The 70,453-nt window shown below is 41.0% G+C and overlaps 4 protein-coding genes across 6 annotated transcripts; all 4 read right to left on the reverse strand.

Annotated features, from left to right (window-relative positions):
• Window positions 1-23,516: 23,516 nt before the first annotated feature.
• On the reverse strand, window positions 23,517-28,414 carry LOC128942881 (pancreatic alpha-amylase). Its single transcript, XM_054285534.1, has 10 exons — window positions 28,241-28,414; window positions 27,489-27,635; window positions 27,102-27,299; window positions 25,590-25,820; window positions 25,071-25,204; window positions 24,863-24,985; window positions 24,659-24,758; window positions 24,266-24,387; window positions 24,031-24,156; window positions 23,517-23,782 (listed from the first exon to the last, which is right to left on the reverse strand). The coding sequence occupies exons 1-10, from the start codon at window positions 28,409-28,411 to the stop codon at window positions 23,593-23,595; spliced, it is 1,542 nt and encodes a 513-aa protein (XP_054141509.1). The 5' UTR covers window positions 28,412-28,414; the 3' UTR covers window positions 23,517-23,592.
• Window positions 28,415-33,177: 4,763 nt separating this feature from the next.
• LOC128942882 (pancreatic alpha-amylase-like) lies at window positions 33,178-43,107 on the reverse strand. 3 transcript variants are annotated; one of them, XM_054285538.1, is made up of 11 exons: window positions 42,568-43,107; window positions 39,129-39,344; window positions 37,516-37,662; window positions 37,037-37,234; window positions 36,304-36,534; window positions 35,261-35,394; window positions 35,053-35,175; window positions 34,849-34,948; window positions 34,455-34,576; window positions 34,220-34,345; window positions 33,178-33,631 (listed from the first exon to the last, which is right to left on the reverse strand). In XM_054285538.1, exons 2-11 carry the CDS (start codon window positions 39,294-39,296, stop codon window positions 33,442-33,444), a joined length of 1,539 nt encoding a protein of 512 aa, XP_054141513.1. In that variant the 5' UTR covers window positions 39,297-39,344; window positions 42,568-43,107; the 3' UTR covers window positions 33,178-33,441. The 3 variants fall into 3 exon arrangements, with proteins under 3 accessions (XP_054141513.1, XP_054141511.1, XP_054141512.1); XM_054285536.1 differs by lacking the exon at window positions 42,568-43,107 and adding an exon at window positions 41,475-41,489; XM_054285537.1 differs by lacking the exon at window positions 42,568-43,107 and adding an exon at window positions 41,135-41,464.
• Window positions 43,108-43,404: 297 nt separating this feature from the next.
• RNPC3 (RNA binding region (RNP1, RRM) containing 3) lies at window positions 43,405-56,537 on the reverse strand. Its single transcript, XM_054285533.1, has 15 exons — window positions 56,316-56,537; window positions 55,284-55,331; window positions 54,066-54,184; window positions 53,377-53,457; window positions 52,569-52,680; window positions 52,049-52,117; window positions 51,311-51,456; window positions 50,274-50,399; window positions 49,397-49,533; window positions 48,456-48,617; window positions 48,194-48,288; window positions 48,056-48,114; window positions 47,391-47,523; window positions 46,498-46,570; window positions 43,405-43,900 (listed from the first exon to the last, which is right to left on the reverse strand). Exons 1-14 carry the CDS (start codon window positions 56,535-56,537, stop codon window positions 46,511-46,513), a joined length of 1,569 nt encoding a protein of 522 aa, XP_054141508.1. The 3' UTR covers window positions 43,405-43,900; window positions 46,498-46,510.
• A 6,066-nt stretch (window positions 56,538-62,603) lies between these two features.
• Window positions 62,604-67,969, reverse strand: LOC128943100 (pancreatic alpha-amylase-like). The gene is made up of 10 exons (XM_054285904.1): window positions 67,799-67,969; window positions 67,050-67,196; window positions 66,663-66,860; window positions 64,541-64,771; window positions 64,022-64,155; window positions 63,814-63,936; window positions 63,610-63,709; window positions 63,277-63,398; window positions 63,042-63,167; window positions 62,604-62,793 (listed from the first exon to the last, which is right to left on the reverse strand). Exons 1-10 carry the CDS (start codon window positions 67,967-67,969, stop codon window positions 62,604-62,606), a joined length of 1,542 nt encoding a protein of 513 aa, XP_054141879.1.
• Between the last annotated feature and the right edge of the window lie 2,484 nt (window positions 67,970-70,453).

Consider the following 70,453-nt stretch of genomic DNA (forward strand, 5'->3'; position numbering starts at 1 on the left):
GGTTTTTCCACAGGAAGACAGAAAACAGTGGATGGCCACATGGGAGTACACAGGTGATGGACTGCACGAAGCTAAATTTCTTCACTTGCTCACATGGCAGTAACATAATGGAAGTAAATAGATGAAGGACTAATAATTCTAGAATAAATTTAATACTATATATACAAAAAGCAGCCAGTAAATGTGCTGTCATATCACAGCAGGAAATGAGGTTTCTCTGCCTCGGCTTCCCCATCTATAAGTAGAATTGGTCCACAAAGTTTCTTGGCATCCAAAAAGTTTTAAACCCAGGCATAGATCAGGCAACCTTTTTTTACAGGAGACTACTCCTAATTAAAATGGTTTCTAGTCAGGACAGTTTCCTTTATTCTCTTCTGCTTTTGTAATGCCCCGTTATTTCCAGTTTCTGTGTTGCATTATTCTCTCAGCCCACTCTGAATCTCCTCTCCCAGCACAGTTACAGTCACTGTGGCACCCTTGGTCAGTGTTCACCTGCAGTACATGATTCCCATAGATGTTCCCATCAGTCAAATTGTTCTGTGCTTAAACATTAATATTGCTTCTTGGGTTTTTTTCCCCTAAGCTCGATGTCTCATCATCTATTATTGCCCTTCTTTTATAGCTTGTCAGCCAATTTAAAATCCATGGACAGTGCTCATTTCTAACCCAACTGAGTTTAATTTCTCAAGTACGATTTCTGAAGTATTGCATCTGCTGTCTCCCAATACTGGGTACAAGATCCAAAATTGCACAGGGTTACAAATTTGTGACCCCCCACTGTAGTCAGCCTGTGCTCCAACACGTATGTCTGGGATCATAATTTCACTCATTGCTGTTTATTGCTCATGTTTCTGCTGTCAGCTGCTTACTTTCCTTCAAAAGCCCCAAAACCTCACTTCTGTTATTTTCCTAGGGAATGTCATGTAGTTTAGCAGATGATCATTTCCACGATTACTCTTTATTCATCTTCTAAAGTTCAGTGCCATCCAGCCATCTGGTCTTTCATTAGTTCTGCATAAGCCCTAACCTACAAAGAAAAAAAATACTCACATGGCTAATTTTAAGTATGTGAATCCTAACGAGGCAAAGAAGACTGCTCATATTTTTGACAGAGGCATGTAGATAACTCTTGCAGAACCAGGCCATAAAATACTCTAAAAAGATTTCTGTGGTTAATCATATAAACTAAATAGCATGAACACTGCAATGTGCTTCACACAGAGGGGCTAATAGGCCTGTAGTAAGGTTTTCCATGCATTTCTTTACTAGCTCTTTATCAATCACCTGGGCATCAGACTTGTGACAATATGAAGAGCAGTGTAAGTATTCACCTGAAGCATGTTGGTGGATGTTTGCTTTCAGGACTTTTGGAATCAAATGCGGAGTGCTCATTATTTCTTAATTAGCCACTTTGCTTTCTCTCTTCCTCATTGGTGCTAGAGATCCACATATGAGTACATTCAGTTTAGAAACAGCATGATCTTTTTTTAGTCTTCTTCCTTAAATAGCAGATTTTCTCTCAAACTACTTGTCCTCATTAATATACGTGTAAAACCCCATCTTATTTGTTTTGTATTCTGCAATGAGGATTCATTACTTTCTGTCTAGAGAGGTGTTACTGCAAAGCAGCAGTTTTTTTCATGACTGTATCTCAGAAACACCTTTCAATTTGCATTGCTTAGTTAAAAAACATCTGCCCTGCACCAATTTTTAGAATGCCATTATTTAGGTGTGAACCATTTTGTGAAAGGCAGCTTGTTACTGCTTTATATCATAAATATCCTTTAAACACCTACTCTTTGAACTTCTGACTCATCAGTCTGGCATGTGAAATTCTCTTCTGTTAATTACAAAATACTGATCTTGCTCATTACCACTGTAACAATAACACCTAGTTAGGCATAGAATGCTGCTTCTCCTGGCAAACTGCAATGTTTCATGTTTCAGTGCTGTCACTTAGCTTATATTAAATCAGTTTGCACATAGCCAGCTTTGCACATGCCTCTGCAAAATCCTGAATGTTCTTCTGTAGGCTTCTGAATGCAGACCAGGTGATGTGGAATGCACAGGATGAATATCACTTGCTACCATTAACTTGTAGATCTTACCCCAGCCCAAAAATGCATTGTTGTGCATTTTGCTGAGCAACACAGGAGATCATGTATTTTGGTTTTTTGAGTATGGATCGATAAAACAAGGAGAAATCAAGTATGTTTTCCCAGAACCTGTAGTAACTCTGCAACTGAATTTCCAGAAAGTCAGTAAATGGCTTAACTGCAACACCACTACTTCTGAAAAGGAAAGGCCTCCCAGACACCTTAACTGCTAGAAAATATTAATCAGATAAGGTAAAGGCAAATTCACCTACCTACCTCCAACTGATTTGAGTCAGCTGGGACTATTGAGGGTTACCTTATCTGCTTTTATATCATTTATTTGTTATGTGCATTTTCATACAAGAACGGCCTAGGAGAAAGGAACATCCTGAAGATAACATGACCAGGGGAAACAGATAGACTGGCCAAACACTGGAGCTGGACTATGCACAGATGTAAATAATCAACAAATAGCTCTTCCCCTAAAACAAAACCACAAAATATCCCCAGCAGGATCTTTCACATTAAAAGGTTTTAATTCCCACTGTTTACTTATGTAATCACAGTCCAGATGAGAAATTATTAATGATAACAATAAGCAAGTGTTTGGTTGACTAAATTTTCAGGTAGAAAATTACATAGGTAGTCAGTAAGTTTGAAATAAACACTGCAGTGTGTTTCCTGACATTGACAAATCAGGAAAAAATGTCTTTTTAAACCTCTTGAAAGCAAGCCACTTTTTGAAAGCCTCTAGATTAAAAGCATTGTGAATTCATTTCAAGCTTAGCATAACAGTCCTGATGGACCAGGATGTTCTCTGGGATAAGCAAACATGGCATCTCCAGAAAGAAGAAATTTCAGCAGAGCAAACTCAGTTCAGGATCATTTAATGCAAAATCTCCATGCAATTTCCTTTTATTTAAAGCATTATTAAGAAATATCCTTCAGCTTATCACATGTGAAGCATAAGCTTCCTTTGGTATTAACTTTGACACTTGGGGGATTATATTAATATAGGTGATAGTACCTGTTAGTGAGCATTTGATTGCCCTCACTGCAGAAGGATTTACTCTTGTTATTGATTTGTTGGCTAATATATTGGTTGGAAATCCCCTGGTATTGCTGCTAGCTGCGTTTTCTAAATTTTATTGGATTTGTGGGCTATTTTCCTCTGTCTTTTAACTTATGATCACTTTATAAAAAGAAGAGCCCAAGAGTAAGCTGAAAAACAATCTGTGTTTTTATTTTGCTGAAAAGGAAAGCTGTCTTGTTTTGCTTTGTTCCTGGTTGTTGATTGCCTTTGTCTGGCTTTTGTCATGGTTACTCTTGAGACAGGCAACAAACTGAGAATACATTGCTGCAGGAGCCAGCAAGAGGAGCCATTGCCTCTAATGGGCCAGGGGGCACCTGGGCAAGCTCTGTTTCATGCAGAGGACAGAAATCAAACCCACATATTCTTCACTTGCCACGAGTGTACAGGCTGCTGTGGCCTCTTTTATAGTATGGCTTTCCTTCTAACAATTTCCCTCAGTCCTTTGGGCAGGGGTTGATTGAAGCCAGGGATAAGCCAGCCTGACCCTGGAGGGCAATGTCGTGGGCATGCAGGCAGCCCCTGCCCCCTGGCACAGCCCAAAGGGGCCAGGCATGGCACCCTGTGCAGGGCTCTGTCCCTCCCATCAGGTGTCACACAGCTCCTGCATCCCAGGGTGTGCAGGGCTCTGTCCCTCCCCTGCAGGTTAAACACAACCAGGGTCAGCTCCTGCATCCCAGGGTGTGCAGGGCTCTGTCCCTCCCCTGCAGGTTAAACACAACCAGGGTCAGCTCCTGCATCCCAGGGTGTGCAGGGCTCTGTCCCTCCCCTGCAGGTTAAACACAACCAGGGTCAGCTCCTGCATCCCAGGGTGTGCAGGGCTCTGTCCCTCCCCTGCAGGTTAAACACAACCAGGGTCAGCTCCTGCATCCCAGGGTGTGCAGGGCTCTGTCCCTCCCCTGCAGGTAAAACACAGCCAGGAAGGGCTCCTGGAAGCCTGTGGTGGTGACAGCAGTGTCTGGCTTGCCCATTCCCATGCTTAGCCTTGCTCTGTGCTCCAGTAATCAATATATTCTCAGTCTTTGTTATTTGGTCCCCAGGAGAGGTAAATTGATTTATCTTTATCTTTTCTTTGCTGAGATATAATTCCTCTGTCCAGAAACTAGAATTTCTGGTAGAATACCATAGAAGTGTCACAAATAATAAATGCAGAATTGGGCCTCCAGGACGCAAAATGTCTCCTCTTTAGTTTTCTTCAAGATTGATTCATAAAACTTGATCAGAATTAACAACAACGAAAAAGGGCGTTTAATTAAACCCATATTGGGAAATGTCTAAAGAAATAAAGTGTTTCATTATGGTCTCTTAATATATCCTACAATATTCATCCAATTAAGGTTGGCACTCAAGTTATTTTTAAGATGTGGCATGAATAAGATGATAACCTAAGATATTGTATGATTGCTCCAGCTGAGACATAATAGTTGGAAGTAATTTTTTTCAATAAAAATAACTGTGAACAGTGCTATTAATTCATTGTAATGATGCTACTGGGAGAAGTGCATGACTTCCACTGCTGAATAATCAACAAAAGTAAATTAGCTTAAAGCAACAAAACGTGCATGTATGTGTATGTCTCTGAGTGTAAATGACCTTGAGAAAGAAGAATTGAGAAAAACAGGTTAAATACAGTTTCAACCATCATAAGAATTTTTTTAATTATGTATTTTGCAATATAATCCATGTAAATTCAATACTCTGCAAGGCAAAATTCATTGTCAGTCTCTTCTTACATATTATAACCAAAATTCACAGACATGTACTTGTACCTGAAGCATTTTCAAAATTTGGCTTTATCCTGTGAAGAAATATGGTCCCTGGTGCATTTCATTTCTGCTTCTAATGAAGAAATTCAGGAGCAAAACATTAAATTTAATAAATCTGCAGCTTCTTACCCTTTGTCTCTCAGTCCTCACTATCTCTTTCAAGTGGGCTGTATTTAAAGAGAAAGCATTTCTCAATTGTAGATATTTTTGATCAGCCTTTTCAAGCTGATTTAAAACATTCAACTTCTTAACATAGGAAATTCATTTTTAGCTGTATTTATCTATTAATTTGAGTCCTTCCTTTCTTCCTTTTGAAGACTACATGTTTTTCACTTTGGAGTGCTTCACAGCTGGAAAATTAGAAATACTAGATTAAGTGTTGATTATTTAATTTAATACTATCCCCCACTGGCTCCTTCTTATTTGTTTGTTTTAAGATGGTTGTTTTCCTATGAAAATGTAGATAGAGATATATAAAGAAGAGTCAAACACTTAATGAAATATTGATTTTCATCTTGTCTCGAAACGAACCAATACTTCCACAGTTTCTCCGCTGCAAATATTCTGTGCACAAATATATATAAACAGAGCATTTTTGAACATAAACTCAGAATGGCCATTGTGAAATTATTATATTTGTTTGGTGTACAACTCTTACAACAACTATTTTCAAGCAGAATTTAGCAGAAATATGCACATCAAGGGACATTTGAATTCCATAGTATTTCTACTGCCTATAAGTGCAACTTGAATGAGGATAGATGTATGAGACATAATTAGAAGCAAATTAGAGATGGATTAGTATGGTCATTCTACCCACAATTGATTTTAAGTTACTTAAATCTAACAGTACTGATGTACTTCAGCCCACCAAAATTTCAGGCACATATTCATGTGCCCTTGTGTTGCTTTAGAGTGAAGAATCAAGTCTTAGTAATCAGTTATAAGATTCAAGCTTCTTTTAATGACAATTCACCTGAAATAAATATGCTGATATTCATACGTATCAGCTATATGGTATTATTGACTAAAAGATGTGAATGATTTTTAGTATGATACGCATGATGAATATATTTGTGACTGTGCTGAATACACAGGCTAAGTAGACAAATCATGCCTTTCATTGATTAGAATTGATTAGAATGTATACCTTAGATTCTTCTTGTCTGGAATTATCTAAAACTAGAAAACTGCAATTAAGTCTGTTCCAGTGCCTGACCAGCCTCTCAGGAAAGAATTGCTTCCTAGAGCCCAGACTAAACTTTGCTAGACTCACATCTCATCCATAGGCTTAGTCAGAGTCTCAAGACCTTTTCATTTGACCTGTTAAGGCTCTGAGAAGAGGAAGGAAACGTTCCCCCACCAGCATGTTGTAGCTGTTGGTGTGCACAGCTGCCTTTGCTGGACAGAAACACAAATTCTGGATTCCATGTCTGAGAGAGGCAGGAAGGACAATCATTATTCAATGGGGTTGGTGACTTCCAGAGTCTCTTGCTTCATGCAGCGTGTGTGGGCCTATGTGCACAGAGAGACTGCTGGGACTTTCCCATCTCCATGTGCACGTGATGTTTCTATTCAGATATTTGAAGCCTCATCACTGTTTAGAATTTTTTTTAAAGCACTCTCAAACTGAAAGGAAGTGGTAATGCACTTGGGCTGCATTATTGTGCTGCTCTGCTTTTTATGGCACCTTGTGAAATAAAATGCTTGATTAAATTTTATAAAGGCTCTAAGGTTCCTGAAATGTTGGCTGAAAAAAAATCCTTTATGAGATTTTATCCCAAGTCTGTTGGTGTTGGCAGTTGCATAGTAACAATGAGGACCTGCAGTGTGTTTTGGCTGTGTCCCAGAAAGACCCCTGGCTGGAAAAGTGACTCAGAGACTTTTCATGGACTACTGGTGTGATGAAAATATGTGTCCAAGTGTAAGTCAGACATCAGAGCCTTAAAGACCTACACAGTTGAAAATAAAATATTGTTGTCCCTAAATTCAAGCCACCATGAGCTTTTAATAATGGTTTGCAGCTTGCTAGATAAGAGATGCAAAAACATAGATTTGGAGGACAAGTTTTGGCACGCAAACTGATACTGGGTATTCTAGGTTTGCCTAAATCCATAGGAACTAAGATGCAAGAACAATTCTAAATAGGAAAGCAAAAGCTTCTTTTTAACATTGCCTCTTTAACCTATGAAATAGTACACAGGCTAAAAAACTCATTCACAGAATTATTTTTTTTACATGAAAAGCTGCAGAATCTTTAAAACAAGTGACCCTTCCATCCTCCTCTAATGTGGGTTTTTTTATCATAAACTGACTTTGGTGATTTGCACTTTAGTCTTGCCTATTAAAATAAAAGTATACTAAAGAGAAATCTGGAAGAAACTGTTAGAAATTATGGATACTTTCATTGTTATCGAGCAATTCAATTGCATTTTTGTTGGGAAAGGCCTTTTATGCAGCTGTGCTATGTAACTTGCTTCATCTGCTCATTTTGAGTTCTAACAGAAAGTTTTGAGGACCTGAGCAGAGAAAGTCTTCCTAAGCATATAAACCATAATAGTGATCTAACATATGCCTTCAACATCTGTGCTTTGCTGGCTTATAAAATTTCTATGAGAGTTTGTTTTGATGATGTAAGCAGCATTTCCTCATGCTTTCTATGCATGAGAAAACAAACAAATGCAGGGATATTGCACTGCCATTCCATCAACAAAATATTGTAAGTATCCAATTTTGTGTAGAAAACAGTGCTACAACGGCACTCCATATCCTCTCCACGACCTATAAACCAATAGGCCCAAGCCTTAGGGGAAAAAAAGAAATTAAATAGCCTTCTCTATAGTCCTATAAAGTGCCTTTTTCCACACGTGTTTTCTGTTAAACAAATATTATTAATGAACATTTTCTAAGATTGATTGTCATCTAGCAAAAGTTAGAAAAAACTTAGAGAGCTCATCTCTCACAGGACAAGAACAAATAAGTACAGTGATTAATGTAAATTTCTACAACTAAAACTTTTTCCTAGAAGGATAGAACATGTTTCTTTAAAAACAAAAAAAAAAAAAAGACTCTAATATTAAATCTCTTAGATGCTTTAAACATGCTAAGTATATTTAAAGCTATTTGTCTTGGAGTAAATATGAAGTGATGGAATTTTGATTCTATTAAACTCGGTAGTAAAACCATCCTAGCAGGTTCCTCTAGTTCCATCAAGTTTCCAGCTAAATCACTGAGATGGAGCTTAGAATTGTTCATGCTCTTGAGAACCTTTCTGTTAAATGTAAGCTTCTCTTCTTCCGATTTAGAAATTCGGCTGAATACTTATAAACACAAAAGTAGCCCCCAGAGAGCCCTGTCTGAATTGTTCTCTAGCCTATGCATTTTGAAAATGTGCATTAAAGTTCTGCAGTTGGCATATCTTTCAGGGCTGTTCAGTGTAAGCACTGGGTGTTCAAAGAGCTGGGAAATCTGCTCACTCATTTGGCTTTTACTCTTCTGGTCAGTATTGCAATAACGTGTTGAGAAGTTAAATCTACAGTGCCATATCTCCTTCTATAAAATTAGAATATTTGCTTACTGGATTACTTTTCATGCAAAAATGTTGAAATTATCATATAACTGCCTTTGGGCTTTTTAGTAGATATGACAAAAATATAACAATACCTGGTATTATCAAGTGTACTGATGTGTTTTAGCAGAAGCAGAACACCTGGTTTACTATTTTTAAGTCTCTGGGTTTTGAAAATTCATCACTCCTATTGCTGGTTTCCTAACTTTATGTGCTATCCAGAGGTTGCTGAAAAATTGATCATGTCTTCCTGCTCATTATCAATTACTCTTCCTCTTTCTAGCAGCTCTATATTAGTCTGATTCTTTGGAGGGAAAAACACAAAACACTACTGTTACAAGTTTTTAAATAACCTGGAGTAGAAGGAGATAAGCTGGGGAGATATTCCAAATATTTCAATGACAGCAAATTTAAACTGATAATGTTTTTAACAGGACACTGGAAGGAGATTGTTGAATTTGGAGCAGAATGGTGACTCCCTGCTCATGTTGAATGTAGCCAGAAAAGTACATTTGACTTGTACACAGTGTTGTCTTTCTTTTGCTCGTAAAAATTTCAAAAATTCTGTTACTTCCCAAAAACAAAAATTAGATTCAATTACCAGGGGAAAGAATATAAAGCCTTGCAGTCTCATAAAAAAAAAAAAAAGTTGTAAAAAACATGTACAAAGAGATATAGAGATGTAGATGAGATTCAGCCAGGTTTTGCTAAAAGGACTGGGGTATATCAGACCAGAAACATGGCCAGAGCCATCCTTGAGCAGCCAGTATTTCAGCTGTACACCACTCACTGTGAGCAGTTCAGGCTCTTGTTGCTGATGGTTGTCCCCACAAACTTTCAGTGTCACAACAGCGTTGGTTGTCACCTGTTAGAGCTGCTCCATGTAGGAAGTCACAGCAGGGTAAACATAAAGATGTGATAGCACAGGGGGCTTTCCTCCCTGGATTTCCTTCATACAGCGCCTGCAGGCAAAACACCCAAGGTAACCAATTCCCCTTCCAGTGCCAGCTCACAGGGAGCACCTGCTGCTTGCTAAATGCCTCCTTCCATACCTTAATCTGTGTCACCTTCTGTAACTCTAGATCTGTCTTGTGGCCGTATAGCATTATTCTGATTTTCTGCCAGTGTCTTCTGTTGGCAAATGCTTTCTGCCACCTCTCAAACACAAAAATAAAACCTGTTCTCCTTGCCTCTGTGTCAGCATTATTGCTCTTTAATGGCAAATAAAAATGGTAGCAAAATATTTGTTGCTGTAGTAAGGATTCTTTAACCTGAAAACATTGTGAAGGAATGATCTGGTTATTTTTAAGATAGAAAAAGAAGTGTAAAGGCTAGAAACCTTGGTGCTTTGTGCTTTATTTTATTTAATTGAGCAGTTCCTCACATCTAAAGAAGCTATCCCATAATTTCTTACATCCTTTACTTGCACTTTTTGTATATTTGCTGGTCATTTTCAAGGACAGAACATTGGACGGGATATGTGGGACTTGTGCTCTGGCACAGCAGATCCAGTGCTCAAATTCAAGGTGACTTACAGCACAGCTGTTGTCCTCTGGTCCTGGAGCCTGTTCCTTGTGTCATCCTGTGATAAGGTGTGGCAAAGTGACAAGTTACCTAGATGTATTTAATTTGAAATGAAATATGTTGCTCTTTTTTTGCTTCTGTTTATTAATTTTTTATTTTAATGGCATGTCATCTTAGAATATATACCTGAGAATACTTCTGAACTAGGGAATGTATTAGCCTACAGGTCACTTCATTATTTATTTACGCTTTCTTCCACACTATCATGCTACAAAATATGCAGCAAAGAGAGTCTGAGTTTTAGGAGAGGCAGGTGATGTCACAATGCAGAGTGAATAAAATAATTAGCACTACCAATTATGATTTTTTGTTTGTGTGTGTGTCTCATACAGCTTTGAAGATACACCCATGAATGCACAGTCTGGCCCACACTGTGTTTCCATGTTTGCACAGGGAAATGCTAAAAGTTCTGCTAAATCCTTTCCTGTTCTGACCTTCCAGATCTCCACTGCTTCAGTGAATCCTTTTGCATCCTGACCTGCAGCAGGTTTGGCTTGTCATGGTAAACCATGGCAGGTTGTTTTTAAGGACCAGCACCCCAAACACTTGGTACCAAAAGCTGTATGTTCTCAGCCTGCTGCACACATATCCTTCCCCCCTACTTCACTCCATACAAGGGGAGAATTTGAGTTGGAAGGTGGGTAAGAGAGCTCTTTGTCTAACACTGATAAAGGCAGAGCTCCCCCCATGGGAAACTCAAACAAGTAACAAAGTACGAACATCTAAATCCTTGGAGGTATAAGACAAAATTCAATTTTTAGTACTTGTGTGGAGAAATGTTACTTTTTCTCAGAAAAACTTGAATTATGACAGAGAGGTTACTCTGAGATCAATGTGAAGCTTCCTTAAAGAGTAGATATTGATGGCTATTGATGATAATTTTGCAGCAAAAATCTAGGTTAAAAATCACACACTCAGCTGTGTGTCCACAGTGCTTGGATGTTCAGGCAAGAAATGAATGGAAAAGTTGGGTCCATCTTGCACTTGATATCATCTCCTTGGAAAAAACTCTATTTTCAAGAGTGAGCCTATGCAGTTCAAGGTATGTAAGTAAGACCTACAAATAAAGCAGGGTGAGATACTTGCTGTTGCTTATTTTGAAACGAGTTTTGTGCAATGCAGTATCTCATTGTCTAATAAAGTTTTGGTTCTAAATAGTTTGGTTTAAAACATATTCATAAGAGTTGTTATTTTCTGGAAATTCTGTAAAACTTTTCCATGAGAGTTGAGCTCAGTTCCATATTCAGTAGAAAGGGGCATACTTAGGGCTAGGAACTGCACCCTTAAATTAATGTCAATAGCTGCTTTGTGTGAGCATCCAAGGACAGACTTTTTTTTCCTCAGGGTATGTTCTACTTTGATGTTCCTGGAGTCTATAGCCTTTTAAATTTAATGGAAGTTACATGCTACAGTATACATCAAGGAAAAAAAGATACACCCTGCAGTTAAGTATAATAACATTCCTCTTCATAGACCACTACTGGGCACTGTGCTCACATTGCTGAAAAACATGCCTTGAATTAGGCTCTGTACTAGTGATTTATGTAGTTATTTACATCTGCCACTGCAAACAGAAAGAGAAATGTTGGCCTGTCATGGCAATGGGCAGACTAACAAGTTCCTACTACACCATGACAAATCATTAGTGTGGCAAAGCAGCAGCTCTGCAGCTGCAAGTGCCAGCTCCCAGCAGTGCTGCCTGACACAGACTAAAGCAGCAAGGGCTGACCTGCTGAGAGTGATTTCCCTCATGATTCTGGAGGCATGCGTGTGTCTAGGCCTCCTCTGGCCACTAGTGGAGAGGCAAGACTGGATTTTCTGGGTTTATATCATTATGTGTGTCCCTGGAATAGAATTTCTTTGTAGCTCTCCAGCATTCTTTCAGCTCTGTGAAAGCTTGCATGTGTGTGTTTGTGCCCATGAGTTTCTGTGCCTGGCTGTGACACCACCCAGCTCTCATTCCCATGTTGGGAGCTCCCCACCTGTCTCTGAGCTGCTGCTGCTGTAGAAACACTGTGCTGTGATTGTTTTAAGAGACAACAGCAATAACTGTTTAATAACATAACCAGGTATTGTCTCACAAAAGGGAATATGATGTTTACCCTTGAATATACAGTGCCATTTTATCTGCCTACTCTGAATGACACTTTTGTATGCAGCACATTTTATATTGATAAAGCAATGCCATGGCAGCTTCCTGCATCTGCTGTCTCTGCTGCCTGAAAGTGGCTGTAATTATTAACATGATAGCTAATCAACAAGAATAGCTGCCAGACAGTATTTAATGGCCTCAAATTTCTCTTCTTCAGAAACTGAGGGCATGAAAGAGAAAACGAGTGCACAATATGTTCATTGATTGCAATATGCTCATTCTTATCCCTACATTTTCTGTTGAAATCCAGTTACATTGTTCCACTGGAGTCTGAGCCATAATAGGAAACAAGAACCTGTTCTACAGTACTTCTTAAAAGGAAAATTAAAACAAACCCTGCAGATATCACTAACTTGTGATTATCTTCCTTGAAAAATATCCGTCTCACACTATAGTTGCAAACAAGTGGTGTGTTTACTATCTGCTATGGATGTTCATAACACTATTGTTTCAGTTGAGTAAGCTTGATATTTTAAACAGTATTGCCATCTTGTGGTATCATAGGTTTTATCATCTTGTTTCTTTGCAACTTTTCATTTATTGACAAGAATTCCTGAAATGCTGTAGTACATGCAACAGGATATGTACTGTCCCAGTTATAAAAGATTCAAAAAAAGGACAAAAAGCCTATATCTGAATGTCATATATCTGAATGTTCATCAGTCCTTTAACAAAGCAATTTTATCTTCTTCCACTGAAAGGAAGGGAGTAAGGTCATTGTGAGACACCTGATTATAAAGGCTGCCTTATTAATTATTGCCCACTTTTGAAATTAGTTTGTTCCAGGCACATATCCTTCAGCAAGTATCTGAACTCTTCACATGTGCTGAGTAGCACCTGATATGCTCCCATTGAAGGAAAGAGGCTGTGACTTCTGCTGCAGATTAAGAGATGGGCAAGACATTTTTCTCCCTCTTAAGAAAAATGCCAAGCTTCTTATTTTCTGTTCAAATAGCAAGTCTTATATCAGAATTTCTTGTATTCTTGTTATCAATCTTCTGGTGACCCCGAGAAAGCATTACCCAACACACACCCAGAGCCAGGGCTTTCCATATATGAAGCAAGGCCCTGTAAGTGAGCCATGGTTTCCCTGTGTCTTTGCTCTTTCACATTCATCTTGGAATTGTTCTACCTGCTATGAAACCAGTAGTTTTCAATATTCTGGATTTAAGCTCCTGTAAAAATTTGCCAGTTACTAAACAGGTACCTTTGAAAATCTCACCAGTGGGAAACACTGTATAGTGCACATGAACTCATGAACTCCATCTTTTTCTTTCAGGACACTCAGCTTATGAAGAATTTTCTGATTTGGAGGTAAAGTCCAAGGACACCACATTTTTAGGGAGGGAATTTATTGGCAAATAACTTTTCTTGATAAACCAAGGATTCCTGACAAACTTTCTCCATATTCAAGCTTATCAAAGCTGTACATGTTGGTGAAGTATTCTGTTTTAACTTTCCTGACCACTAATCAAGATAGATGGGTTGTGGAAGTAATATCTTCAGCCTGGAAAGTCCCAAAGTGAGTAGCCTGCTAATGGAAATATGCTAAACACAAAAACAGGATCTGTATTTACATATGAGTTTCAGGACTGAGTTATAATACTTACTGGCATCCAGGTGCTTCCTTGAGTAGTGAGCATTGCTGGAAGATCTGTGCTACATTGTTCCTATTTTACTCCAAAGATAAATAGCCTATTCCAAAAATTCTATTCTGTCTGGTAAGAAACTTTCCCTCTGTAAGAAAAAGAAAGCAAACATATGAAAGTAAATTAGGATTTTAACAATCTTTAAGTTTTCTGATGGATAAAAGCAAAATAAATCATTTTTTCAATGTAGTGATACCAGAAAATGTAGTGCTGTGATGCTTCAAGTTTCAGAACACACTGTACATGATGTACTAAACATCCTTTACACCTAGAACCTGAGACAAAAGATGAGAATTAAATTTATTTATGCATGAATGTTCATCATTTGAACATCTGCCAAAATCTATCTAGTTATTTTAATTCTCCTGTTCAGCAAAGCTGACCATCTGCTCTGTCATCAGCAAAGATCTTGTTCTGAGAGCTAAATCAAAAGATCACCTGTCTTGTATAACTTGTTCTCACTTCACAGAAACAACATTTTAATGGTATCCATCTGTAGCAGTGATGGTGACCTGCAGCAGGCACATACTCATTGAGTCAAAATTAGCAGCTGGAGGAGTAGAAATCAGAATGTCAGTTTAAATTTTTAGGCTCTATCAATAACTAAAAGGCATCAAATTAGGTGTACTGCTTTAAAGAGTCATTCTGTATAATTGTAATATGGAATTTTCAGATACCTATAAAAGCCAATGACACAGAAATTAAAATATACACACATTTCTTGAGGTGATACTCAAGTTCAATGAACCATTGAACTTTTATCTTTATATTTTCAGGTATACCATAGTGCAGAAAGGTTCTATCACTGCATAAATATAAAGTGTAATACATACACAAATTGACAAAGTAGTTTTTAATATGAGAAACTGAGCTTTTAGTGTTCTGATTTTATTATAATTTCTCAAACTACAGAAGAGCATATTCCATTTTATGAGGGAGAGTAAGAGGCTGATGTTAGAACCTTTACTTCGGAGCTAAATAAGAGAAAAGTGTTAGAGAACAGGATATTATCAGATCATTTGACTTAGTTAATGGGTTTCTATATTGCTTGCACAGCCAACACTGGCCTTGCAGAATTTCATCATTTTAGATTTAACAATAAGAATGTATAAGCTTTTCAGGGCTCACAGAATTCACAGAATCATTAGGTTGGAAAAGACCTTAAAGATCATCAAATCCAACCCATGCCCCAGCACCTCAACTAAACCATGGCACCTAGTCCCTCATCCAGTCTTGTTTTAAACACGTCCAGGCATGGTGAGTCCGCCATTTCCCTGGGCAGACCATTCCAGTACTGCATCACTCAAAGGCTTGAAAAGGCTTCAACAAAGTGTTAACTTTGGCACAGAGGGAAATCTCCCAGAACCAGGGATCTCTGGGGGTGGCTCCCCTGGCTCAGGCTGCCTGAGGAGAGCCACTCCAGCCAGAAACCAGCCCGTGTCTGCTCCTGCAGCCCCAGCTGCTGACCTGGGCTCCAAACCCTGCCAACACTTACAGTGGTCTGCCACAGCTGCCAAAATTCGAACTTTTCTCTAACTGAGGCTGCATTGTTGATGCTAAGCACTTAGCAAAAGGCACCATTTACGCTTTGTGCATATTTGCAGCTCAGCAGAAATCTTTTGTCTAACATTGGAGTGAAGTTGTTTCTGTGTGCTGGGTATAGTACTGTCAGCAAAAATTACATGATTTCATCATTTCTTATCAATACCAATTAGTGGTTATTTTCCAGAACAGTCCAATTTAGATGAAGCTGAGCTATTAACTTTATTAGTATTTACATTACCCTGATGATCATGATTCAGCTTCTGTAATTAGGCACATCAGTATGTCTATGTAAGAGTGCACTTCTGTAGACAGTCTTTTTAATATGTTTTTTTTTGTTAGAGATTCATTACTGACACATCACTTTGTGTTCCCAGAAACATGTAGCAATTGGGCCTTATTTTTGAATTACACATGATCTTTCTGAAATACTTTTTAATTGAAAAATCACAGAGTGCTATTCAAGGAGTAGGAATGATTTGAAATTAAAAAGGAAAATCAAGTAATACTTCTCTTTACTACACAGCTTCACAGCAGCTGAAATTTCCCAGGCGCAGCCTTTCTCTGTCAGCCTCCTGTCACTACAGTTTTACTGCTGGGCTGGGCAAATTGGGGAAAAAGAGCCTCTGATATTTCATATAAACTTGATGCATTTTTTCCTCCATAGACAGTGGCCTGTTTCAATATGTAAGATGTTCAAATAGATGACATTAGCATACTATCTCTGAACAAAGCACTTTCCTCTGTGCTGAAGTTGTCTGGGTAATGGTAAAAAGTGATTCTGAAGGTTGATACTAAGTATAATTGAATGCATTCAGGGCACAACTGCAAATCTCTCGAAAATGTCATAAACTGTGCAAAGCTACTTCCTTGGTGACAGTTTGTTGAGCATAAAAATGGAATCTGTAGAGCCTAAGCTATTTATTTCAATTCAGTGAGATACTCAGCAAAGCTTACAACTCTGCTATATTCCATACAAATGCAGGGTCTCTTAAAAACATATATGTCATCTATATTATAAATATAGATCCAACACTGCCTTTTTGTATATCTCTCTGTATATGTAATATAAAAACACCAGTACTTAAAGAAGTAATATATTTACTTTGCGCAATTTAAATATTTTCAAAATTAGAGAGCAACAGAATTTTGGTTTTATACACTCTATCTGTGGCTTAGAGCATATTGTTTCTAAAGTAAACAGCAAAATAGTTTAAAATAGCAAAATTGTGCCTATGACTTCAATGGCAGCATGGACAGTTTCTCTGAAATCTTTAGATATTTGTTTCAGAAAATTTGTACATTCACACTTACTAACATTTTGTAAAGTCCTCAATTTTGCTGATGGAAGCATTTGTGGATTTGTGTAGTATGGGTCTAAGCTAAAAACAGGCAGATGACATAGAGAGTGTCGTGAATATCTTACGGAATATTGCATAGCTATGAAGAAAATATTTTTCTAAGGACATGACACAAGGAATTGGGTTTTCTTGATGGTTTGGTTTTTTGAGAGCAGAATGCCTTTTATTTTTAAACAATAATAGAAAAATGCATGGAGCCATAACATGCAGAGTTGTTGCCAAGGTGCTCTACAGCACTAGGCTCCTAAAAGTCCAAAGTAATTTTAATTAGTAGCAGCACAAATGTATTTTGAACAACTGAACAAGTAATTATTTCATTCTGTATGTGACTGCCTTGAAATGAGACACCAAACAGACCTGTCAACTCCTCTGCTTTTTTATGAGACTCTTCCCCATGAAAAGAGAGGGAAATCATCTGTTCTCTTCTCCTTCTTCCAAATCTGAACTCACCTCCCACCACAATAATATTTCAAGTGGCCTTGTAGAAACAGAATGTATTCCTGCAAAATAGTGAAGGGAGAAGGACAGACATCAGGTTTCCTTTAAAAAAACCCAAAAACATAAAAACAAGTTTGAAAAAGAGCTGCCATTTCTGAGAAATAGAAGGATTAGGAAGAGGTCAGAGTGAAGATGTTTTATTGTGTAAAGGGTGTTAGACTTCAGAAAAAAGTTCTCCACTATTCCCTCATTTGTTAGGATAAGGGTGAATTAAAATTCCTCCATCTCACTGAAATATAATGCAAGCATCTTGAAAGATCTTCTAATCTTAGTTAGAACTCAATAAAAAATAAGACTCAATATTTCAAAGACTTTAAGGGAAATATGCATAAACAAAACTAGATAACTGTATCTTGTCAGTCTCAGTGCTAATTTTTTTCCTATGGTGTTATCTATTTGATCTCAATGAAAATTCTCAATGCACAAGAAGTGATATTGCACCATTAATTTGACCAGAAATAGAAACCTATTTGCTAATTCAGGTTCCTAAAAATTTTTGTGCAGAAATTGAGCATAAAGTGATCCATAAATATTTCATTTATTTTCCAGCTAAGGGCCCAAGGGATATTCTGGAAGCATAGGGAAAGAAAAAAACACAAAAAAAAAAAGATGAAGATGTGTGAGATGTGTGTATGGGCACACACTATATATACATACATATATATAGCTTTATATACATATTTATGCACACAATTATATGCTACTTGATTTTCCACTAGTTAGACCACTTGTTTCCTAATATTTTCAAGGTGGACAGATGCATTGAAAGAAAGTTTTTTACACCTGCAATTAATATGGGTTAACTAACAAATTTGAGGCCAAAATTCTAGTGAGTTGTGTCGGACTAGAAAAATCTTGCTACTATTTTTGTTTGTTTGGGTTTTGTTGGTTTTTTTTGGTTGGTTGGTTTTTGTTTGTTTGTTTAGCTAGATAAAAAAGAGGAAGGAAAAAAATGAGAGTGCATTTCATTTTGTGGCAGTTGATTTCATTCTTATTATTCAACACTATACTGACATGCAGCATACACTTAGTTTCTTGCTATTGGTAGGAAATATTGTCAGGGGAAAGAAAAGGAGTTTTTTAAGGTGATTAAAGAGCTATAATGAACTATATTATGAAAATGTGTATTTCATCTTACTGATAAAAAGAAATCTGCCCATAAAGTCCATTAGACAGTAGAGTAGCACTTCAAAAGAAGTCACAGATGGATCAACAAAGTCATGTTCAAAGTAGGCCAGATGAAACATTTCAGAGCTGTGTTGAGAGGATCATCTTGTAATTATGGTGCAACTGAAATGACCCCAATAGTCTTATCCAACCTTCTGATCTCTCAGTGTGGGATAAACAGAACATGGCATTTGAGTGTGAAGATCAAATGAACAGAAAGCCACCTGTGTCTCTAGAAGATGGGTATTTCTCCAAAGTTAGCAGACATGTAAAAGGGCAATTGTATTTCATGCATAACAAATAGGAAGATAGTGAATCATGGCTGAATTATGGGATGTTTCCTTCTTTTGGAAAAAAACACACAGCCCTCCACAGTGAAGTTGCATCCCTTCTCCAGTTTCTCAGCTTTCTAAATATGATGTAGACTTGTTAAGACAAACTTTGTCCAGTCTCATATGAGGTGAAAAATTACTTGGCTGGTTGTACAATGAGGCTTTGATATCCACAGAGTGCACAAGGAGTATCAGCAGAGATAATGGGTCTTCCTCCTGAAGAGCTGTAGAAAGCATTTTCCCACAATGTAAAAAAAATCAGGAAAATGGGTTTTCATTGCATCTATTTTGGCTTCTGTTCTCACAGTTTTTACATGTTTTTTTTTTTTGCAGAGCTGCCACATTTGCTTCCCTTGACAAGCAATGAGGTATTTACGTAGAGACCACAACTGAATTTATGATATCGAGGCTGGCAATGAATGTGGTAGCTATTATATGTAAAAGATGGCTAACTTTAAACATTTGTAGGAGAGATACTGAAATGGATTCTAAAGAACAGTAGAAAACTAGATACAAATCCATTGCTCATATTTTTATTACACATTTCCTTCTCTCTTTGCATCAACTGAGCTCTCTTATCAAGAAATTTTAACATCCCATTCTTCTTATATAGCTTACAAGCCTGATACTAAAATATGGCAATCTATTTGTCAGCACAAGGTCTTTACTTTTATGAAAAAGTAAATAGTTTGCTACAGGTTACAGCACCACAAAGTTCTATCATTCACAGCTGCTCTAAGATATAATTTTTTTCCCCAGTTAAAGCATGCATGTCCTATGTACAAGACACAAACATGGTGCTTGCTGAACTGCTAGTTTTATTCCTGTTTTTCCCCTTTCAATCTGCAATTTCTACCCATTAATACAGTTTCTTCCTCTAAACAAGTAATCTAGGACTTGCCTATTCTCTGTGATCTGTCTTGTTCTAGCTGTCATTTTAGTCAATCTTGGTATTCCCTTTAGCTTGCCACCTATCTGATTGTCCTGCCCTGCTCTCTGTCCAACCCTGCTCTGACTGCTCTGTCCTGTCCTTGTCCCCACTGCACATATCAGCTGTCCTTTGCTAGCTTCACTGTCTAGAAAAAGGTAGATTCAAGGGGTATTTGAGCAAAGGCAGAAATGGGCACAGAACCCAGACTGAGAAACCTCACGTTATTAGCCTTTGTTGCCTTACTTACTGTTACACCCCATTATCTGTCTTCACAAGGTTCAGAGGAGTTTCTCTGAGATGCAGTGAGACCAGTCCATGGAAATTCACATCACTCCATGCCAAGTATCCCAGGGTTGATCTCAGCAGGAAGGCTCTGATATGCTGTTGATCCCAATGATCTTGCTGCATCTTTACAGCAAAATATTGTCCCGCCATTTTCTGCCAGACCACACAAATTACATATGTTTAAATATAATCAAAAGGGTGATTACAAATGCTAAAGAGCAGGAGAGTAAATTACAAGTGAAGAGAGATTTAGATGTCTATAGAGGTGTGCAGTTAATTAAGCTAGCTACTTCTCAGTCTTGTTGGTTGGATAATGCAATCTAATTATTAGTTTAGGACCAAGAAATACCAAACATTTGTATTTCTCTGACAAACATTTGGTATTTCCATTTTCAACTCAGAAGTGCCACAGCACAGCTCACTCTTTGCTGCTCTCCTACAGCATCTTTCTTAATCCTACACTAAATACTCTGGCTATTTATTCCCACCCTGAGTGCTTTAGTGTGCCAACTGGATGAAAATCCAAGCACTCACTCTCACTTTGTCTCTTGTGACTGGAGATAATTCACCTCTATCATCTCAAACAGTGTCACCAGTATTCATTCTTACAACTATTCTGATTTAATATTAAGGCAAAATTAAAATTGCCACAGCATGAAAACACTTGCAAAGGAAATATCTATGTACTGTTCAGAATTGTGCAATGAGACTAATACACTAAAACGATTAAAAACACAGATTGCAGATAAACACACGATCAGCAATTTAAAAGTTAGTGTTGTGTGTTGTTTTTCATTTGTTTCCCCTTAAAAGAAAATAAATAAATTTTTTACAGTCTCCATAAAAGAGACAATAGATTTTTAGTTTCCCTTTACAGAACTTCTTCTCTTAGAAAAGTAACAGTGATTCAGGGAAATAATAAGCTGACACAAAGTCATCCAGAGCTGAACAAAAGTTTCTATATTTGCTGTTGCACTTAGCTGAGAAAATAAGTTGCCATGAATAATTCAGTAAACAACTTTCAGGTCTCCTCATAGGACACTAGGAGTTCATGGTTTTTGTAATCTCATTGTTTATTTCCACTTACCTGAAAAATATACAATTTTAACTCTGTGGATTAAACGCACAAGAAGGATAAATAAACAAATCATATAACATTTCTGATTGGATGAATTTGAAGATGTTTATTTTCTGAATGTGTCTCTCTATCTATATATCTAACTTGATATGAGCAGTGAGCAGTTGTACATACAAGCAGCTGTTCATTTCGCTTTATTGTACTGCACTACCATTAAATTTTGATCACTACTATGCTGAAAGCCCAATTTAGAAACAGACCTGTGGTGGCAAAAAAAAAAAAAAAAAGAGGAAGAGAGAAAGAAAAATAAATAGAAAAAAAAGGTTAAAAAATTACATAATTGTAAATTTACAATGCATTTTTAGAATCAAAGATTAGTTACACAGCTAAATTCGGGATTTGGCCAATGAAAGTGAGCATCATTTCTAACAGAAAATGAAATATTGCATTGTGCCAAAAAAATTTAAAATTTTACAATTCAGCAGATCTGTTGTGCCATCCTGTTATGCCCAAGCAAATCTCTTACCTTAAATTTGATCATTTCATAACATAATTTCAATTTTTCATTGAACACTGGAATAAAAAAAATTAAGGCCTTAGTGTCATCACTTCACATACCTTAGTGTCATCAATTCTCATAGAAGAGTAGCAATAGAAATTATCAAAATTAAGATTAACATTTCCTAGAACTAACATTCTTTTGAAAACTTAGAGATCAGCAGTAAGGTTGACTGTAACTCTGGGTTTAGTGAATTATCTGAAAGATCTGGTGTTGCTCTGGATGATACTTGCCATCATCAACTTTGTGCTCAAATGATAAGGCAATGTGCCAAAATCCTGAAATAAAAGGAACAAAACCCAAGGTCTGAATGCAATTTAGGTCCTTTCAAAGCAGTGGCCCACATCTGGATCACAAAATTTTACTTACACCTAAAGAAGAACTCTTATGATTGCTTTTTCTCCATGTTCTCTTTCATGCCACCATGAAATGCAGAGCTACCTGAATCTGCATTAAGCAAAATACTCATTACACCCCAACATCCTTGGGAAGTGGATCCACATCTGTTCCCAGGCACAGACAACCCTCTCCATATTCAGCCTGTTGGTTTATGGACACCTCAGATCCCTGTGTGGCATTTCAGTCATTTGCCACAGAAGCTCTGAGGCTTGGGGGTGGAGTTACAATTTGACATGTGAACCAATTATTCCACTTGGGAATGGGCAATGTGTGAATAGCAGAGGATGGAATCGCAGTGTCTGAGGGGTGGAGCCGAGTGCAGGGCTGAAGGCAGCTCCTGTCAGTTCCAGAGGGGCCCGAGGGCTCCCTGACCTGCCCCTCTGGCCAATGACCGGTTTGCAAGGCCATGAACTCCCTGCCACATGGGGGCCCAGGGCTTTGGCACCTCTCCATTGGTGCAGGGGCTGAGTGCCCGGATCCAGGAGAGGCTGGCCACAGCCAAGGAGGGAGACAGATGGGAGGGGCAGTGCTGGGCCAGGGACACTTCCCACACCCTGACTGCCCTGACAGACACTCGGAGCCCTTGGGCACACTGAGAGCCAATATCCACCACCAACACCACAGAAAGGAAACTTAAAACTTGACCTCAAACTGGAACAACCTCCTTCCATTTTTCCCTCTGGAATGGGATGCAGTCACCACTTTTGGCCTAGCAGAGATTCTGCCTCACAGCAAGGCCTGCACACTTGCTTTTACCTCAGCATTTTCTCACAGCTGACAAGGGATTTGGGAAAGCTGCCCAACCTGTACTGTGTTTGCTTATTTCTTTGAGATATTAGAGACTAAGGGTGCCTAACACACCAGAGGCAGGAATTTGCCGTGCCTCAGCCAGTGGCACAAGGTGGAAGCAATGCCTGCATACATGGTGTGCTCTCAGACACCTTCGGCACCCGCACAGGGAGCGTTCGCTGGCCTCAAAGCACTGGGGCAAACCATGCAAGAGCTCAGGCTCTGCTTTGTCCAGGCACAAGCTGACTGTGAAGCAGGAAACCTGCTGCTTTCACTGATGCCACAGGCTGGAATAACTGATTGGCACAGCCCAGCTTCCCTCAGTGACCCAGACCCCAGGCTTGGTTGGTCATAAGGAAGGGATAAACCCTGTATGTAGGCACTGCTCATAGCTGACAGCCCACAAGGAGGCTGCTCTGGGACACAAGTGGGTGTGCATGGATCAGCCCTGGAAATCCTGCACTTCAGCTTAGCCATTTTACCTGGCTTGGATTCTTTTCTTTTCCTCTCCAATGTTTTTCTTACACAGCAACCGGAGTGCTGCATTGCCTTAAATCCTTTCACTGCATTGCCACTAGTTATGAGGGGATAAAGTTACATCTAATTCATTAAGGGAAAAACATTACTCTCCAATTTGAATGCCATTTATTGTTCAACAGAGAGTCACTCATGCTCAAAAAGCAGGGAATAACATATGGGGGAAACAGCAATACACAGATCAAACAGAGGAGGCTGTTTCTCCCAAATTATAACTTGGCATCAACATGGATTGCAATAAATGGATCTTCAGCATCAGTATTAATCTGGAAATTAGCCATTCCATCACCAGAAACAAACACCTGCTTTCCAGTACATTTGTTGTTCTCCTTTTGTCCAGAAATAACATCACAGTAGGTACCAGCAGGAAGTCCAGTTTGCACATTGACATTCATATTCCTATGAGAAAATAAACAGGATTTATGCATTGTTTTTAAAACGGGTATTTCAAAAGGTGTGTAAGATTTCTGGACATGATCTTACTCCTCTATTTGAAGGACATTGTAAAAAATAAGGTTTCTCATCCCACCCCTCCTACACACCCATTTTAGCTCTCTGGATCCAGCATGCACTCAAATAACTGCAGTTGGATTGCTGATGAGGGATGCTATTGTTCTCTCGGGACACTATTTGTGCCACTGACTTACCAGTCGTCATTGTTGAAGATGATGAAGCCTTTATTACCACGGCCAAAAGCCACTTGATTGCTGCCATTGTCCCACCAGTTGGAGAAAGGCTCACCATCCACCACGTTACGGAAGATGACCATGTTCCTGAAAACACAAGCCATGTCTGCCACTGCACCTGCAACTCCTCTAAAGCCACATGGAGCAGGAAGCAAAAGCAACTGCTTTTACTTCTTGTTTCTCACCAGTGCCCTACCTGATCTGACGCCAGCGATGCTCACAAACCCAGTCGTTGCCACAGGTCGTGTCTGGATTGATTGTAACGGTCTTTGTGGAGCCATCTGCGTTACTTGGGGGCCCATACCAGTCATTGACGTCCTGTCATTAAAAACAAACGCTTTTTTATTAAAAAAAAAGATTCATATCTTCTGACTCAAAATGCAGAGTGTCCCTGTTGTGAACAAAGCTAGAGGGAGCATCAAAGTTTCAACGTCTACATCCAGCCTGGGACAGGGAAATCTCTCGACAACCTGAAATGCACTGGACTACTTCTCTGGCCCTGCTCTCACACTTAATCCCCATGGATGAATCTTCAGCACTAATTTAATCAAATTAATTTAAATTAATTATTTAATTAATTAAAGCTCACCTTTCCATTTTGAAAATATCTTGGCCAGCGAAAACTTGACATGACACGTGTGACGCCATATGGATGGGCAAGCATGAAGCCAACTGCCATTTTATAGAGCCTGTTTGGTGGACAAACAAGGACTGAGACGTGGTACCTGCCAGAGAACACACTGACAAACAAGCAAAAGCAAGAAGCATCACCCACACAAGAGCAATCCCTCACCTGGCATCCCAGAAGGTCAGAATAGAAGCTCCACCAGCCCCGTGTCCTCTCTGGTTGTCGTGATTGTCCACAAAGACCAGGGCTCTGTCAGAAGGCACAAAGCCCCAGCCTTCTCCCCAGTTCCTAAACAAAAACACAGACTTGGAGCTACCCTGTCAACTGCTGTATCCAGTGAATCCTGGATAAGTTGAAGCACCTCCCTCCTTACTTTAAGTAGGCCATCTTTTCTCCGTTCCACTTGCGGATCACTGTCCCCAGTTTGGCACCGTACTTGAATTCTGTCACTCGGCCATTTCCAAAGTACTCACTGCCTTTGATGGGCTCTGTACCCAAGTCAATCACCTGGTACAAGAAAGAAAACCTGAATCCCTTCTTGTCTCACAAAGGCCAGCAATGCCACATACAGCACTTAACAGGAGCTCTTGCTTTAACATTGAGAAGAAAGTAATTATCTATTTGTGCTGTGTAGAGCAACACAAATTCAGAATAAGACATGAGGGACACATGTAAAAACATGACTGAGAAAGGAAAGGTAGAGTTGTTTGACAATCTGTTGTGGAGGCATTTTAAGAATCAAAACTGCCTATGTCTGCAGGGCTGCTCTAAGTAAATTGTGAGCTCCTTCTAGGGTAAGTTGGATGAAGTTGTATTGTTGCTTCTCTGAAGGAGGGGGCAAAAAAGATACAAAAGACAAAGGCAAACATAAAGGAGAAAATGTGGAGATTACCTCCTGATAAATGAAAGGTTTAGTTCCTTCAGAAAACCATTGAGTGTTTAAATTATGCAGTTTGTCCAGAAACGCTTTAATGTCCCCAGGCCACATGTGCTTGGCAGCATCAATTCGGAATCCTGCTACACCCATGTCAATGAGACGGTTCATGTACTCTGCAATCGTGGAGCGCACATAGTCCTTCTCCAGGGCCAGATCCAGAAGGCCAGTCACACGGCAGTCCCGGACCTGGGCAACAGAAAAGAATAAAATAAAGGAGGAGTTGGAGCTGGCGTGGTGGTTAATGCAGTTGTATTGGTTTGGGAAGAAGGGAGGGAGTGATATCTGCAGTAGAGGTTTTGTCTTCAGAAGTCACTGTTGCACATGATAAAAGACCTACTGTCCTGCAGACAGCTGGACACCTGCCTTCCAATGGGAAGTGGTGAATAAATTCTTGTTTTTCTTTGTTTATGTGTGTGGCTTTCTCTTCACCTATTAAACGGTCTTTATCTCAATCCATGAGTTTCCTCAGTTTTACTCTTCCAGTTCTCTGCCCCATCCCACTGAAAGTAGGAGGCTGAGTGGTTTTTAGCTGCCAGCTGAGTTAAACCACAAGTTCTCTTTGGTGTCTAACATGGGACTCAAAGGGTTCGAATTAACAACGGCTATGATTAATGTGCTAGATGGAATTTACAGCTGTGACTGCAGTTTGGCCAATAATTGACAGGCTGCTGTGCTTGCCATGGGGCTCATTGGCCTCACTGTGCATTAGAGTCGAGGGCTCATCAGTGGCTGCTCTGTGCTTGGGCTGCAGCTGCAGCCTGTGCTGCTGATCCCCTGACCCTGGGGCATTCTGATCCCAGCACTGGCCCTGGCCTGGGCTGGCACCTGAGGGACTGCAGGGTCTTGCTAAGTCTAGGCCAGAGCAGGGGTAAGGGGAGGAATTCATTGCAACGTTAAACATGATGCTCTAGTCCAAAGGAACTGGGAGTGGACATTGTACTGGAAATACCTTTAATTTATTGTAATCCAGGATTTGAGATATGTCTGCTAGGGATTACCACAGAAGAAGCCATCTGAACCCATGAAGGACAAGCCCTACATGAAGCACTGTAAGTGCAGAAACATTATAATGTATTGCTGCAAAGTAGCTGAAGGCAGAGCTTGAGAAAGAACTACATATTCTTACTACAAAAACCAGTAAGTTGTGTAACTACAGCACCACCTCGCACTGCTGGCAATTTTCTAGGGGGGCCCCTTATCATGATCAGCTGACTTTATAAACTATAAAAATGTGCTCACTCTAAGTGGAGTACACTGGGCTCACTTCTGGAGGAAACATCTGCACATAGGTTCTTGATTCCTCAGTTCTTAGAATATTTTGAGCCACACATACCTATGGTCACTTCATTCACTTGTCAAGTGACTAAGCACAGGTTTTGTGAGGCACTACACCATTTGATTTTACTGCAGAGTTAACAGAACACGTCCAAAAAAAAAATACCTGAAAACTGTCCCAGGGGAAGTTACCTGATAGATGTCATCATAATTTTCAACTTCTCCACTCCCAGTGTGACATTTGCCATCATTGAAATCCCAGCCAGAGTATGGCACAGCTGGAAAATCTCTGTTTCCAGCATTAAAATAGCTTCCACAGGTAGAATGTGTGCCCGAGCCACCTGCAGCTCCACACATATGGTTGACGACAGCATCCACATAGATACGAACCTGGAAAAGCAATGTGTGCATTTCAGTGTGCTTGTAGCAAACGTGAACTGATAGCCACTAATCACTATTCAGTGGAATATTTTCCCTTTCAGTTTCTTCTCAGTTTACACCTCTTTTGAGGAAAGCAGCACCTTCCCTCAGCTGACACAGCACTTCTTGCCATATCAGACAGATTTTCAAGGCACTTACTCCAACATTGTTGCATCTCTTCACCATGTCTTTGAATTGCTCTTCATTTCCTGATCGAGAGCAGATCTTGTAGCTAATGGGCTGGTATCTTTCCCACCAGGGTCTGTTCGGGCTAGTAACGACAATATTTTCATTTGGAGGTGAAACCTGCAGGTGAAATTATGTACTTTGATAAGAAATCAAATGGCTTTACTTCAGCATTTTAAGGGGAAAATCTGCGCTCAGGACCTCTGCCCTCAGAGGAAAGTTAGCACCCAACCCAGTCTCTCTCCCACAGCAGAAGTTCAGGTCAGTGAGATGTCTGTCTTGCACACTGGCAAGAAAGGCATTTTGGTTAGTTCCTGTGAGTTGCCCACATCCAGCATGGGCCTGCTTTCCAGGACAAGGGCATGGAAGGGCTGAAGCCACAGGAATTATTTTTACCTGTAACTGTGACTGCCTTAGGAATGCCAAACCTCACTGCTTCCATTCTTCCTTTAGAACAAGGTAAAGAGCTTTACCTTCTCCCTAGCTTTCAGGTGAAGCCTTTCAGCATGCCCCTTTGTAACTGATCTGCCAGACATACACCATCATTCACCCCTACACGGTCCTGCAGAGTTAGGGTTGCTTCTAAAGCACTTAGTACTTCCTACCTTCCCTCCACAGCAGTAAAGTTACTTAGATATGACTGTCTCAAACTCAGGCATTATTAATCAAATTATTAATCAAATATTACAGTGCCATTTTCCTGCTACTCACAGGAAACAACTCACCTGAACTCCTCCAAATCCATTAGGAGCTAAGTAGCGTTCACACTCCTCAGCAATGTCCTGCCAGCGCCATTCAAAGAGATGCACTATAGAGGTTCTCTTTGGGACAGTGTTGGGGTTGTACTGCCCCCAGCAAAGCCCTGCAGCTGCGAGGAGGAGGAGAAGGATCTTCATGGTGCCTTCAGTGTAAGGCTGTGGTCTCTTCACCAGCTATTTATGTGCCTGCAAGATGGCAAAGTTCCTGTAGCAGCTGTCAAAATTCACATGGATCAATGCTATCAGTTATTATTTAGATAGATAGCTCAATATCATTCCTTGGGTTTGTTTTTTCTCCTGAATAACCCAACAGCTGAAGATAAAATACCTTTTCACAGTGATTGTATGCCATTTCAAACTGAGTGATCCATGAGCCTTGCACCCAAATCCAGAACTGCACTCTTTCCAATCATATAAACAAAGATACTTTATCAAAAGTATTCCGAAATGTGGAAAATCAGACAGCTGCAGAAGCTGAACTGGGTAGTGTCACCATCCTCTTGGCCCTGAGTGAGATAAACTCCCAAGGATAAGAGGCAAGGACAAGAGTTAAAACATCCTGTCTGGACACTGTGACTGATCTGGCAAAAGAAAGTAACAAGGACATTGCTGGTGACAGAATGATAACCAAGAAGATTGTGTTACTAAGGAAACAGGGGCAAAGGAGTCTGAGTGGAAAATTTTGGACAGAACTTGGAGACCTATAAATACTGGTAAACTGATGCAACAGAGAGCTTTGCTTGCATAGCATGGTCCATGTCCCTCAATCCCCACGAATGGTGTCCCGTGTGAGGGACGACAATTCCCTATCTGGCTGTTCTAGGGATAGCCCACAGAACTGAAATGCCGCTGAAAGGAAGCAGGAGCCAGCCAGCATCCATCCCTTCAGGTTTTGATGGTGAGCTTTGGGACATGGGCAGTAATATGTCTTCAGGAGAAAAACATGTCTTTGAACTTATGTCTAAACTTTTAGAGAAGCCCAGAAAAACAGTTGCTTCTCATTCTCTTAAGCTGATTTTCACTGGGCAGAATCACATGTTAAAGATTAAAGGCCAGCATGTCTTAACAGTAGAACTGTGGGATGAAGGGGGCAATGAGAGGTGATAAGATTGCAGCTGATTTTGCACCTCTCTGGAGAGCTTTTTTAGAAACTCTTTAAGCTCAGGAGGGTGCTGGGAAAGAATTGTCACCCAGTGCCCCCTCAGCAACATGCAAGGACTCTGCAAAGGAGCTTTTAACATCCCCCTTTGCCTATGATCCATGAGACATGGATCTTTCTTTGCAAGTCACAATCCAATGGAAAGCAAGATGCTGGCACAGCTGATTAAGTTAGATCAGTGGTGTTCGTTGGACAAAAAAATCATGGAATTGTGAGTACTGGGGAGATGTTCCGGTAATGTCAGTACAACTAACAAATATTATGGGAATTTCTCCATATTGGAGCCACTGTCATTATGGGTTAAACTTTCCTAAATGAAAGAGACCTTGTGATTAAAAAACTCCTGTAAGTAGTTGCAACAGGAGTACTAAGAAAGATACTGATAACGAACCTGGGCACGGATCCAAGACACAGATCCTGAGAACAAATCCACAGAACAGATCCAAAGAAGGGACCGATCCTCAGCTTGGGGCAGGGTGTTGCTGGCAGTGGTGCAGCCCCCTCGGAGCTCCCCCTGCCCACGGTTGGGCCCATGGTCGGTATTACCTCCTGGGCTTGAAAACCCCCGGGCTTGTCAGAGCTCTTCCGCCTGCTCCCATCCCCAAGCAGCAGCGCCGACCCGCGGGCCCCGGTCGGTGCCTGCTGAGAGCCGCCCATCAGCCCCCGCATTCAGGACCAAGCCCTCCTGCACGAAGTTCTGAAGCTATGGCACAGCGCTGTTACAGTGCCTGCAGGATGCACTGAAATACATCTGTTAAAATTAACCTTGTATTTTCAGGGAGCTGTGATTTTTAACAGGATTGTTTACTAGAGAGATGATTCACTGACAGTCGTTAACTAAGTCCTATAACCTTCAATTTGATCTGCAGCAGTTTAATCCCTCCAGTAAATCCACGTTGCTGCTATTTTGGTCACAGAACAGTTGTTTACCTACGTGCTGCTCCTTGATGTTTAACTGTTGCATGACGGATTTCCAGTAACTTTTTTGTAATAATAAAATCAAAATTCTTCTTGCTAAATTTAAGTGATAATAATTTTCAAATCTGTTGTGTTTCAATATGGTACAGTTTAAGTAATGGGAAAATTCAGTTCTGTTGAATTTAAGTGATGTTAGGTTTACCTTCTGTTAATTTGAAGTTCTGTTGCACTTAAGTTCTGCCAAATTAAGATGCTGTTAAGTACCATTAAGTTAATTTTTGTTAGGATTAATTTTTGTTCAAATTAATTTCTGTCAAGTTTATGTGTTGCTAAGCTTAAACAAAGTTAAATTTAAGTTATTCAATTTAAGGTCTGTTATTTTAAGCTCTGTTAAGTGCTATTAAGATCAATTCAGTTTCAATAATGTTAACATTCCTCCTGCCTAAACAGCACAGCCCCTGAACTCCAATCACATGAACTTTAGAACAGTAGCCATTTGTTTCCACTTCCCAATTCGACATTATCCTTTTGTTCTCCTATATGAGTCTCTCTGTCAATGACATGATTGTATTTCATAAGTTTTTTCTTTATCGTGATTTGTATTCCATGTATCTTATCCTGTATCCAGCAGATAACCAGTAATATTCTTAATAAGATAATGGCCTTATAGGTGCAAACTGTTTTAACATCAGGGTACACAAACCTTTTACATAAAAAACAAAAAAACGGGGAGATGTGGAAAATCAGACAGCTGCAGAAGCTGAACTGGGTAGTGCCACCATCCTCTTGGCCCTGAGTGAGATAAACTCCCAAGGATAAGAGGCAAGGACAAGAGTTAAGACATCCTGTCTGGTCACTCTGCTCTGGCCAAAGAAAGTAACAAGGACACTGCCCCTATTCCCTGAGTAACACAATCTTCTCAGTTATCATTCTGTCACCAGCAAAGGGGTCTGAGTGGAATATTTTGTTTGGAACTTAGAGACCTATAAATACTGGTGAACTATTGCAATAAATGTTTTTGCTTGCATAGCATGGTCTGTGTCTCTCAATCCCTGCACCAAAACATAATACACAGACCCTCTGAAGGTAAAAGGAGTGGGAGCTGATTGAAAGATGACTGGAAATCTAACAGCATTACGAGAATGAATGAGTTTGCCAGCATTCAGAGGTGTCTTGCTCTCAGAATTAGACTGAGTTCAGACCAGGGTATGAGGAACTGTCATGGTTTTATACTGGCCCAACACCAGGCACCAATGAGAGCTGCTTGTTCACCCCTGCCACATCATGGCAGTGGAGAGGGAAAAAAATTGACAAAGGGCTCGTGAGTGAGACAAGGACTGGAAGAAAACATTTAAGGGCAAAACGGGTTCAACTAAAGGTTGCAAAGTGATTTTATTACAAACAGAATCAGAGGGGGATAATGACAAGTAAAAAAAGCCCTTAAAACACTGATTCATTCCAGCTCTCCTCCTTCCCACTGACAGTGCAGGGAGACAGGGCATGGGGATTTTGGTCAGTTCATCACCAAGATTCTCTTCTGCTGCTCAGGGAGAGGAGTCCTCCCCCTGTGAGGTTATGGGGTCCCTCCCACAGGAGACATTTCTCCATTAACTGCCCTGGCATGGGTCCACTCTCAATTGCAGCAGCCAAACCTCACCTGCTGTAGCGCGAGTCCCTCTTATGGGCACACAGGCTCCCAAAACTGCTACACCTGAGTCTCTCTTCCCACAGGGTGCAGTCCTCCAGACAGGCTGCTCCAGCCTGGAAGCAGGGGCCCCCTCTCTCCACAGGGTCTTCCACTGGATCCCAGCCTCCTCCAGGCATGCACTTGCTCCAGCGTGGGCACCTCCCCCATGAGCTGTGAGTGGATCTCTGCATCCCCCCTGGATCCCCATGGTCATCACCAGGAGGCCTGCAGAGGAATCTCGGCTCTGGCACCTGGAGCACCTCCTCCCCCTCCTTCTGCACCGACCTTGGTGTGTCCAAGGTCTGTTCTCACCTCCTCCTCTTTTCTGACTACAAGAAAAAATGTGTGACTTTGCTTTGATTTTCTTCTTAAATATGTTAGCACAGAGGCATAACCAACCTCTCTCATTGGCCTGGTTTTGGACAGCAGCATGACTGACCATCTTCAGAGCCATCAGGGAATGGCTCTGCTGGAAATAGTGGAAGCTTCCAGCAGCTTCTCATAGGAGCACCTCCATGGGACTCCGGCTACCAAAAACCAGGTCAATATTTAATCAGTAACAGATTTATCACACAAGAGGTATGGGGTCTTTACCAGGTGAATCCCACTGGCAACTAGGAGGGGACACATTCTCATATCTAATGTTTCTCTGGTGTCATTGCCCAGTCCCTACTATGAACTGTTTCACCTCATTTTAAGTGATCAATGATTCATCAGATTCAAGGAACAAAACCCAAAATCAGATGCAAATGATAGTGCAGATGAGCTGCCAGACATATAAATGAATTTGAAACTGTTTTCCAAGTCCTTTCTTGTATTTCCTACAACTTCCTCCTTCAAAAAAGAAAGACCTTTGACTCTTCTTCATGAAATGATTTCAGGTCTTCATTTGGAACTGACTTAAAAGATCCCTGTCTTAGTGACAACCCTCCATGAATAAACTTGAGTAATACTAACAATAAAACAATACTCCAAGAGAATACGAAGACTAGAAAATCAACTTGAATTGTGCCATGTTTCAGCACAAAGGGGTCTTCTCTTGGTTTTTGGATAGCCTGTCAATTATAGCAACCCTGCTTGCCCCTAAAGAGAACTGCATTTCTACTTCTGCACAGAGCACCACGATTTTAAATTTAATAATGTCAATCTTCTCCTTCCATTTTTTTATTAGTACCTTAACTGAATAAAGTACACTTACAAATGTACACAGATGTATAGCATCACTCCCAGATGTGCATGGCACCACCAGTTCTCATCTCTGCTCACTATTTCATCAGTATTACAGCTAACACACTTTGCTCTGTCTCGGTTCATGCAGTCCTGAGAGTCAGGACATTCTGCACATCTGTTTGCTGATAACAAAGATACAGAGGAGAAGGAAGAGTACATGCACAACACAGCTGATTACAATTTAGCATCAACATGAATGGCAATAAATGGGTCTTGGTCTTCATTCCCAATTAGGAAATTAGCCATGCCATCAGCAGCAACCTGAACTTCAACTGCTGTACACAAGTCACCTTCCTTTTGCCCAGAAATGATATCACAGTAAGTGCCAGCAGGCAGACCGGTTTGCAGAGATACATTCAAGGACCTTTGGAAAAGAAAAAAGTGCAGTAAGCATTATGAGGACGCTAAAATGCTCTTCAAATCATACTGGAAACCTCAGATGTTAAGTAATTATGGAACTACCCTCTAGCACTTCGCTGGACGCCACAGAATCTATTCAATAACTACATGCTTCAAATTGCTCATCACCACAACCTACAGCTACTTATTGCAGCCCTGACACACTCCTGTTCTCTTGTCAACTCATTCTCGCATAAACGGTTCCAATACAGTTTTTAAAACTGTCACATTTAGAACATATTCCTGAGTTTACAAGTTCCCTCACTTCTATAAATTTAGACTTTGCTGGTTGACCAGGCCCAGTGACACAGCCAGCTTGAGAACTGGGAAACAGAAATACCACACTACAAGGTCTAAACTGCAAAGAGTACCTATGGAAAATGCCATGTTCAAATTGTCAACAACTGTCAATAATAATCCATTAGAAATATCTGTTCAAGCTAGCAACACCTTAAAAAGTTTCACTAGTAACTAGATTTTTAAAATACATATTTAACACATAACAATTTTCTTATAATCATAATAAATTATAATTTATTTCCCTCTTACTCACCAGTCGTCATTGTTGAAGATGATGAAGCCTTTATTACCACGGCCAAAAGCCACTTGATTGCTGCCATTGTCCCACCAGTTGGAGAAAGGCTCACCATCCACCACGTTACGGAAGATGACCATGTTCCTGAAAACACAAGCCATGTCTGCCACTGCACCTGCAACTCCTCTAAAGCCACATGGAGCAGGAAGCAAAAGCAACTGCTTTTACTTCTTGTTTCTCCCCAGTGCCCTACCTGATCTGACGCCAGCGATGCTCACAAACCCAGTCGTTGCCACAGGTCGTGTCTGGATTGATTGTAACGGTCTTTGTGGAGCCATCTGCGTTACTTGGGGGCCCATACCAGTCATTGACGTCCTGTCATTAAAAACAAATTTTTTTTTATTTAAAAAAAAAGATTCATATCTTCTGACTCAAAATGCAGAGACTCCCTGTGGTGAACAAAGCTAGAGGGAGCATCAAAGTTTCACCGCCTACATCCAGTCCGGGACAGGGAAATCTCTCGACAACCTGAAATGCACTGAACTACTTCTCTGGCCCTGCTCTCACACTTAATCCCCATGGATGAATCTTCAGCACTAATTTAATCAAATTAATTTAAATTAATTATTTAATTAATTAAAGCTCACCTTTCCATTTTGAAAATATCTTGGCCAGCGAAAACTTGACATCACACGCGTGACGCCATACGGATGGGCAAGCATGAAACCAACTGCCATTTTATAGAGCCTGTTTGGTGGACAAACAAGGAATGAGACGTGGTACCTGCCAGAGAACACACTGACAAACAAGCAAAAGCAAGAAGCATCACCCACACAAGAGCAATCCCTCACCTGGCATCCCAGAAGGTCAGAATAGAAGCTCCACCAGCCCCGTGTCCTCTCTGGTTGTCGTGATTGTCCACAAAGACCAGGGCTCTGTCAGAAGGCACAAAGCCCCAGCCTTCTCCCCAGTTCCTAAACAAAAACACAGACTTGGAGCTACCCTGTCAACTGCTGTATCCAGTGAATCCTGGATAAGTTGCAGCACCTCCCTCCTTACTTTAAGTAGGCCATCTTTTCTCCGTTCCACTTGCGGATCACTGTCCCCAGTTTGGCACCGTACTTGAATTCTGTCACTCGGCCATTTCCAAAGTACTCACTGCCTTTGATGGGCTCTCCACTCAAGTCAATCACCTGGTACAGGAAAGATAGAGCATGTCTTTCTTCTCAAAAACCAAACAAATAAGACACTGCTTTAGACATTGCTTTAAGGAAGGGGACAGTACTTGAGCTAATTATTGGCTCAAGCTGGCTATTGGTTATTTGAGTTTCTTGCAAAATCATATGTAAGGCTATTTTCTCCTTTTAGCTCAGCCCAGCTTGTGAACCTCGTTTTCAACTCTATCCTCTCTCTCCTTACTCCAGCTGATTACTTACCCATGATTAAGGCTTGGGCTGTACTTCCTTTATATTCAGTATGGTCACCAACGCCTCTGCTTCAACAGTTGGGCTGCATCCTTTAACTATGGAGCTAAAGAATGTTTCTCTTTGCCTAGACTTTGCAGGCAAGATATTAATTTAATAAAATATGTGCAGCAAGTTTATCTTCTGCTGACTGAAACCAACACTCAGCTGCTTGTTCCAATTTGTTATTCAAATGTAAAACACAAATTCAGAATATCAAACAATACTTGTTATACCACTGGAAAATAAACTTTTAGCCCATAATCAATACTTATGTCTTCTGTTTCAATTTATTATCCAGGATTTAAAATTCAGGAAATGGTACCTTTTTTTAAACCAATAAAATTTTTACACTAACTACAATGCAGTAAATTTCACCTCAATAAAAATTCTCTCAATAAAATTTCCAGGTTACCTAAGTCCAGTAGGTCCAAAACTAGTGGGGCATTTTGCACATCAATTACCATTTATGGACAGATTAGATATTTGTAGATTATGATTGAGGATGGAACTGAAGAAGATTTCTGCAAATCTGCTTGGGTTCACCCCATGCAAAGCATTGCCATGTGTGACTGAGTCTGTACCCAGGCCTGCAAGAAGTGTTTGTGAAGTAGAATTTAAAAAAAAAATAAAGATTACCTCTTGGTAAATGAAAGGTTTAGTTCCTGCAGGAAACCACTGAGTATTTAGATCTTCCAGCTTGTCTAAAATGGCCTTGACGTCGGCAGGCCACATGTGCTTGGCAGCGTCGATGCGGAAGCCCGCGACGCCCAGGCCGATGAGCCGGTTCAGGTACGCGGCAACCCTGGAGCGCACGTGCTCCCTGTCCAGGGCCAGGTCCAGCAGGCTGACCAGGCGGCAGTCCCGCACCTGAAATCAAACCCTTCTCACCTAATAAACTTCAGGTACTGTTCTACACACCTTTTGAATGTTCTTGGCCTATATTACAATGCCAAGTAAAACATTCAGTAGCCTTTGTTCCCCGTGCATTTCTTTACTTTGCAAAGTCATCTACACAGAAGCTGTAACCCCTCTCTTCTGAAACTGAGACCATGGAAAACTTCCAAATTACAATAAAAGGCAAATAATAACTTTACCTTTTTTAGCACTAAATAAATTTTATGAGCTTTAAATTGTCTTTATTAATTGCCTAAACACATTGTCTGAATCTGAAATTGAGCCATTGTCTCAAGTACAGCTATCCCCTTAAGAAGTGGTGTTCCTAATAACAACACTAATCTCTGTTATTAATTTGGATGGCTTTTCATAAGGCTTTTAAAAATTTCTTTTAAAAAATGTCTCACTGTAAATGAGAGCAAAGAAATCACAGCACAGGAACAGACGCACATGAAAACCACAGCTGTAGGTTTACCTGAGATATATCATGATAATCCTCAATGTTTCCACTTCTAGATTTACATTTATGATCATTAAAGTCCCAGCCAGAATAGGGCACAGCTGGGAAATCTTCAGTCTTTGCATTGAAATAGCTTCCACAAGTAGCATGGTCACCAGCCCCAGCATTGGCTCCACACATATGGTTGATTACTGCATCCACATAAATGTGCACCTAGAGAACAGTATCCACGTAACAATTTGAAAAAGTTAATTCCCACAGCACCATTAATTAATGTTCTCTCTACCATACTTCCTGCCCTATCCTCCTGTTTCTGCTTGCTTGCTTCAGCCAATATTTTATTCCATTTTTTTTATTAGCATACAGCAAGGGTGATAAAACATGCAGCTCAGCAGACAGGCAGTTAACACTACATCCATTTTTTTTAAATGGCAGAATCACTGCTTGGCTATATCCTTGCATTGTAAACACCAGAAGGTTTTAAAAGTACTTACTCCAACATTGTTGCACCGGGCCACCATGTCTCTAAATTCAGTTTCATTTCCAGACCTTGTGCACAGCTTGTAGCTGACAGGCTGGTATCTTTCCCACCATGGCTGCCGGGGGTCAGTAATGATAACATTTTCGTTTGGAGGTGAAATCTGTAAATAAAACAATGGCAGGTAACAGGATACTGAAAATGGTTTATTTATTTGCCCAGTATTTTTAGAGAAAGAACATTTTTAGAGAACACTTAGATCCTCAGTATCCTCTGCTTACACTGTAGTAGGCTGGAAACAAAAGACTGAGGCCTGGCCTCAGAAAGCCAGTATAAAAATTAGGCCCATGAACAGAGTGCCCTAATTTTCTTTGTGACTTCAAGCTTCAAAAAAAAGCATCTGAAATTGAAGAATTAGGTCAGCAGAGGAAGGAAGTGACTGCATAACAACTGACGTAACATCCTGCCTTTAAAACTGATCCAACTTCCCATTTTTGTAATGCTTTGGATGAATGCATTGTTGACCTAATACCTGTAAGTTTCCAGGTGAGTTATACCTCTTCCTTTTACAGAATTTTCTGGGTAATTTTTAGGCAACAAGCTTTTGCTGCTACCTCCAAGCCTCTGGGTACAACAACCTGATCCAACCATTTCTCAGAAAAACCCCTTCAGCCTCTTAGCTGCCACACCTTCCTGACCAGCTCAGCAAGTCATCATCTGAAAAAAACTTCTGAGACCCTGCCACAGAATGGATTAAAATGATAAACAGGCATAGGCCAGGGTATGAGAAATCAGTTTTAAGTCCATCTCGTCTGTGTGCCTGCAAAGAAGGTTGCAAAGACAAGATGATTATTTGAAAATGATGAGAGAGTTCTCAATCAAGCCAGCTTGCAATCTCTTGGGCTACAAGAGACAGGCAGCCTTCACACCAACTTTTCCTGAGCAATCTGACAGGCAAACAGGAACACTTTAATAAGTGGCTGCTCTCCTGCCATACCCCACCCAAGTGGCAGTTCTGGTTCCACAGGAACACATCTCTGTTGTTCAGACAGAACTGACTCACACAGGGACACATTCACCAGAACCTGTGTTCAGTGCACTTCTGCCTGCTCACACCAGGCTCCTGCAAAGAAGGGTTTCTTAGTGGCTTACTGTGATACACAGAGAGAAACCTGCCAGTTTGGGTGAACACAATCAGCAGCCTTTTGTACTTAATTATTTAACACCTTCAGCACTTTTTGTTCTCTTTGGAAGCCCTTTGTTCAGTCATAGTTTCATTTTACATTTATCTAGCTCTTAAGAGCTTTCCTTGATTTACAAATATCAAGCAGATAAACATAGGTTACTCTTCACAGCAGTAAAAAAAGAAGATTTAGCAAGTGATGTGCAATTCTAATTCACCTAAATGTAATAGCACAGACTGCAAAACATGCACTTTGGAGCAATGAAATAAATCCATGCTTACTCAAAGATAGCTGAAGAATATATTTGTCAGCATTTACTACTTCCATTACCAACTTCTATTTTTCTTGTTCAGTACCTGTCCTTTGACGAATTGAATATTTTCTGTGAAAAACAAATTATCATCTGTGCAGCAATTTCACTGCCTACTGATAGAAGCAGACATACCTGGACTCCTCCAAATCCATTAGGAGCTAAGTAGCGTTCACACTCCTCAGCAACGTCCTGCCAGCGCCATTCAAAGAGATGCACAATAGAGGTTCTCTTTGGGACAGTGTTGGGGTTGTACTGCCCCCAACAAAGCCCTACAACTAACAGCAGAAAATAGATCCCCATCCAGTGCTCTGTGATCAGCTGGGCTCTTCTTACTAACTGCCAATGTTCCTGTAAGAGGGTAAGTACACATTAGAAAATACACATTTAAGGGTAAACACCCATCTCTGGCACCATATTTATTTACCTGTTATTTTGTATGAGAACTGGATCTTATCTAAACTATATCAAATTCCCATACTAATAGTAACTTTGTTTTCATGCACCTAAAATTCAGATGTTGCCTAATGCAGGCTGCCTCCAGAATGCAAAAGTTGTGGTTTTATTAGTATAAAGCCAAAAACTACCCCAAAGGGTAAAGGAATACTTATATAGACTGAAATTGACATTTTATTTATAATTTTAATGTATGTTATTTTACATTCCTATTTATCATTGAGAGACAGCTTTTTTTTTTCCAAATGGTGTTGCTACAACTTGAACATATTTGGATAAGACCTTGCAGAGGCAGCATATTTCTTACCATGATTTGTTATGAAACCCCAGATATTTTGGAGGTTTAACATGTGAGTCTGTCATTCATGATATGCATGACATCTCTCATTCAAACAACAGCCTGAAATCTGGAAGATCTCTCAGATACAGAAATCATTAATTATAGTGAAACCCAGAAACACTAAATATCTTATCTTTGCACACCTGCAGGATTTATGTGGACATATTCTCCTTTTAAGAATGTGGGCAATGGCATGCAGATTTTAGAAGTGAAGCTCCATAACCAAGAATTCTCCTTCTGAGTGCCCAAGTACAGAGTTCTGCAGAAGGAGCTTTCCAGAGGCTTGAAGCTACATTTCCTTCTGAGGAGCTAGGCTAGGAACTGCATTTCCCAACTCATATCCTATTTGTGTTTACTTAGGGATAAACAAAGATAATGATCCTTATATCAAAAGCGCCTCTCCTTTTCCTCACCTAGAGAGATACAACCGTAACAAAGCAGAAACTAAACAACTATCAAGGTTTACATTACTCTACTGAGAGCCTTATATTGCACTCTTCCCGTTCAGAAGTTGATTTAGAGAGTCCGAGATACAAAGAAGTCCTACAAGAACTTCTGCAAACAAATGCCTGAACTAATACTTCCCTTAAAACAAAATACAGAATCTTGTTATTTTCCTGTAAGTATTCTTTTAAAAAGTTATCTTACAGTGACAGAGCAGAGATATTCCTGTCACAAGGGAAACCAAACACCTCAGTGAAGGTTTAAACATGAACACAAGGGCCCTCAGGTTTGCTACACAAAGGAAACCAGTGCTTTTCCTGATTTAATAGACACTTGGGAATGCACTGCTGAAAACTCTAACCTGCTGTGATAGTTAGCCAGACATAAATTGATACAAAATTTTACATGATTTCTACAAAACTGCCCTCATTTCTGCTTCAAGGAAAGGATGATCCATATCTCTCAGGTAGTGGAGCACTCTTTGGAGCAAATTTAGGCACAAAATATAGTTTATAAAATGTAGAACCAGCCTTCCAGAGCCTACTACTATCAGCTGTCACTGTTCTTCAGAAGCAGGCAGAGTTGTTTAGAATAAAGCATTTGGTATATTTAGCTGTCTTTTCTGCTAGTGAACAAAATAGCTTTAATACGATTATTTACTAGTAGATCTTAAGTAAAGCATACAGACTAAGTTTCAACCACAAGCAGTTGTTCTGCGTGCTTCCATTTTCATGAAGGAATGCTTTCTGGTCCTGATAGGAAGCACATACATTAAGAGAAAATGAGCTAAGAAAATTTCATCTTCTCTGATGAGAAAAGCCATTTATTGGATTGGCAAGTTTTACTCACAGCAGTAAATATGCAAAGTAGTAAATGACACAAAGTAGTAAGAATAATGTACCTTGACCCAACCAGCTCCAAAGCCTAGTGCTTAAAGATTCAAGGTAGACTTTAATTTCTCTGAAACAGGTTTATGGCTGCTCCGCCTTCAATACAAGCAATAATAAGAGAATGCAGATGTTGAAATCCTCACCGCACTCTGATGGCTCTAGCTTCAAAATGTTTTTGAAACTCGGAAAAACTTTAAGAAGCCATGTGGAAGAGCGCAACACTGACCGCACTGCAGAGAAGCTGGGAGCGGAGCGTCTCTGCGCAGCCCCACCGCTGTCCCGGCCAGCCCGGGACTCGGGTCACCCTGTCTGTGCTGGGCACGGCCTGAGCGGTGCCGCCATCCAACACACCTGGGCCGCGTCCGGACGTGCGGGACGCCGAGCTGCGGAGGCTGCAGCTGCCAAAGACTGTCACAGGGAAGCGGCGGGGGCTGCAGGTGCCAAAGGCTATCACAGGGCAGCACAGCAGCGGTCCTGTCCCTTCTGGCGGCTCCCCACACAACCACCGAGCGGCCCCGAGTTTCCGGCAGGCGAAGCAACCCCGCTGCGGCCGCCCCTCGGAGGCTCCCCGTGCGGCGCGGATCCCGGTCCGTGCCCGCCCCTCGGAGGCTCCCGGCCGGGCTGCCCGTGCGGCGGGGATCCCGAGGATCCCGGTCCGTGCCCGCCCCTCGGAGGCTCCCGGCCGGGCTGCCCGCGCGGCGCGGATCCCGAGGATCCCGCTCCGTGCCCGCTGCGGCCGCCCCGCCCCTTCCGCCGGGCCGCGCCACCGCCCGGGCACGGCGAGGCTGCTCCCGCCCGTCCCGGGGACAACGCGGACCGGGCACGGCTCTCTGAACATTCACTTTCAGCACTTTCTTATAAAGTATTTTTGTCCTTGAGCACAGCACCACTTTGCTGTTATCCCATTTCGGCGCCACTTTTGGGTCTTTGGTCCTGTAGCTCAACATGGTTCACAGGACATACTACTGTACAACCACAGAAGCATTTAAGTTGAAAAAGCCCTCCAGGATTAAACGAACAACACAGTCCCCATGGGAAGTGTAAAATAAGAGTAATTCCAGTAAAAGCACTTCAAAGGAATCTGCTAAGCCAGCTCCTATTGGAAAAAAATAGCAAAGATAGATTTACTTTGGTCCAGCCACCAATACTAGTGATTTAGACTGTTGGCAGCTGGAGTAATGACAAATCTTCTGCACCAGCTCCTACAACATCAGCTATGATTTAGTCATTTATGGAATAACTTTTCCTTTAAGTGCACTGGACTGGAATATCTTGTCAATTAAATGTCATTGCAGTATTTCCCACATGGTTTTAGACAGTCAACTAACCAGCCCAGTATGCAACAAATCCTATGTGACCACTGTTATCATCACCCTCAACAGGGCAAGGACCACATCTATACCAGCTTTAACTGCTACTCTGGTTTTAATGACTTCAGTCTCACCACTGACAGTTTTCAAGTTGCAGATGAACAATGCAAGGTAATTACTGAGGAAGAGCAGTGCCCAGTTTCACAGTACAAATTCAGGCCCATCCTGCACCCATCCTTCTGCTTGGTCTCCAAGACAAGACCTGTCCTGCCCAAAACCCCAAGAACAAAAGTCAAAACAAAGAGAAGGCAGCAAAATGAAGAGAAGGGAAATAATTTATTAGATTTCACAAGCAATCTAACATACATTTATGATGTAGTAAGTCTTGTGATATTTAAAGATATGTGGAATCCTTAAGACGGGAAAATTTATTCTCTGCCTTAAATACTTTAGAAATGCAACTACGCACAGTTCAAGAGTCCTGATGATCACACTGCTTCTTCCCCAGCTCGGAAATACTTGAAAGAGAAGGAACACAAAGGGACCTGGAACATCACAAAGGCATGTTAAAAGTAAGAACTACCAAAAAACAGCAGTGTTATACTGGCTTTTGACAACTAAATTGAAAGATGCTTAGTGTTTTAAAAAGTGCTTAATGTCTGTGAAAAATACATTTTAATGCAGACTATTAATTTTATATTATAGAATGTTAAACAGTGATGTAGTATGAAACCCATAGGAAACATGTAGGTCACCAGCAACAACACTACCTCAATGCAGACAGCAATGTAAAAAAAACCCAAACAACCAACAAAAAGGTAGCAGTGATTAATAGTTGATTATTAGTCCAGCTCCAAATACTTAAATGCCAGATATTGTTAATTTTCTTCTTTATTCTAAAAAGAGAAAGTAAGGAATGTATTAACTAAATCAACTCCAGATTGCTTCTCATGTACCAGAACAGTAATCATCAAATGACCTAAAATACTGGTCAACCCCTTAATATTAAAACTGCTCTACAATCTATTTTAGCCAACATATTATTATATTAATAGGTTTTTAAAGTAAAACAAGGTGGCTTGGTCAGTGTGAGCTCCGCACAGCTTCACAGAGATCAGCTGGTATGAGCTAGAACTGCTACACTAAGGAACAGGACCACAAATTACTAACTAGGGTACCTGAGGAAGAAGGTGAAGGCCACCTTTTAAGACTAAGAACCTTCATTGTGTCTATTCACACAACACAGACAACTCTTTGGTTTCTTTCCCCCCCACCGAAAAAATTTGCTTTTTAAAATTATTAGATTAGCTCAAGCTTAAAATGTGTTAACTCCTCCCCACATCTACTCTATTATGGAAACCTAAGATGCAGTTGAGTGCTACAGGAAACAATGCACAAAAAAGGATACAACAAGAAAGGATACACTCTGCATGACAGTATTATTGCAGTATTTACGCAGGAATGTTTCTAAAGAAGAACAGCAGAATGTGGTTTAATTTTACTTGATTCTTGGTATTACACACACATAACTTTATGCTACCTACCAAAAAAAAAGCAAATATGCCTCTTTGATAAAAAGCAATTCTAACTCCTTGTGAGACTTAATGAGAACTGATGAATCCATCAACACTAAACTTCATATTCAAAAGAAAATACATTTTTTGATAACTTGAACTATTAGGACCAGCAGATTCTTCCATCTCCTTCAAGTCTTTGCCATTTTACAGACTCACTTTATTTCCATCAGATCCAAAACTCAATCATGTTTCCCTTTAATGCCAGCTTTCAAACCACTTTTTCCTTATGAAGAAGCTGGAAACCTCTCAACATCAGTTTCTTCCACATAACTTTTCTCCCAAACAGTTGTATTTTAGCTACAGGAAAAAGTCACTTCAGGTGAACTTTTTGCCAGTCCGTCAATAAAGAGACATTTCAGCCAGCAAGGAGTTCTGCAATATTTTATAAACCAGGTGTATTGTTTTGTCAAAAAAAGGATAAAGCCTTTGCAGAAAAAAAAAAACGTAAAAAAACCCCAAAACAAAACAAAAAAACAACAAACCCCACCCAACAACAGAAAATGAACCCTAGACTCAAGCAGACTCAAGTTTTTATCATGGAATTTTACTTCATAAATCAGCATCCATCCAAATATTCCAGCAGGAACAGAAAAACAATCATGCAGAAATAGGGATCAGCTTAACCATTACTTGGGAAATGCAACAAGTATTTTTAATTAAACCTCATGGATCCTTAGAAACCTGTGTAACTCCTTGGCACATTGATATGATTAAAAGATATGAACAGTCAAGTTAAGAGAAGTTCTGCTTATGGACAGAACACCAGGGACACTTGTAAGATGGTAACTCATGGAAGATTTTCAGGTGTACAATTAAACCTTGCCTCAGTATGGTTTGCTCACTCTAGAAAAAGCTTCTAAGTTGACCATCAAAATAAGCACTTTGTTATTTTCTTTATGCAATTCAAGTATTTAGTATGTTTAATGAATTCAGAATTAATGTACAAAATGAGTTGAATAAAAAAGGGAATTCCTAAAAGAATAAAAGTGCTCAGACTTCATCTATCAGGTTCCCAACAGCTGAAATGCTTCAATTTTTTTTTAATATAAGAAACCTTAGTAATCTTATTAGCTAAATAGAAAGTTTTTTCTAACAAGAAAGGAGTGACAAACAAGACTGAAACAGTCTCATAAATACTTGATCCTAATAGAACACTTTAGCCAAGGCTCTTTTCAATGACCAGTACAGAGGGCCTATAAAAAAGTGATCTTTAATCTGACAAAATACAGACTTTGCAAACTACAAAAAATAACACAAAATAGGAAGTAAGACCAAAGAGAGAAAAACAAGACTAAATCTGAGTTTAAAAATCCTTAGACAATGGATGGAATGAAGAACCTACAATTAGAGTAGCTGTTAAAAATAGAAATACTACCATCACAATAATCACATTGTGGGCTTAACAGCCAATTTGTAAAAATCAAAGCAAATGTTCACATCCTTTATTTCAAATTCAGGTTTTCTTCAGAGTAACAAGGATCAAGCTCCAGATTAAAAACACACCATGGTTAAGGAATGTTTCATAAGCACGCAGGGTAAGACTTCAGATAAGTTTGTTTTAAGTAGAGGCATAACCAGAGTGATCTCAACTGTAACCAGAAATTAAGGTCAGTGCCCTTTAAATTGGAGCTAACTCATGTATCAGAGGGTGCAGACTGAGAAATAAATGCTTTTTATTCTTGCACCAGTTACTGCACATGGTCATTTTTGAGATGACTATGCAGATGTTTCCAGGCCATGAAACCACTCAGGTAAATTAGAGCTGATTTGGCTTGACTTACTCTCACATAAATGAAATACCCAGAGTAGGGAGCAGTGAAGTAAAGCTACATTATAAGAAATAAAAGTTAAATAGCAACTCTCTGCTAGAAGGTACTTTCTCATTACATTTAAATAACGCCAAAAATCAGGACCTACATATTCCACAACAAAGGAAGCCTTCATCAATGCAACATTCACTAATTCAGACAAGTTTAAAGGTTACTGCAACAGCACTAAGAACTCATTTTCTGAAGTTAGAAAAGGTTCTTTACAGCCAGTAGAAGTTTATTGTTAGAACCAGCTCTTCAGAATCCCATTACAACGGCAGGGATAGAAAGGAAGGAGGTAAGAGGCAACACTTTTCAATAGTAAAACCCTGGGAGATTACTAAAAGTTAAGTGGTCCAATTCCACAAAATTATTCTCCTTATCTTTGCAAATTAAGGAACTGCCAAGTGTCCTACAATATCAGGATTAGAAAAATATTGCCCTCTGAGTTTTTTAACACAGGAAAAAGGAAAGTTATAAACTTACACCAACTATATACCTTGCACCCTGTTTTTCCAATATAAGCACACATTTAAGAAAATAGATTTGTATGGAACATTTCCTCTCCATCATCAATTTTCCTAAATAAGCTGTTAAAGAGAGAGTAAATAAAACCAAACAAACACTAACAAAAACCCAAGCCCAATCCTTTGTTTTCACTTTCAGGCAGAGTCCATACCTTGTGCAGGGTTTTACTTTTTTCTTTTCCCTTCGTTGGCATCCTGTTTTGGTCTAGCTGAACGAGCAAATTGCTGAGATTCTATTAAGGACTACAAGTGTCTGGTAAGTAGAAGCCAATTAAGAAAGACAAAAAAGATTACTTCTGCAAATTAGTCTAGAAAGTGACCTTTATCTGTGAATCAATTCAGTATGAAGTATTATAACAGTGTCTATTAGTCTAAGATTAGGACCTCACTGATACACAGCACAGGAGTTATTAGAGAGACTATGAGGAGGACTAACTGGGAATGGGTTAGATGCAAACAAGGATAAATGTTTGATATTTACAAATTTCCAACCCAGCATGTTAATTCTTAACTTTGATGTATCAGTATATGAGAGGAAAAACAGTAAAAGCAGCAGATGCTGGGGTAAATGTGAGTATAAAGAAACTGAAATAAACTATGAAATGTTTGAGTGAAAAATAAGAAGGGACATTCACACAAAAAAACAGTGCTATGCAACCAAAAGGAGACAGTTCCAGCTGAAAAACCCATCTAGAACCACTTACTCTTACAGGAGCATTTCTTATGATCATGATTCTGTAAACACACACCTAACCAAGTCAAAAACCTTGTATTTAATTTAAATACAGTGGTCATGCAAACCAAATTATCTCCTGTATTGTCTTTGCAGGATCAAAGATGTAAGACCAGCAAAATCTGTTCTTAAATCATTTTTACTGTCCTATTTCAGAAGAGTTGCCCCTGTTTTTTTCAGCCACCATAAACAGTGCACTGTGTTATGCTGACTGGTTTTCTTAAGGCATTTTTTATTTTGCAGAACACTGTGACAATAAACCTTGGCAGAGACAACAAAGAATATAATGTAAATGCTTGAAGAAAAGGATACAACCACCATGGGTTTTTCAAATAAGACATAGCCATTAACTTCTTTTAGTGCCTTAGCAGCTGCCTTCTCATTGGGCAGTCCAATGAAAGCCTGTCCCTTCATCCGGCCCTCTTTCATCACACGGATATCAAACCTAGAGGCACAGAGCAGAACTGGGAATTACTCATGTTTAACAAACCTTGCAGATTTCACAGTACAAATGCACAGTTCTCATGCTACAGGTGGGAGAAAGAACAGAAACAGAAGGAAAGCCTACAAAGAAGCGTGATGTCCTTGGAGACCATTTTGCTTGGGGAAACCATTTACTAAAAGGTAATATTAAACTGCAGGATGGCAAATTGATGTGCAGTACTACTAAATAGGACATATGCAAAGTGATCAGATACACACAATCACCTACACAGTTCATTCTGTGTCACACAGCCAAGAAAAGCAAATCTGGGAATAAAAACATAAAGGCAAAATAATAGGGTCTTCAGTCACTCATCATAAAATAATTTGATTTCTTAATCTCCATAAATGAAGATTTTTAGGTCTAACACATTTTTGTTAATGCAGAAACACAGAAAATGTGAATATGGCTATTTTTAAAATCCCAGTTTTCAGAAGTGATATAGGAGTTAATATAAAAGGCTTAATTCTAACTAAGTATGAAATGAACTCACATATTGCGTTCCACCTCTGACTGGAAGTCAACATATCTTCCAAAAATGAACTTAAGATCCTGAAATGAAAGTGTAGGTGTAAGATGAATGCTCAGAAAAAGCCCTTTTGATAGATATTTAATTTGCATGTTTACTTACCTTTTCTTGAACTTGTTTAGCTAAATTCTTCACATATATCCTGCAATTTGGATCACCTGGCTCATAGTTTTTGAAAACAGAATATTTTTCCATTTCTTGAAGACAAAAAAATGAACCATGCTTTAATTCATTTACTTTGCACATTTGCTCAGTATAAAATAATTTACTATATGCTCAATTAAGAAAAAACCCCACTTATTTAAGCTATTTGTTGCAACAAATCCAAAAGCTGTTACTAGATAATTGATTCTCACAGTTATACCTTCTCTTGAAAGTCTGTTTTTTTCTAGATCCTTTCTAGAAATAAATTCTGATGGTATTTCATCATCCTCCTCTTCAGTTTCCATTTTATCATTTGAGCTAGGAGCTGGGAAAATCCTTCCAAAGCCTGTGTTATTGATTTCTTCCGTGGTTGCATAAAGGTCTGAAATTTCAACAAATCATGTAAGTGGTTTGTACCTTTATTCACACCAAGATCGAGAGCCAGCAAGAAAACCACACTCCTTTCAGCAACCTTATAATAGAGCAGACTTTGCAAGGCAATTTGAACACACCCTTAAAAAAGAGTCTTAATCCCTGCTTGACAAAAGCACCTGCTCTGTACAGTCCTATAAAACCCCATGTAGTAGAAAATAAAGGCCATGGCACACATCAGTTAGCATAAACCTTGCCTTGCTGTTCAGTTCTGTATCCATTTCACTATTTTCCCTTAAAGAAACTGGATATTACTGTAAAGTACCAAGAACTACAGATTGACCATAACTCTCTAAAAAGCCATCACACCTCATTGTTATCAGTGCCCACCCAGCATTTTTATGGCAGATAATCAGTGCATCAGAGAAAAAGGGTTGGCAGTCACTCAGATACTGCTCTCTAAGAGCTGGAAAAGGAAAATCCGAAATTAGTCTGATATATTAATTTACACCATAAAATACTGAAAATTTGTAACATTTGCATCCTATATAAAAGATAGTGCCATTCACCATAAACCACAGAGTACATAGGAGAGTTCTTTAAAATCCTCTGGATCCTTTCCAAAGCTTGTAACGTGGGAAAAGCAGCAAATACAACTATGATGCAACTTTGTGCTGAAAGCTCCAATACAGTAAGGGAAAAGAATTTCCTGGTGTAAATTTCAGCACCCTTTATATACTGAAGACACATGACTTGAACATAACACATTTGAAGTACAAACCCTCTTACCATTTTTTTCTTCTTTCTCTGGGTTTATCTGAAGAACAGCTGGGATCTCAGTACTAATATGAAACTCTATTTTTTTATGACCTACATGCTGCAGCTGCTCAAAGACATCTGAAGGTGACAGTGTAGGGTGCGAGTTACTGTTTAAAACAACAACAACACATTAATTAAAGACTCAGACACTGATGAATGCATGCTCAAACACATGATTTCTTCCAGTTAGATTTTATGCTGCTGTTTACCACAAAAACATGTTCTCCATTTCATACATTTCACCCAACAGTTTCCGGTGATTACAACACTGCAGACACAGAAGGTGTGTCTGGCAGTGGGAGCAAAACCAACCATCATGTACCATGGTATAATACACACAGGTATTTATTTAAACCTTCATCAGTAACTTCAGCATGAAAAATAAGTGGCCTTGCTGCTGCCCTCAGCTAGTATATAAAATATATGACACTTAAAGAAAATGTAGCAAATCATTTGGAGGAAGCAGGCAGCCATTAGTAAAAATGCATTCACAATCATTTATCACAACACAGAAATACTGTACTGCTGTCTACTGTGGCGCAGAACTGCAGTTCTAAGACCCAAACTCATTTTAAAGCAAGCTAGTTTCTATTCTTCCAGTGTCATACTTTTAATTCTTTGTTTTAAGAAGCAGCCCAAACAATAAATCCAAATTGCTTTGGTCACAGCTGTGTTGCAAAACCAGTTATCTTTTTAGGAAAAGGAATTTCTATTAGTTTGACAGGAAGAGAAACAGAGCTTGAATCAGGCACACTTTAAAGTTGTTGAGCAGACTTTAGTTCAAACTAGAAGAAAATCTGATTTTTAGGGCAATAAAACCAATAGGATAAGTGCAAAAACCACAAACCTGTGGGAAGTACACACAGGAACATTCAACATGTCCTTAATTCTTTGCTTTTTCCTAACACCACGCTTCTTTGTGTTTATTGGTCTTTTAGGCTGAAGGGTTGCTAATTCCATCAACTTTGTTATTCTATTTCAAACAAAAAGAAAACCAAAATCAAACAAAAATAAAACAAAGAGGTTTACAGTTTACTGAAAGTACTAATTTTAAAAACCCCTCCCCTTTCCTTAAAGCCCTTGATATAGAACTTTTCAGAATAAAATTATAAAACTAACAACCTTAAAACTGAAGCTGTAACACACAGCAAATCAATATACACAGAGCACTTAAGGACTGACCACAATGCTAACAGGTCAGTGATGCTCTTCCTTCCCCAAAGATGCTCCTTACTGGGACACTGAAGGTGTGATGGCCCAAGCTGAACCTGATTTTCTAACACACAACAGGGGTAGCTTTTTCCAAATACAGCATAGGGACTTTGATTTACTTCTCAGTTTAGACAGTAAAGGAAAAAGCTGCTTTTTAATTTAGAGTTAGTTTAAAGATTAAAAAAATACAGCTATGATGCAATTCAGTCCCAAAATTGCAAGAAAACCCTCAGCACAAATATTATCACCCCAGCATACCTGCTGATGTACAAAGAATGTTCTGGAAGTTGGTGTGCACATACAATTCAGGCTGAGGAGTCAATTTAGAAAGATGTGGAACAATGAAGACTTCAGATAATAATAAAATTTCTGCTTCCTTACATCTGCACTCTTCAAGCTGAGTTTTTGTTTAGTTGGGATTTTTTGGACATGAGAACAAATGAAAACTTGCACACCAATAGGCCACTCTCCTTTCCTTACTGCATTTAAACCTGCACTGTTCTTCTGCATTCTGAGGGTTCTCGAAACATCTGGAAAGATTGCTACACACTCTCTACAAGCTGCTACATCTACATACTGCAAACATTACCACTTGCTGAACTCAAAGCTGGAAAAGTAAAACCACCCCTTTCAGCAAGCCCAAAACCTTGCACATGACTGTAAAATGCATACCTCTCCTTTTCCTCATCATTATCACTTTCATATTCTGATTCATCCCCACTAGAAAGTCCTCCTTCTTCTTCAGGCAAAGGAGGCTCTTCAGGAGGCAGAGGTGGGATTGGGGGAGGTGGCACAGGCACTGGTAAATACTCTTCATACTAATTATGGGGAAGAAGTTGCAAAAACTTAAACTTCTTGAAGGAAAAAACCTGAACATGTCTTGTTTTCTTAGTAACACAGTCAAAGCAATTAATGATAATTTAACAAGTATTTCCTCCAAGTATGCTTACAGGGATTGAGATATCATTTTGGTAAACTACATTACTAATGAAAAACTTTCCACAAGCAAAAAAAATGCTTTCTGAAGCATAACAGTGAATGGTTTAATTCTTTTAAGTTGAGATAAGAAAAAAATACAGCAACCATGGCCTTGGATTTTCATTTTGCACTCAGCTTCAAGGACTGTCCTGAGAAGAACACAGTCCAAGCATATGGGTGAAGGCTTAGGCTCCAAAGCCATCTCAGTTTCAACAGTGAAGCAACAGTTTGAAACACTCCAGTGCTGCTACCACAGATGAGTATTTCTTTGTTTTAAGTATAATCCAAAGAATTGCTTTAGAAGACCAACATGTACCCAGCCAAATGCAGCAGGATTTGCAATCCTCTAGAAATTCAGACCTCCTACTATGCTGCTAACATTTTAAATTGTGAATCATTCCCACAGTACTGAAAACATATTTCAACTGTTACCATGGGAGGGCGAGCAGTGATTGGTCCAAAAGGTGGAGGAAGATTCATTTTATTCATCAGATGGAGTACCTGAAATGAGTCAAAATAAGTAGGTTTCCTTTGATAAAAGTTCCTTGCTAGGTAAAACAGCCAATCACTCCTGGCAGGTGAAAATCAGCACAGTTTTAATGTTCATGAACAATGTAAAACTTGCACTTGAGATCCAACACTAAGAGTCAATATAAGCAACACCCTAAAAGGCTAATAAAAAACATACAGCATCCTCTCAGAATGAAATTCCAGGTACTCAAGTCACATGTAATTAGGAAGAGCATATCCAGTTAAGACTTCAATGTCAATCTATCTCAGGTTAATAAAATCTCATTACCTCAGCACAGTAAAAAACTAAGATTGGTTAACACTATCACAGAAAATCCAAGTTAGTATTTATGATGACAAAAATAATTACTTCTGTGCATAATTAAAAGAGAAAAAAATAAATGTCTTTAATTTTATACTTTTCCCCCCATTTTTTACTTACCTGGACATAAAATTTGGGCACGCTTGCCAAGGCATTTGCTATATTTGCTAGAATTGCACTTGAAGGTGGTGGATACAAATATTTGAGGCAAGAATTGATGGGAAAGGTGAGGCTGAGGAAAAAAAAGATTGAAAACAAGACACCTTAACATTACTGCCACTTAATCACCCATAACAATGATTACTACAGGCTTAACTATTAATTACATCTGAAGTAACACTGAAATATTTTTATTTCCCCTAGAACAGTTTTGGACCACTTAGAATGCCTTTAACATCATGGAGTAGTCCCCAATGCATGACAGATTTATTGGGCTTGGAAATACTGGAAGTATCAAGCCATGAAGGAGCTTAAAGCAAACAGAAACAATCAGCATGTCCAATTTAAAAGCACAGCAGAGCAGCCTGCACAAATATCAGAAACTCAGTAAATCCCAAAATTTACTACTTCCTGTCTGCTAACATGAAAATGGGGGGGGGGGAAGAAAGAAACGTCAGGAAAAAGAAGTCAGTGATATTCTGCTGTTAACACTGGGGGAACCTCAGCCCTCCAACCCCCCAAGAAAGCAATGTGCAGTGTTAGAAGGCTGCTCTGCAATCCACAAGCTCAAAGCACCAGTCACTATGCAGATGTGAGGATTCTAAACTTGAGGAACTGAAACTCCATCTTTATGACAACTCCTACATGCCTGAGGAACAGCACCATAGGAGTTATTGTTCTGAGCATCTTGTTCAACAGTACATAACACATTTCAAAATAATCTGTAACAGAATAAAATAATTAAGATAAATAAAACCCCGGCACTAACCCATGGTTGGGTGCAATTCCATTCTCTATTTTAACACAGTTTGGTTCTATCTTCTCTTCTTCTTTCACTGGTTCTTCTAAACTAAAAATTAATTTAGTCTTAATTAAAACAGTGCAAAAATTAGGTATGCCTTATGTAATAGATAAAATATGCATCATCTATTAATAAATATAAAAAATAAATTAGCACAGGTATTTTTAACATCTTTTACCAATTGCATTACTACAGCTGTTACCAGTTCTTCATAATTAATACATGAGGATAATTACAGTAGTGACAGTCTTCTCAAATAAATACTTATGCAGATTTAAGTAAGATTCCCTATATTCAAACACTCCTGACTTAAATCCACTCAAAGGAAAAGAACTCAAATTATTTATCATGCACTCTCTTCAGAGAACATAAATTCAAAGGTATTAAATTATTGATTTGTTCATATTCAGAAAAATAACCTGAAAACTCTACTACAGTATTTTTAATTAAGCAGTATCACATAGCTTTTATCACTTATTTGCACATTTCACAGGTGCAAATGACACAGTCACTGTCATATAGATGGGAACCTGTTTGTTAAGATTTCCAAGTGGTTACAGTTTATCCTTTGAGTTAGAAGTATTACCTAAGTATCATGAATCCAGAATCCCCTTTCCTTGACCACAAAGATAGCAAGGAAATTACTCTGCACCTACCTTTTGCACTTGTCTGAGGCAGAAGGCTGGCTAAGTACCTGGGCACTCTCTTGCTCCTTTGCAAATTCAACAACTAAGGTGTGACCCAAAAGTTTCAGCTGATGCAGTCTTGATAAAGCCTTCAAGTAATTGCAGAGGAGAAGAGAAAGGGAAGAGGACAAGCATGAGAATTGTTTTAGAGCATAACTGTTTTTCCTTTGAGTGGTACACTGGCCATAGGATGCAGGCCCAAGTGCTTTAAGCTAAGCCTGTGCTACTGTGGACACGAGAGCTCTGCACTGTTTGTGTCTTCCCAGCTCTGCTTTCAGCAGCATTTCCTGCTGGCAGGAAGGAAAGGGACCAGGCACAGCCAGAACCACGGCACAGCTTGGTCACCTGAACACAGCAGCAGCCTAACAATCACACTTTGCACACAGCCTAATAAATTGCTGGAATTTCAAAGAACCAGCCTTTTGCTCCTGAAGTACAAACATGCTAAACTCTGTCAGTAGCAGCTAGGGATTCTAAAATCAAGATCTTCACAGTGGCTCTAGGAAGATCCAGCATTCCTCAAGTCCAGAGCCCAGCAGGCTGCTAACAACTGGCACCTAATTCACCACTGTTCACCTCACACAGTCTTTCACTTTTTTAGCCCTATAAAGTGTGGCCTAAAAGAAATAGAAGCAATGCAAAAAAACCCCAAACCCAAGGTATAAGGGGGAAATTCTGGCACAGGCTTTTTAACTAGACTAGTATTTAAAAAGCATTATTAGCATAACCTTTTTGGCATACATATCTCCTATTCTTACAATAGTTTTCTTACCAAAGTTGGGCATTCAAGGCAGACTTGGATTGAGAGAATCCCTAGGGCTCATTTTTATGGCAAACACAATTACACAGGAGACAAGGAAACTCAGCTTGGTTTATAGTTTATTTATAAATGCACACACATCCTAACAGAGCCCTGATCAGTCTCAGCTTGTCTAACTTTGCCAGGCTGGATCAGATAACTTCCACAAACCCCTCTCAATCCACCTTTCCTAGGACTCTAGGAAACACAGAAGTAATCAAGAATTTTATCAAGCCCTGCAAGCAAATCTGTGATGAAACAGAACTCTCACACTACATTCTGTTGCTTTGTTTTTTCCTAGCCCTAAGTACCAAATGATGTGTAAACGACTTAGAGCACTGGCAATTCAGTGCTTTGCTAAAACATTCAATAACAAACTCAATACAAACCTTTGCAGCTGCATTTTCACTGGGAAAGGTGGCAAAAGCAGTATGTTTCTAGAAAACAAACAAAAAGTTATAATGTATTTGAATAAAAAACGTAATAAATTCCATGTAAAACACTGAGCCACAAGCACTTTGTTAGTCCAAGCTTACAAATTTGAAAGTTACCAGATGGGAGTTATCTAATTCCCATCAGGGCAAACATGAAGGGCTAGAAACCCTTTTTCATATGAATTTTGGAAAAGTACCTCCTGCAGTCAAAATCAAGACATGAGCTCAGCAGTTTGACAAATACAGGACAAGTGGGGATTTTTTAGTGAGCAAAACCCATTCTAGACTGCACAAAAGTACATACAGATACAGAGGCTTAATTCTCTTCTAAACCAGAAAACTCATTTGAGCACCTCACAAAACATTTTCATCAAAGTAACTCTTACTAAAAGCAATGCTCTTCCTGCAACGAAAGTTGTAACTATTGTGCTCTGAACGTTTGAATGGTTTCTGATTTTCCCCCCTCATTTTCTAAATTAAATCCTCACGGAATACACCCTTCTAAGTTATTTTTTTTAACAGACTTTATTACCCCATCTTGCCACTACATTCCGTACCCAAAATCATTGTAACAAAGTCAGTATATCTGATATCCTATAAAGCAGGACACTGATAAAATACGCAGACATCCATCTGCAGTTCTGCAAAAAACAAGGCTCTCTATGAAGAGCACTTATCACAAATACATCAATGTTTTCGTTATCTGGGGGAAGAAGAAAGCAAAGCAGAGATTTCAGGAGAGCCGTGAGCCTGCATCCCTGCCCGCGCCAAGAGGCCCCTGGGCACGGCTCAGCCTCGCCGGCAGCACCAGAGGCCAAAGCCGCGGGCACGGCGCTTGCGGCGGGCGGGACGGAGCCCGGAGCCGCCCGCGGTCCCCCCCGCTGTCCCCTCGCTGTCCCGCCCGCCCCGGGGGCTCCCCGGCAGCGAGACCCCCGCTCCTGCCCGGCTCCAGGCTCCGCGCTGCCCGCGGCCCGCCCCGGCCCTCACCAGCCGCCCGTGGTCCGACAGGACCCGCACAGACACGGCCCCGAAGTGCTGCAACAGATCCTCCTTCTCCGCCGCCGTCAGCTCGGCGGGCAGGTGCCGCACCAGCAGCGTCCGCCCGCGCCGCCGCGACACGCCGGGATGCGGCGGGACGCCGGGGTGAGGCGGGACGGCGCCCAGCCCCGGGCCGCCCGCCCGCAGCTCCTCAGCGCCCGGCACCGCCATCGCCGCGCAGGGACCGGCGGCGCAAATCGCGCGAGAACCGGGGCGGGGCACCGCTTCAGGTCTCGCGAGACTGGCGCCCCCCGCGGAGGTGGCGGGAAGCGCGCGCGGAGGGGGGAGCGGCCCCTCCTGGCAGAGCCCGCCAGGGGACGCCCGCGGTGCCGCTCCCCTCACCCTTCAACACTTTAACGCTTACGAGCTTGCCGTCACACTAAGTCCTAAGGAGTGTTGCTCTCAAAATGCCCTCTCCTCAGCCTTTAGTTGCGGAGACTTGTCCCTGCCTCCCTCCCGTGAACAGTGAGGTACTGAGGCGTGAGGCCTGGCCACGGGAAACACCGCCATAATTGCAACTTGTGAGGAGATAATCAGCGTGAATAGGGAGGATGGACAGATTGCTGTCACCTACCACAGCAGCCACACAGGCGGCTCCCAAGCCTGCCTTGTTCTGGAGCCTACAGGCTGTGATCCCAAGAGAGTGAAATCCCCGATCTGTTAAATTAGCTGTTGCTTGCTGGCACAAGCCGTGCCTGCCTGTGTCGCTATGGCCACGGGCTGTGTGTCCCACAGAGGCGCAGTGCCCGCCCTGCTGGAGCACTTGCAGTGTCTGAGCAGCGGAGCACTCAGGGACACCCGGGCTCTGTCACTGCGCTGGGCTGTGCTGGAGCCAGCCATGGAGAAAACTTGCTTGGAACCTGTCCATAGGATGGGTGCTTCCCACACCTCTCCATACAAGAAGCAAGGCCTTCAGTCCATAAAGTCCCTTCAGTGTTCCTGAGCGGCCATGGCGGACCTGGTGCTATGCACAGTGCACCTGCAGGGTCTTGGCCGGGCACGTTTGGTGGCTGAGCACTGACAGATTGGGCAAAGGCCTGGCCGTGGTGGGTGGGCAGAGCAGTCTCTTTAGCTCCATCAGATGACAATCCAAATTCGTCCAAACCAGTTTGGGAAGGAGCTGGGTAAAAAAGGATCTTCTGAAGGGATCAATGAGAAAAGCAGAAATGTGGGAGCAGTTTCTTATGGGATTTGTTACTGCATTTTTGTTGCTGCCATAAGCATAAGCTAGGAAATATCTATGAAGTGGGAAGCAGGTGGAATAATTGACACAGTGTGCAAACAGAGCAGTGTATTTTCTCTCTTGATAACACCAGCAGTACTAGTTTTTTTTCTGAGGCTGTTGACACTTTAAAAGTAGCGTTGGCCAGCCAAGCCAGTTCTGTGTGTGGCTTGTGGTTTGTATAAAGTCCAGAAGATTTTCTGGGGTATGCTGCTCAACGTGCAATTGTAGCAGATGGGAAGATAACAATTGTAAATGCAAGCCTGTGGTGGCTGTGCTGCTGCATCCTGTTTAAATTGGCCTGACTTGCAGTTCACTCCTGGGTAATGACTTCAGAGAATATTTTATGCAGCAGATCTGTGAAACTTGTAGGCAAAGCAAACCTTCCTGTTTCCCTTGTAGTGTTCTAGTACATTCCAGTTATTAATGTGCATATCATTCACCAGATGGTAAAATAATGAAATAACTTCAAATATGTTTTCCCCTCAGAACTAAGGAACGCTGTTCCCAGTTCTGCTTAGAGAAGGCTGAGGAAACAATGTACTCTTTAGTTACACTGAACAATTGACAAGAATTGTTTCACTTGAAATAACTAATATCTCATGGCTCTTCAGCCCCCTTGTTCCTCCTAGCACAAAATCCCCCTCAGAAAATACCTCTTCTAAAGTCTCTTTACTTTGTTAGACCAGGCTGCTGAAGCTGAACACCGCTAGAGCAGAGGTTTAACATAGCAACGTGCAAGTCAAACTGATAAAAAATGTGTATGTGCTTTTCCTAAGACACAGAAAGTATAAAAAAAAAAATTAACTTTCTCTCAGTCATGTCTACAGTCAAAATGTATGAATAATATGTTACCTTTTTTACTTACCAAGATGTTTAATTTGTAGATTTTTGAACAGTAGAGTTCTTCAACACCAATGCATCATGTTTTTGTGTTGAAACCCATGGCTTAGAAGTTCTTTGCTTATACAGAGATTGAATGCAAGTGGTTTAGCAGTACTAGTAAGAGTCAGAACTACAGCCTCATTCAGGTGGGAAAGAAGGGAGATCCTTTTGCAGCAATCTCGAGTCCAGTCAACGTCCAGTTCCTACTCAGAGCAAGGTCAATACTGAAATCCAACCACATCACTCGAGACTTTCTCCAGCTGGTGTCAAAAGGCCCTAAGGGTGAAGATTCCACAGCCTGCATAGGCAAGCTATTCCATGCCATATTAACCTTCTGATTTTTTTCCTCCCTTTTTTCTCTATTTGAACATGACTATATTTTTGTAAATGTGTGGTAACTTCATGAAGACAAAAATTCAAATTCCAGTTAAAATGAGTTGGCAAGAACGACAGTCTGATCTGTAACTATACAAACAGTGACTTCCAGAACTGTGGATTATGCAGCCAGGGCTGTTTGAGTAGTTCTCCAAGTGGACTCTGCTTTTACTTTACCTGAATAGAATCAAAATGTGGGTTGCAAATGTTGTGTAGCACTCCAGTTTCTACAAAGCTTCTAAGCTGCTCTTGTGTGTTTGCATGCATGTGTGTCTCCATGCACAGTATTGACTCCAGGGCCTCTGCTGTCATGCTAGGCCTGTATTTCTGCATTAGTGATAAATATTTCCTTCTCCACAGAATGACTACTTGTTACTACAGCTTAGATCAAATCTGGTTTTCAGGGCAGAGGTTAAAGCAAATGAAATTTGGCAGAGCCACCTCATAAGGAAAATTGATGCCACATCTAAGCAAGTTAAGACAGAGCTCCACACAAGTCTATGTGAGTTCAAGCAAAACAATCTGACATCACTCAGTCCTGAGGCTTTGAAAGCCTGTGGCTCTTTATTAATAATGGCAATACAGTATTTACTGGCCTGCAGACCAGCATCCTATATTATCAGGTCATTGCTGCAATAACAACTCTGTGGATCAACAAATATAGGAGTTACAGACATAATTAGATGTTATTCAGACTCAGTTCCCAAAGGATACTTTTCCTGCCTAATTTCTTGTGAGTTACACAAGCCTAGCAAGGTGGTTTTTGTTGCAAGTTTTGGAAGCCTCAGGCCAAGGTGTTTTGATTACTGAGGTAAAAAAGAAAACCACCAGAGCAGCTTTGAGGTACAAATGACACTATTGGGCAAAATCTGATTTTCATGGTGGCAGTTAAGTAACTGTCTCCATATTCATCTCAACAGTGTGGTGTAAGAAAGTGCTGTAGGGAGAAGGCAGCAGAGGGGCCCCAGTGAGGCTGGCAGGATCCTGGCTGTTCCTGACAGAATGGTGTCCGTGGTACCGAGGCTCCAGGCGTGGGCGAGCTGCGTTTCATCCACTGCACAGCCCCAGTGCTTTGTGGGGCAGGGTTTTGGTAGCCAGGGGTTACAGGGCTGGCTTCTGTGAGAAGTGCTGGAAGGTTCCCTTTCCAGAAGTTCAGGTGCCAGCTGGCCCCAAGGTGGACCTGCCACTGTTTTGCCAAGGAGAACGTTGCCTGTCCAGGGGCCTTTGGCCACAGTTCCTGTGCCCTGCCTGCTGAGGAGGGCAGCCAGAGACGAGCTGTGCTGGGCACCTAGCATGGCCAGCCCCCCACAGCTATGCAGGCATACACACAACATGAGACTGCAAAATGATTGCTGATTCAGTAAAAAAGACTTTTTGCAAAAAGAGAAAATTAATATTTAAAGAATGCTTTGTCAGGTAACTGCTTTCCTGAGCATAAGCAGCCATTTTCTTTATGCTGTTAAATTTTTTGTCTGAATAAAATACAAAACCAATGGATAATCCACCAAAAAATCTCCTTTTCATATTTGACCACTAGATGATGCTGTGACTCATGAATGAAAAAAAAAAAAAAAACAGAGAGGAAGAGAAAAAGAAAAAATAATAGAAAAAAAATTAAATAAATGAACATAAGCTTAAATTTACAATGCATTTCTGGAATCAGAATAATTACACAGCTAAATTCATGGTTTGGCCAATGAAAGTGAGCATCGTTTCTAACAGAAAATGAAATAATGCATTGTGCCAAAAATTTTTAAAATTTTACAATTCAGCAGATCTGTTGTGCCATCCTGTTATGCCCCAGCAAATATCTTACCTTAAATTTGATCATTTCATAACATAATTTCAATTTTTCATTGAACACTGGAATAAAAAAATTAAGGCCTTAGTGTCATCACTTCACATAGATGAGTAGCAATAGGAATTATCAAAATTAAGATTAACATTTCCTAGAACTAACATTCTTTTGAAAACTTAGAGATCAGCAGTAAGGTTGACTGTAACTCTGGGTTTAGTGAAGTATTTGAAAGATCTGGTGTTGCTCTGGATGACACTTGCCTTCTTCATCATCTTTATGCTCAAATGATAAGGCAATGTGCCAAAATCCTGAACTAAAAGGAACAAAAACCAAGGTCTGAATGCAATTTAGGTCCTTTCAAAGCAGTGGCCCACATCTGGATCACAAAATTTTACTTACACCTAAAGAAGAACTCTTATGATTGCTTTTTCTCCATGTTCTCTTTCATGCCACTGTGAAATGCAGAGCTACCTGAACCTACATTGAGCAAAACTCTCATTACACCCCAACATCCTTGGGAAGTGGATCCACATCTGTTCCCAGGCACAGACAACCCTCTCCATATTCAGCCTGTTGGTTTATGGACACCTCAGATCCCTGTGTGGCATTTCAGTCATTTGCCACAGAAGCTCTGAGGCTTGGGGGTGGAGTTACAATTTGACATGTGAACCAATTATTCCACTTGGGAATGGGCAATGTGTGAATAGCAGAGGATGGAATCGCAGTGTCTGAGGGGTGGAGCCGAGTGCAGGGCTGAAGGCAGCTCCTGTCAGTTCCAGAGGGGCCCGAGGGCTCCCTGACCTGCCCCTCTGGCCAATGACCGGTTTGCAAGGCCATGAACTCCCTGCCACATGGGGGCCCAGGGCTTTGGCACCTCTCCATTGGTGCAGGGGCTGAGTGCCCGGATCCAGGAGAGGCTGGCCACAGCCAAGGAGGGAGACAGATGGGAGGGGCAGTGCTGGGCCAGGGACACTTCCCACACCCTGACTGCCCTGACAGACACTCGGAGCCCTTGGGCACACTGAGAGCCAATATCCACCACCAACACCACAGAAAGGAAACTTAAAACTTGACCTCAAACTGGAACAACCTCCTTCCATTTTTCCCTCTGGAATGGGATGCAGTCACCACTTTTGGCCTAGCAGAGATTCTGCCTCACAGCAAGGCCTGCACACTTGCTTTTACCTCAGCATTTTCTCACAGCTGACAAGGGATTTGGGAAAGCTGCCCAACCTGTACTGTGTTTGCTTATTTCTTTGAGATATTAGAGACTAAGGGTGCCTAACACACCAGAGGCAGGAATTTGCCGTGCCTCAGCCAGTGGCACAAGGTGGAAGCAATGCCTGCATACATGGTGTGCTCTCAGACACCTTCGGCACCCGCACAGGGAGCGTTCGCTGGCCTCAAAGCACTGGGGCAAACCATGCAAGAGCTCAGGCTCTGCTTTGTCCAGGCACAAGCTGACTGTGAAGCAGGAAACCTGCTGCTTTCACTGATGCCACAGGCTGGAATAACTGATTGGCACAGCCCAGCTTCCCTCAGTGACCCAGACCCCAGGCTTGGTTGGTCATAAGGAAGGGATAAACCCTGTATGTAGGCACTGCTCATAGCTGACAGCCCACAAGGTGGCTGCTCTGGGACACAAGTGGGTGTGCATGGATCAGCCCTGGAAATCCTGCACTTCAGCTTAGCCATTTTACCTGGCTTGGATTCTTTTTTTTTTTCTCTCCAGTTACACAGCAACCGGAGTGCTGCATTGCCTTAAATCCTTTCACTGCATTGCCACTAGTTATGAGGGGATAAAGTTACATCTGATTCATTAAGGGAAAAACATTACTCTTCAATTTGAATGCCATTTATTGTTCAACAGAGAGTCACTCATGCTCAAAAAGCAGGGAATAACATATGGGGGAAACAGCAATACACAGATCAAACAGAGGAGGCTGTTTCTCCCAAATTATAACTTAGCATCAACATGGATTGCAATAAATGGATCTTCAGCATCAGTATTAATCTGGAAATTAGCCATTCCATCACCAGAAACAAACACCTGCTTTCCAGTACATTTGTTGTTCTCCTTTTGTCCAGAAATAACATCACAGTAGGTACCAGCAGGCAGTCCAGTTTGCACATTGACATTCATATTCCTATGAGAAAATAAACAGGATTTATGCATTGTTTTTAAAACAGGTATTTCAAAAGGTGTGTAAGATTTCTGGACATGATCTTACTCCTCTATTTGAAGGACATTGTAAAAAATAAGGTTTCTCATCCCACCCCTCCTACACACCCATTTTAGCTCTCTGGATCCAGCATGCACTCAAATAACTGCAGTTGGATTGCTGATGAGGGATGCTGTTGTTCTCTCGGGACACTATTTGTGCCACTGACTTACCAGTCGTCATTGTTGAAGATGATGAAGCCTTTATTACCACGGCCAAAAGCCACTTGATTGCTGCCATTGTCCCACCAGTTGGAAAAAGGCTCACCATCCACCACGTTACGGAAGATGACCATGTTCCTGAAAACACAAGCCATGTCTGCCACTGCACCTGCAACTCCTCTAAAGCCACATGGAGCAGGAAGCAAAAGCAACTGCTTTTACTTCTTGTTTCTCACCAGTGCCCTACCTGATCTGACGCCAGCGATGCTCACAAACCCAGTCGTTGCCACAGGTCGTGTCTGGATTGATTGTAACGGTCTTTGTGGAGCCATCTGCGTTACTTGGGGGCCCAACCCAGTCATTGACGTCCTGTCATTAAAAAGACAGGTTTATATCTTCTGACTGAAAATGTAGAGCACCCCTCTGGTCAACAAAGCTAGAGGGAGCATCAAAGTTTCACCACCTACATCCAGCCTGGGACAGAGATATCTCTCGACAACCTGAAATGCACTGGACTACTTCCCTGGCCCTACTCTCACCCTTAATCCCCATGGGTGGATCTTCAGCATTAACAGCTCACCTTTCCATTTTCAAAATATCTTGGCCAGCGGAAACTTGACATGACACGTGTGACGCCATACGGATGGGCAAGCATGAAACCAACTGCCATTTTATAGAGCCTGTTTGGTGGACAAACAAGGAATGAGACGTGGTACCTGCCAGAGAACACACTGACAAACAAGCAAAAGCAAGAAGCATCACCCACACAAGAGCAATCCCTCACCTGGCATCCCAGAAGGTCAGAATAGAAGCTCCACCAGCCCCGTGTCCTCTCTGGTTGTCATGATTGTCCACAAAGACCAGGGCTCTGTCAGAAGGCACAAAGCCCCAGCCTTCTCCCCAGTTCCTAAACAAAAACACAGACTTGGAGCTACCCTGTCAACTGCTGTATCCAGTGAATCCTGGATAAGTTGCAGCACCTCCCTCCTTACTTTAAGTAGGCCATCTTTTCTCCATTCCACTTGCGGATCACTGTCCCCAGTTTGGCACCGTACTTGAATTCTGTCACTCGGCCATTTCCAAAGTACTCACTGCCTTTGATGGGCTCTCCACCCAAGTCAATCACCTGGTACAAGAAAGAAAACCTGAATCCCTTCTTGTCTCACAAAGGCCAGCAATGCCACATACAGCACTTAACAGGAGCTCTTGCTTCACATTGAGAAGAAAGTAATTATCTATTTGTGCTGTGTAGAGCAACACAAATTCAGAATAAGACATGAGGGACACATGTAAAAACATGACTGAGAAAGGAAAGGTAGAGTTGATTGACAATCTGTTGTGGAGGCATTTTTAAGAATCAAAACTGCCTATGTCTGCAGGGCTGCTTTAAGTAAATTGTGAGCTCTTTCTAGGGTAAGTTGGATGAAGTAGTATTGTTGCTCCTCTGAAGGAGGAGGCAAAAGAGATACAAAAGACAAAGGCAAACATAAAGGAGAAAATGTGGAGATTACCTCCTGATAAATGAAAGGTTTAGTTCCTTCAGAAAACCATTGAGTGTTTAGATCATGTAGCTTGTCAAGAAATGCCCTTATGTCCCCAGGCCACATGTGCTTGGCAGCATCAATTCGGAATCCTGCTACACCCATGTCAATGAGACGGTTCATGTACTCTGCAATCGTGGAGCGCACATAGTCCTTCTCCAGGGCCAGATCCAGAAGGCTGCTCAAGCGGCAGTCCCGGACCTGGGCAACATAAAAAAAAAAAGATTTCTGTGTATTACACCAAAGGAGGGGCGGAGGTGGGGTGGTGGTTAATGAGGTTGTATTGGTTTGGGAAGAAGGGAGGGAGTGATATCTGGAGTAAAGGTTTTGTCTTCACAAGTCACTGCACATGATAAAAGACCTACTGTCCTGCAGACAGCTGGACACCTGCCTTCCAATGGGAAGTGGTGAATAAATTCTAGTTTTTCTTTGTTTATGTGTGTGGCTTTCTCTTCACCTATTAAACGGTCTTTATCTCAATCCATGAGTTTCCTCAGTTTTACTCTTCCAGTTCTCTGCCCCATCCCACTGAAAGTAGGAGGCTGAGTGGTTTTTAGCTGCCAGCTGAGTTAAACCACAAGTTCTCTTTGGTGTCTAACATGGGACTCAAAGGGTTCGAATTAACAATGGCTATGATTAATGTGCTAGATGGAATTTACAACTGTTACTGCAGTTTGGCCAATAATTGACAGGCTGCTGTGCTTGCCATGGGGCTCATTGGCCTCACTGTGCATTAGAGTCGAGGGCTCATCAGCGGCTGCTCTGTGCTTGGGCTGCAGCTGCAGCCTGTGCTGCTGATCCCCTGACCCTGGGGCATTCTGATCCCAGCACTGGCCCTGGCCTGGGCTGGCACCTGGCTTGGCAGCGCTTCTGCTCCTGTGCTGCTGGGCTGGACACGCTGGAACTCCAGAGTGGACTTGAGCCACAGGGACTGTGACATGTGTGTGAGTCCATGGTGGGACAGGTACATCTGGGAGTGCCTGTGGCTGGGGCCGTGGCTGTGTCAGTGCCACAGCAGGGCCACCCCTGAAGGCCTCAGGGGCCAAGGCCAGCTCTGTGCTGCAGCAGGGAAGCACAGAGCTGGCCTTGGCCCCTGAGGCCTTGAAGCACCAGCGGCTGTTCATGGGGCCCTGCTGGAGCACCTCGAAGGGTGTGGCCATGGACAAACCCACAGCAGAGCAGGAACAGCCTGCAGGGACTGCAGCCAGGAGCAAGACCAGGCTGGGCAGGTTTGCTTTCTGAGGGGACAGTGGCTGTGGGTGAGGCCGTGCTGAAGCAGATCTGGTTCTGGGCGCACTGAGGCCCATGGCCAGGGCCATGCTGGAACGGCTGCCTCTCAGAGCCCCTGTGGCTGTGGATAAATCCATGCAGAAGCAGCCGCGTCCCTCTGAAGATCCTGTGGCTCACAGAAATGGCTGCACTTGGGGCAGGTACAGCCCTGTGAGGGACTGCAGGGTCTGGCTAAGTCTAGGCCAGAGCAGGGTTAAGGGGAGGAATTCATTGCAACGTTAAACATGACGCTCTAGTCCAAAGGAACTGGGAGTGGACATTGTACTGGAAATACCTTTAATTTATTGTAATCCAGGATTTGAAATATGTCTGCTAGGGATTACCACAGAAGAAGCCATCTGAAACCATGAGGGACAAGCCCTACATGAAGCACTGTAAGTGCAGAAACATTATAATGTATTGCTGCAAAGTGGCTGAAGGCAGAGCTTGAGAAAGAACTGCTACATATTCTTACTACAAAAACCAGTACGTTGTGTAACTATAGCACCACCACGCACTACTGGCAATTTTCCAGGGGGGCCCCTTATCATGATCAGCTGACTTTATAAACTATAAAAATGAGCTCACTCTGAGTGGAGTACATTGGGCTCACTTCTGGAGTAAACATCTGCCCATAGGTTCTTGATTCCTCAGTTCTTAGAATATTTTAGGCCACACATACCTATGGTCACTTCATTCACTTGTCAAGTGACTAAGCACAGGTTTTGTGAGGCACTACACCATTTGATTTTACTGCAGAGTTAACAGAACATGTCAAAAAAAAAAAAATCAAAAAACTGAAAACTTTTCCAGGGGAAGTTACCTGATAGATGTCATTATAACTTTCAATTTCTCCACTCCCAGTGTGACATTTGCCATCATTGAAATCCCAGCCAGAGTATGGCACAGCTGGAAAATCTCTGTTTCCAGCATTAAAATAGCTTCCACAGGTAGAATGTGTGCCTGAGCCACCTGCAGCCCCACACATATGGTTGACGACAGCATCCACATAGATACGAACCTGGAAAAGCAATGTGTGCATTTCAGTGTGCTTGTAGCAAACGTGAACTGATAGCCACTAATCACTATTCAGTGGAATATTTTCCCTTTCAGTTTCTTCTCAGTTTACACCTCTTTTGAGGAAAGCAGCACCTTCCCTCAGCTGACACAGCCCTTCTTGCCATGTCAGACAGATTTTCAAGGCACTTACTCCAACATTGTTGCATCTCTTCACCATGTCTTTGAATTGCTCTTCATTTCCTGATCGAGAGCAGATCTTGTAGCTAATGGGCTGGTATCTTTCCCACCAGGGTCTGTTTGGGCTAGTAATGACAAGATTTTCATTTGGAGGTGAAACCTGCAGATGAAATTATGTACTTTGATAAGAAATCAAATGGTTTTACTTCAACATTTTAAGGGCAAAATCTGCGCTCAGGACCTCTGCCCTCAGAGGAAAGTTAGCACCCAACCCAGTCTCTCTCCCACAGAAGAAGTTCAGGTCAGTGAGATGTCTGTCTTGCACACTGGCAAGAAAGGCATTTTGGTTAGTTCCTGTGAGTTGCCCACATCCAGCATGGGCCTGCTTTCCAGGACAAGGGCATGGAAGGGCTGAAGCCACAGGAATTATTTTTACCTGTAACTGTGACTGCCTTAGGAATGCCAAACCTCACTGCTTCCATTCTTCCTTTAGAACAAGGTAAAGAGCTTTACCTTCTCCCTAGCTTTCAGGTGAAGCCTTTCAGCATGCCCCTTTGTAACTGATCTGCCAGACATACACCATCATTCACCCCTACACGGTCCTGCAGAGTTAGGGTTGCTTCAAAAGTACTTAGTACTTCCTACCTTCCCTCCACAGCAGTAAAGTTACTTAGATATGACTGTCTCAAACTCAGGCATTATTAATCAAATTAATCAAATATTACAGTGCCATTTTCCTGCTGCTCACAGGAAACAACTCACCTGAACTCCTCCAAATCCATTAGGAGCTAAGTAGCGTTCACACTCCTCAGCAATGTCCTGCCAGCGCCATTCAAAGAGATGCACTATAGAGGTTCTCTTTGGGACAGTGTTGGGGTTGTACTGCCCCCAGCAAAGCCCTGCAGCTGCGAGGAGGAGGAGAAGGATCTTCATGGTGCCTTCAGTGTAAGGCTGTGGTCTCTTCACCAGCTATTTATGTGCCTGCAAGATGGCAAAGTTCCTGTAGCAGCTGCAAGATGGCAAAGTTCCTGTAGCAGCTGTCAAAATTCACATGGATCAATGCTATCAGTTATTATATAGGTAGATAGATCAATATCATTCCTTGGGTTTTTCTTTTTTCTCCTGAATAACCCAACAGCTGAAGATAAAATACCTTTTCACATGATTATATGCTATCATAAACTGAGTGATCCATGAGCCTTGCACCCAAATCCAGAACTACACTATTTCCAATCACATAAACAAAAATACTTTATCAAAAATATTCCAAAATGTGGCAATCAGAAGGCTGCAGAAGCTGAATTGGGTAGTGCCACCATCCTCTTGGTCCTGGATGAGATAAACTCAAGGCAAGAACAAAAGTGAAGACATCCTGTCTGGACACACTGACTGATCTGGCAAAAGAAAGTAGCAAGTGCATTGCTGGTGACAGAATGATAACCAAGAAGATTGTGTTACTAAGGAAACAGGGGCAAAGGAGTCTGAGTGGAAAATTTTGGACAGAACTTGGAGACCTATAAATACTGGTAAACTGATGCAACAGAGAGCTTTGCTTGCATAGCATGGTCCATGTCCCTCAATCCCCACGAATGGTGTCCCGTGTGAGGGACGACAATTCTCTATCTGTCTGTTCTAGGGATAGCCCACAGAACTGAAATGCTGCTGAAAGGAAGCAGGAGCCAGCCAGCATCCATCCCTTCAGGTTTTGATGGTGAGCTTTGGGACATGGGCAGTAATATGTCTTCAGGAGAAAAACATGTCTTTGAACTTATGTCTAAACTTTTAGAGAAGCCCAGAAAGAGTTGCTTCTCATTCTCTTAAGCTGATTTTACACTGGGCAGAATCACATGTTAAAGGTTAAAGGCCAGCATGGCTTTCCCAGTAGAACTGTGGGATGAAGGGGCCAATGAAAGGTGATGAGATCCCAGCTGGTTTTGTACCTCACTGTTTTGCCCAGACAGGCATTCCCCATCCATCTCTGGGCCCAGGAGCCTTTGGCCACAGTTCCCGTGCCCTGCCCTGCTGAGGAGGGCAGCCAGAGAGGAGCTGTGCTGGGCACCTGGCACCCAGACAAGGCCAGCCCCCCACAGCTACACAGGCATACACACAACCTGAGACTGCAAATGATTGCTGATTCAGTAAAAAAGACTTTTTGCAAAAAGAGAAAATTAATATTTAAAGAAGGCTTTATGTCAGGTAACTGCATAAGCAGTCATTTTCTTTATGGTGTTAATTTTTTGTCTGAATAAAATACAAAACCAATGGATAGTCCACCAAGAATTCTCCTTTTCATATCTGACCACTAGATGATGCTGTGACTCCTAATTGCCAATGATACTGTACTGTTACCATTTTGGTTTATTTTATGGAACTCTGCAGCATTTTTTATATGAAAAGTTGGTGTTTTCTTTTTCTTATATGCATTGTAGCTGTAAGCACATATAGGGTAGTTAGTTTCTATACAAATCCATATAGATCAGACATCTTTGCAATAACTCTTTCTGACAATATGGGGAAAGTCACATTATTTTTGAAGCTGTTGTTATGTTCTTCTCCCTAGATGCAGATGTGGACTGCTTTGAGTGAAGACTTTTGCAAAAAGGAGAAAGTTTACTGAGAAGAGATTTGAGATATCTAATTCAGATTTATATTTATAGTTCTTTCTGTTTTTCTATGCTACATAGTTAGAATGGTGGGTTTAGTTTCAGTTTTGGAATTTATTTTTCTGTGCTTTAAGAGCATTTGGAATTAAGGAGGACATTTCTGTTTAGCAATTACTGCTAAAAATTAAGTGATCTTAATTATTTGCATAGGCATTATTTCTGTTTTCTGTTTCCATAAGTCATCAGACACCATTGTACTGATGATCTTCTCAAAGTGATTTCAAGAGAACAGCATTCTTTCATGTGAGCTAATTATTTTTCACAATTTGCCATTTCTATGAACTCCTGAAAACACATTTTATTTTTTGCAGCAGTTCTTCCATCTTCTTATCAGAAATGTTAATACAAGAAGGCTCTACTGATTGCAGCAGACAAAGCAATACTCAGCCAGCTACCTTCTGTACAGAAGTGCTAAAGGCACAGCTCCATTCAGGTGAGCCCCATATGTCAAAACCAGAGGAGGGATGAAAACAGGTTATACAATTCAGAACAGCTTGCAAGCTAGGTCAGTGCCAGTCAGTTCCAGCAGAAAAGAGCTTTGGAACTAGCTTAATATCTGCCTTTCCCACTTTTAGACATGCATGTAGCACACTTCTGCCAGTCAGAGATCTGGATCTTATTTTCAATATGTAAGCAAGGAAATTACACTCTCTGAGAGGTAAGGAGTACATAAAGCTTGTTTTTCCCTCACTGAAATGGCATCTGCCACTCACACTGGGGTCTGATTGGGAAATGCCTGCATGTCACTGCAATT

The sequence above is a fragment of the Melozone crissalis genome, unplaced genomic scaffold (genome assembly GCF_028551555.1).
Source record: "Melozone crissalis strain CALT ecotype California unplaced genomic scaffold, PUWL_Pcris_2 ptg000045l_1, whole genome shotgun sequence".
Classification (NCBI taxonomy): domain Eukaryota; kingdom Metazoa; phylum Chordata; class Aves; order Passeriformes; family Passerellidae; genus Melozone; species Melozone crissalis.

What these genes read in the sequence shown, in the direction of transcription:
- LOC128942882 (XM_054285538.1), bottom strand. Translation starts at nt 39,296, where the DNA reads ATGGGGATCTATTTTCTGCTGTTAGTTGTAGGGCTTTGTTGGGGGCAG. An exon ending in CTGACCTTCTGGGATGCCAG is followed by an intron (nt 34,949 to 35,052) that starts GTGAGGGATTGC and finishes TCCACCAAACAG; the next exon opens with GCTCTATAAAATGGCAGTTG. An exon ending in CATCGCTGGCGTCAGATCAG is followed by an intron (nt 34,346 to 34,454) that starts GTAGGGCACTGG and finishes TTGTGTTTTCAG; the next exon opens with GAACATGGTCATCTTCCGTA.
- RNPC3 (XM_054285533.1), bottom strand. Translation starts at nt 56,537, where the DNA reads ATGGCGGTGCCGGGCGCTGAGGAGCTGCGGGCGGGCGGCCCGGGGCTG. An exon ending in GTGAAAATGCAGCTGCAAAG is followed by an intron (nt 54,185 to 55,283) that starts GTTTGTATTGAG and finishes AATTACTTGAAG; the next exon opens with GCTTTATCAAGACTGCATCA. An exon ending in AGAGAAAGAAGAAAAAAATG is followed by an intron (nt 48,618 to 49,396) that starts GTAAGAGGGTTT and finishes TTGAAATTTCAG; the next exon opens with ACCTTTATGCAACCACGGAA.
- LOC128943100 (XM_054285904.1), bottom strand. Translation starts at nt 67,969, where the DNA reads ATGAAGATCCTTCTCCTCCTCCTCGCAGCTGCAGGGCTTTGCTGGGGG. An exon ending in AGAGATGCAACAATGTTGGA is followed by an intron (nt 66,861 to 67,049) that starts GTAAGTGCCTTG and finishes TTGCTTTTCCAG; the next exon opens with GTTCGTATCTATGTGGATGC. An exon ending in AACCTTTCATTTATCAGGAG is followed by an intron (nt 64,156 to 64,540) that starts GTAATCTCCACA and finishes TTCTTGTACCAG; the next exon opens with GTGATTGACTTGGGTGGAGA.
- LOC128942881 (XM_054285534.1), bottom strand. Translation starts at nt 28,411, where the DNA reads ATGAAGATCCTTCTCCTCCTCCTCGCAGCTGCAGGGCTTTGCTGGGGG. An exon ending in ATTATGATGACATCTATCAG is followed by an intron (nt 25,821 to 27,101) that starts GTAACTTCCCCT and finishes TCTGTTGCCCAG; the next exon opens with GTCCGGGACTGCCGTGTGAC. An exon ending in CATCGCTGGCGTCAGATCAG is followed by an intron (nt 24,157 to 24,265) that starts GTAGGGCACTGG and finishes TTGTGTTTTCAG; the next exon opens with GAACATGGTCATCTTCCGTA.